Genomic DNA, 72,089 nt, shown 5'->3' on the forward strand with positions numbered 1-72,089 from the left:
CTCCGGAGGAGCCAAATGGGTGATCGACAGTGGTTGCACCAATCATATGATCGGAGATAGTAACTTGCTCTATGACTTCATGCAAGCCATTCGACCATACATGAGCATTGTATTTGGTGGAGGGTCGAAAGGGCAGGTAATTGGGTTGGGCAAGGTGGCAATCACTAATGACATGTCTAATGCAAATGTCATGCTTGTCCAATCTCTTCAATATCATTTACTTTCAGTTCACCAATTGGCTTCCGTTGGTTATGACGCACTATTCGGACTAACGGATGTGAAAGTCTTTAAGAGAGACACTCTCAAAGTGGCCTTTGTTGGAGAGTTGGATGGCAACCTTTACACGGTTGATTTCTCGAAAGAGAGCACCTTCAATACAACTTGTCTAATGGCCAAGGCCGACATGGGATGGTTGTGGCATCGCCGGCTCGCCCATGTCGGCATGAGAAATCTTCAAAATCTCTTAAACGGCAATCACATCCTTGGACTAAGAAATGTATCTTTTAAGAAAGATCGTGTGTGCAGTGCATGCATAGCTGGGAAACAACATCAATCAAAACATCCACCCAAGAACATTGTATCCACTTCAAGGCCGTTAGAACTCCTCCATGTGGATCTGTTTGGGCCTCCTTCATGGGCATGTCTTGGAGGGAAAAAGTATGGCCTAGTCATTGTTGATGATTACTCAAGATACACATGGGTATTATTTCTCAAGTCCAAGGACGAGACGAAGATCACCTTCATTGATTTTGCCAAACAAGCACAGCGGAAGTTTGACAAGGACATCAAGGCAATAAGAAGTGATAATGGCTCCGAGTTCAAGAACTACACCCTAGAAGAATTTCTTAGTGATGAGGGAATTGAACATCAGTACTCCGCACCTTACACCCTCAGCAAAATGGTGTAGCAGAGAGGAAGAACCGGACACTTGTGGAAATGGCAAGGTCCATGTTAGACGAATACAAGTCACCACATAGTTTTTGGGCTGAGGCCGTCAACACAGCATGTCATGCATCAAACCGGCTCTTCTTTCGATCAATATTGGAGAAGACTCCATATGATCTCCTAACTGGGAACAAGCCCAATGTTAATTACTTTCGTGTGTTTGGATGCAAGTGTTTCATCCTCAACAAACGGGAACGGTTAGGAAAATTTCAATCCAAAACAACTGAAGGGATTTTTGTTGGCTATGGATCAAACTCTCATGCCTACAGAGTCTACAACAAATCCACTGGATGTGTTATAGAAACCTGTGACGTGACGTTTGATGAATTTAACCGCTCCCATGGGGAGCGTTGATCTAAGTGATGCACGTGAAGAAGACTCCTCACAAGATATCTTGAACATGGGTGTAGGTGCACTTCTTCCCATGGAACAAAGACCCCATGATGATGATGAAGATGATGAGAGGATTTCTCATCCTCATGACAGTTCACTGCCCGTACCTCCACAAGATACTAGCACACATATCATGCCAGTTGTTGAGGATCAAGTGGGAGAACATGTCTCTCACTCTGATCACACTCAAGAACAAGTTGATCTTCAAGAGCTAGACCAAAGTATGGATATGCTTGATGATGAACCTCAACAGGTGCAACGCGAAGAGGAATATCTTCCACCGCACATAAATGATCCATATGTTGAGGACGTTGATGATGAAAACGAAGTCGAACCTCATGAAACCCTGACCTCCATCATGCCACGTGTGGCCGGTCGTGTTGATATTGATCAAATCCTCACCGACGTGTCGGAAGGTAGAGTGACTCGTAAACAATTAACAAACTTTTGTGCTCACTTTTCGTTTGTCTCTAGTACCGTGCCACACAGGGTTCAGGATGCATCGTGTGACATTGACTGGCTCCTTGCTATGCAAGAAGAGTTAAACAGTTTTACACGCAACGAAGTATGGTCATTGGTAGAACGACCAACTGAGGAACACAATGTCATTGGAACTAAAGGATTTTCAAGAACAAGGAAGATAAGAATGGGACTGTCCTGCGCAACAAGGCAAGGTTAGTAGCACAGGGGTACTCCCAAGTTGAAGGTTTGGACTTTGGTGAGACTTTCGCCCCTGTTGCTCGGCTTGAATCCATTCACATTTTATTGGCCTATGCTGCGTTCAATGGTTTTAATTTGCATCAAATGGATGTGAAAAGTGCTTTTCTTAACGGTCCTCTACAAGAAGAGGCATATGTATCACAACCACCTGGGTTTGTTGACCCTCACCACAATGACCATGTATACAAACTTCACAAGGCTCTGTATGGCCTCAAACAAGCACCCCGTGCTTGGTACGGTCATCTTAAGAAGTTCCTACTCGATGATGGCTTTGTGGTGGGGGTGATCGATCCCACTCTTTTTACTAAGAGGGAAAATGGTGATTTGATCTTATGCCAAATCTATGTAGATGACATCATTTTTGGTTCTCCTAACATCCATTTATGCAAGAAGTTTGCGGCCTCCATGACCAAGACCTTTGAGATGTCACTCAACGCGGACTTGAAGTTCTTTCTTGGGTTTCAAATACAACAATTGCAAGAAGGAATTTTCTTGTCTCAAACTAAGTACCTCAAGGATATTCTTGAAAAATTTGACATGACAAATGCTAAACCAATGAAGACACCCATGGCCACAGGTGTAGTTCTAAATGAAGACACCAACGGTATTCCTTTTGACCCATCTACTTACCGCTCCATGATTGGTTCGTTACTTTATCTTTGCGCATCTAGACCGGACATCATGTTAAGTGTAGGCATATGTGCTAGATTTCAAGCTTCCCCTAGGGAAAGCCATCATACGGCGGTTAAGCATATTCTTAGATACCTTGTTCACACCCCAAAGTTAGGCTTATGGTACCCTAAGGATGCAAAGTTCGATCTTATTGGGTACTCCGATGCCGATTGGGCCGGTGACAAAGTGGGACGGAAATCCACTTCCGGTGCATGTCAGTTTCTTGGACGCTCCTTGGTAAGTTGGTCCTCGAAAAAGCAGAACTGTGTTTCTCTCTCCACGGCCGAGGCCGAATATATTGCAGCCGCAAGCTGTGCAACCCAACTGCTATGGATGAGGCAAACCCTAAAGGAATATGGTATCACGTATCGACACGTTCCTCTTCTCTGTGATAATGAAAGTGCCATAAAGATCTCCGAGAACCCCATTGATCACCCTCGCACAAAACATATTGATATTAGGTATCATTTCTTGAGAGACCATGTGCAAAAGGGTGACATTGATATTACCCATGTGGTACCGACATGCAGCTCGCTGACATTTTCACCAAGCCACTTAGCATAGCAAGGTTCTGTCAACTTAGGCGTGAACTAGGTATCTTGGACCTCTATAACATAACTTGAAATCTTGCACACATACACACACTCACATTATGTTTGTGTCTTGATGTGGGTATGCATTTACGGGGAGTGGGTCATAATTCTGTGTTTTGAGCTTACAAAGTATGCATAAATCAACTTCTGTCCATAAGTAGTATATGTAATTCTGGTAGGCAACTAAGTTCGTGGTCTTTGTGAGAAACCATGAAAAATCATCATCTCATCATCAAAAATTCCAGAATCAGCCTCTGCCTCCTCCTCTCTCTCGGACGTCCGACGTGTCTCGGACGTCCGGAGGCTAACCTCATTCCGGACGTCCGGCCAGTGTTGGTCGTCCGACGGCAAAATCCTCTCCGGACGTCCGACGCCTGTCGGACGTCCGACACATCGGGGCCTATAAATAGAAGGGCGTAGGGCTGGGCCTTGCCCTAGCCCTCACGCGCCTCCTTTTCCCCAGCAGCCGCCACCGCCAGCACCAGGAGCGCTCGCCCGCGCCACCACCTCCGAGATCTGCCTGATCTCCTCCGCGGGATCCATCTCTTCTTGCTCTCCTCTCTCGATCTACAGGTATCTCCTCCGTTCCCCTCGCGTTTGGATTCCTTTCTCCCAAGTTCCCGTGTTCGTTCATATGGTTAGCCCGTGACCGTTCCCCTTTGGGTTGCCATCCATGTAGGTTTGTGTGCATCATGCCCAGGCTTAAGCACACTGCCCGGAAGGACGCTGCTGGCTCATCCGCTCGTGCCCCTACTGGCACGAGGTCAGACTCGGAAGGGCAACGTCGTCCCTTCAAACGGATTTCCCGACATCCTCCGTCTCAACAGCTGCCCTCATCGTCTGATGGTGATGGCTCTGACTTCGAGGATGAGCTTGCCGCCGAGGACCGTGCTGACCAGCCCGCCGTTTGGAGGTCCATGCCAAAGCCCGGGACTCGCAGATCGTCCTATATGCCACCACCTCCTCCTGCTCAGCCCGCAGGTGAAGCTCGTCGCATCTCACTTGAACCCCCTGCTACCTTAGGTCATGAAGTCACGAACTTCACCACGCTTGCCAAGTCTTCATACCTCACTTTCCGCCGCGACATTGATCAATTCTCTGTCGTACGTGACTCTATGGACTCACGTTTTCGCACAAACGTCCAGGCAGACATCTTTACTACAGTCATAGTTCCTAAGGGTCTCTCTGTTCATCACTTCATAGATCTTGAGCATATTCGCACGCACCCGGCGATATACCCGGGTGCCATTGAGCTTATTGAGTCATCAGGGCTTGCTGCCCCGTTTGCTTTTTGTCGCAATTTTAACGCTGCTGCCATTCACCATTTTTATGACACATGCTTATGTGGTCCAAAGCACACTGTTAGCTGGATCACCTCTGACGTTCACTTCACAACCTCTTATGATACGTTTGTTGCCGCACTTGGTTTCCCCAACTCCGGCTTCAAAATACATAAGAATGATCCTAACCATGCACATAAGCCAATTGAGGCGTGTGGGTATCTCCTCAAACCACTCCGTGAACTTGATGCGGATGAACGCATGAAGTATCTTAACCAGGTATCCATCTGGCGCTCACCTTACTTTATCATCTTTCAATGTCTTATCCGCACCATCTATCCCAAGATGGGTGATAAGGGATCTTGCAGTGGCTACTGTATTGACATCATGTCACACTTGTACGAGCACCCCAAGAGCAAAATTAATGTGCCTCACTTTCTATGGCATGAGATTCGGCTTGCTAGTTTTCAATACAAGCGAGCCTTCCCTCATGCCCCCTTCATCCAGGCTCTTATTAATCATGTTGCTGATTTCTCTGTTGCTGTCACTCACACACATCACAAGTGGGTCATTCCCGCTCACATGGTGGATAACTATGCTCCCAAGAAAACCCCATCCTCCACATCCACTCGCCGCACTGCTGCCCGGTCAGCAAGCCCCTCATCTAGCTCCGCTCCTCTCGGTCGCTTTGCCAAATTCATTGGCAAGGCACATTCTGCTATGATGAAGGCCGTCTCTTTCCAGTGTGGTCAAACCCATGATGTGGTTTCTCGCCTAGTCTCCTCCAAGAATGCCCTCAAGGCTCGTCTGAGAGACTCGGGCGCTCTTGATGTGAGTGATGATGAGGCCCTTCCTGCTGCCCCTCCTTCTGACTTTCGCTTCCGATCTGGTCCTAAGTGGGCTGATTTTCTTGACGAGGCTGGTGGCAGTGGCTTGCCTGACGATGAGGATGATGATGATGATGATGCTGATGAGCTCTGAGCATGGTTGATGCTGTTGGTGCCTCGCTTTTTGGTACTTGGTGCCAAAGGGGGAGTAATGTATCATGGTTTTTAGTCTTTGGATATTTAGTCTAAATTTGCATGGCTGTGTAATGTAATGGATAAACTCATGTATGGCTACTTATGAATGTTGTGATTGCTCATGTATGGCTACTTATGAATGTTGTGATTGCTATGGATTGCTATGATATCATCATAGGCTATTATGTTTTGCTCCACTACTTCTATGATGATCTATTGTCTTTCTATGATGATCTATTATCTTTACATGATGATCCATTATATGTTCGATACACACATTAAAAGGGAGCTCCGATATTTTATCATGCACATACTAAGGAGGATCTCCGTACTAAACCTCTCCAAGGCTATAATGTATGTTAAATCCTTTTTGAGACCTATGTATATGTTGTCATCAACTACCAAAAAGGGGGAGATTGAAAGTGCATGTTATGCCCCTTATCGACTTTTCATGTTAATGACAACACATACATAGGAAACTAATACTATTTGTTGAGTGTATCTCAGGATGACAAGTACTTTAGTAGATTGAGAATTATGTGCCAAGGTGGTCTGAGAAGATCGGGATTTATATATCAAGAAGGCTCGGGATTGAGAAAAGATGATGTAGACTATCTTTTTGAGTTTACTATTCTTGAGTATAGGGATCCCGCACTATTAAGAGGGGATCACAGGTTTTGCGATGAATTTTCTCATACCACATCTTCACTTTCTGCTCAATACCACATATTCTCTAATCTGCTCCTATCTCAAAACAGGTCTAATGCCTCGGACTTCCGGCTCCCTCCGGACGTCCGAGGGCCGGTCGAGGGTCGGACGACCGACAAGCTTCGGAAATCCAAGCTGTGCACCAGAAGAACTTGAGCCATATAACTCGGACTTCCGGCTCCCTCCGGACGTCCGAGGGCCGGTCGACCGACCAGCTTCAGAAATCCGGAGCCCTGCACCAGAAGAACGTGAGCCATATAACTCGGACTTCCGGCTCCCTCCGGACGTCCGAGGGCCGGACGTCCGTCCCCTTTCGGAAATCCGGAACCTTGCACCAGAAGAAGTTGAGTCGAATAACTCGGACTTCCGGCCTTCTCCGGACGTCCGGTCCCTGTTCAACTCATAGTGTTTCCAGTCATATCTACAGCCCTCAGACGACCGACCCCTGTCGGACGTCCGACTCCTTGTGGATGCCCGGACTTCTGTAAACTGTCGGACGTCCGTACCCTTTGTGACTTAAAGTGTCCCCAACGGCTGTTTTACGCTCCCCACTATATATACCCCCTCCCACCTCGTGAGAGGGTGTCCAACATAGCTAGAACACATACAAGAACACCTTTCTTCTCACTCACTCTTGTCTACACCAAATCTTAGATCCCAAGAGCATTTGTGAGTCCCTTTAAGTGTTGTTCCAATCAAAAGATAGATCGTCTCCTTCTCCTCCTTCCCACCAAAGTGATTTGTGAGTTGAGCAAGTTTTGAGAAATCCCCATGATCTTGTTACTCTTGGAGGTTGGAGACTCCTAGGCGGTAGGAGTCTTCGGAGAGGAATCAAACCATTGTGATTTCCCCCGGAAAGTTTGTGAAGGTTTGGAAGCCACCTCAAGGCTTACCACTAGTGGTTGAGAAACGCCTTCGTGGAGTTATCTCAAAGGGAGAATAGGGTGAGCCTTCGTGGCGGTGGTGTGCCTTCGTGGTAACATCCGCCCCTCTAACGGTGACGTAGCTTCCCTCCAAGGAAGTGAACGTCGGGATACATCCTCCTCTCTCTTGGAGTTTCGGTTATTCCTAACCCTAACTCTCTACTTGTGTTAATCCTTATTACGTACTTGTATTTGATTATTGTTTACCGCTTGCCTTACTTCACTCTAAATAGCTTACTCCTTCTCATAGCAATTATTAGGCCTACACTCATATTCCGCACATTTGCCTAAAATTGCTAAGTAATTATTAAAATTTGGAACTGTACCTATTCATCCCCCCCCTCTAGGTCCATCTCGATCCTTTTCATTACCAGTAACAAGATCCTTGACTAATGCAACTTGAGGGTTGACTTTAATCAGGTCCTCATGCTCATCAGTCGTTCTTTCACTTTTATTCAGTATGTCTGTTACAAAAGAATGATCCCTCATCCTTGTGGGGAAAGGGGGCTTTTCATATAAAACTGCAGGCAAGATAGGATCAGCAATATTGATATCAACAGATAATTCCTTAAAAGGTTTATGGTGCTGATCCTCCTTCTTCCTAGAGGAATCAATATGAGAGGCAAAGTCTTTGCAAAAATCAATTAGAAGCTGGGAATCAAGACCAATCTTAGCACAAAAGGTATTAAAGTAATCAGTTTTCACATAGCTCTCAATGTAATCATGCTCATAATTTATAACTGGTTCAATACCTTTATCAATCTCCCAATCTTTAGTGTTCTTCTGGATCCTTTCAATAAGATCCCACCTAGCTTCAGTGCTTTTGTTGGAGAATGCCCCACTAGAGGAGGCATCAAGCATCTCTTTATCTTGACGAGAAAGCCTTGGATAAACATTTGTAAGAATAATTTCCTTGGGGAGCTCAATGATTGGGACATTTGAGCATTAGGTACTTCAGTCTCCCCCAAGCTTGAAAATTTGCTTTCCCCGTCACGAGACCAAAAGTTATAAATATAGTTCGTGTCTTGATGTATTTCACGAAGAGGATAAAAATTTGCATAAAAGGGAGGCATAAGATCTTGCCAATTTAGCAAATGAGAGTTATCAAGAAGCCTATACCAATCCAAAGCCTTATCTTTTAATGATAGAGAGAATAGATTTCTCATAACAAAATCCATCGATATACCTGCAACCTTAAATAAGAAGCATAGTTGTGAAAGATATAGCAAGTGTTCACCTGGATGTCTATCTCCTGCATATCGATTAGCCAAGACACAATCAATAATACTAGTTGGTATTTTAAAGGGAAAAAATTCCATAGGTGGGGGAGGCTCCTCCACCACAATAGCGGTGGGGCGGTTCCCCACAAGCAACAAACCAAGAGCAGAGTTGTCCATAGGGACAAAACGAGGAAACAACAAAATAAAAACAGTACGTACAGCGTAAAGATTTCCTTACCAATAGCTCTACCCTCCCCGGCAACGGCGCCAGAAAATGGTCTTGATGACCCACAAGTGTAGGGGATCTATCGTAGCCTTTTTGATAAGTAAGAGTGTCGAACCCAACGAGGAGTGGAAGGTACTCACAAGTGATCTTGAGCAAGGAATAACTGCAAGCACTGAAAGGTAACTTTCTATGGGTTTTCTGGTATAAGCAACAAGGAAATAAATGCAAGGAAAGTAAATGGTGCCGAGGTGCAGCAAGTGGACCAATCCTTTTGAATGCAAAGAATAAGCCGAGGGACCAAACTTATAAATACTAAGGCATTCCTGAGGACACACGGGAGAGATAGTCAAGTGCTTTCGCCATATTTCGTCTAGTACTATGTTTCGTATTGATAAGTGTTATGTGGGTGGATCTTCAATAGTGCACTGTCTAGGATAAGACAAGTACACTCTTATGGTTAAACCCTTGCAAGAATCCGCAAATATGAGAGAGAAATTAAGGCAAAGCCTAACCATAGCAATAAGCTTTAGGATCCAATACTCCGTCGTGCAAAAGCATGTGAATTGGGGTTCAGGTTTCTATTAATCCAGCAACCCAGCATAAGCATTCTTTTATAAACAATGCATCCCCCTAGGTCCTTAAAAAGCCGAAGTGTTATGTACTTGACGTTCACATAACACCACTAGAAGAATAACACCACAACTTAAATATCAATCAACACATATTACTTCAATATCATATGACTACTAACAACTAGACTTCTCCCATGTCTGCAAGAACTAAAGGAACTACTCAAAAGAAATAAAAGAGATCATGATGAGAGAGGATGAAAATATGATGAACAATCTGGTCATAACAATAATTCTCCAACAATACTCAATAGCATTCACCACAAAAGAGTAATCAACACCGGTAGAGTAAAGGGGGTGAATATTGCAAGGTACAACTCCGATTGCAATAGTAAAGTGAGATGGGGTGAAGATGGAGAAGGTGCTGGTGATGAGGATGTCGTTGATGCCGGTGATGATGGTGATGACGATGAGGATGATCTCCCCTTCCGGGAGGAGTTCTCCACGATGGAAATTGCCCGCTGGAAAGCTCTTTCCTTCTTTGTAGGTTTCCACCCCGGAGCGGCGGCGGAACTCGAAAAAAATTTTGCCCTCGGGATTTTTAGTTCACAAGGGTCATATAGGCCAAAGAGGGGCACCAGAGGTCGGACCCACCGGCCAGGCGGCCACCTGGCGCGGCCTAGTGGTGACTCGCGCCACCAGGTAGCCTGGGTGCCTGGTGGCCCCCCTCTGGCCCTTCTTCGACCTGTCTTTGTGATTTGTTCGGAAACTTTTTCCCCGTAAATTTCAGCTCAGTTGGAGATGTTGTGATATGGCAACTCTTCATTCTCTTTTCTTCGCTGAATCCTGGGTTTGCTGTTTCGTCACCGAAAGTTGTAAACTGTGTAAAATAAGCCAAAACACTAAAGAACAACATCATATTTTGAATATATCATTGAATAGAGACAAATTATGATACAAAATAGTGATGCATTTTGGACATATTAGATGTCATATAACAACTCATCATCGTATTTTCCTCTAATTCAACTTGGTCTCTTGCATCCATCTAATTTGTACTAGTATATGCCATATAACAACTCATAATCATCTTAATCAACTCCTCATCATTCTAGTTGTTATCATACTAGTTAAACAACTCTTTATCTAGCATAAAAAACATGAACTCCTCACCATTCTATTTGTTATCATACTAGCTAGTGACTACGTTATCACAAGTTAGAAACACTAACTACTGCTCTGTCCTAGGTAAAATAGAATTGAAAAGGTGAACTCCAGCATCTCCCCATTGAAGAATACAGATCAACCTATCTCTAACTTGTGGCCTATGCAAGTTATCGTCTCGAAGTGGTTCCATGGATTCTTTAATTTCCTTGCTCCATACTTCCATTTTCAAGGTTTCTTCACTTCGAGATATCGTGTATTTACCAGGGTAACTCATCCAAATTGGGCGTAAGCTAACCATATGCAAATCACAATTGGTAAACATCCATTTAGGCATGGTCTCTGGCACGAGTACCTGTTGAAGAACACAAGTAATAATAGTATAGTTGGCAAACTAGTTTTTCTTAAGAACAATGTATGAAAAAGATGGACTAGTGACGCAATGGTAAAAGAATTCTTACAAAGTTGTCCGAAGTGATGTTATAAGGGTTCAACTGGTGAACTAGAGGCACATATCCATGATAAATGTTGCCAATCATGTAACTGTTAGCATGATGCTTAACATCATGAATAAATGAGATTAGATGATTTTTCTCCAACCATGTAAGCTCGGAGTCATAAGTGTTGTAGGTCCGAACTATTATCGGCCATGTAGTTCTTTTACCATAGAAGTAAGTTGATAATTTAAAATAAAGAAGTTTAGTCAGGATGAGTACCAAATAATTTTCAGTAATCAATATAAATTACCTAACAAATCTATTGACAAACTCACCTAGAGGTAGAACTAGAATCAAGTCATCTACATGCACCCAAATTTCTATATTATTATCACGAACATCGTCATTACCAAGATCGAAGGTAATGTTCCTGTCCTCATACAACCCATACACCTTGAAAAATGCTCTCCAATTACAACAACCAAAATATGTGTGATATTCTTCATTTTTTACCTTAACAACAATAGTGTAATTATGTGTTCTTAGGTAAGCTATCTTAGGATCCATACTATTCTTCTATTTAAAATGGAAATTGTCCAAGAAAACGAATCGTGCATGCCAGGGAACACACTAGTCGAATTGTACAAAAGAAAATAAAAGGTTAATTAAAGCAAAAAATCACACGTCATACTTCATTAACAAAAAATACATGTCGTCTTTACATACCGTAATAATATCAAAGTCATCCTTTAGGTTGACGTTGAAGAACGTATCATTGTCTAGGTGAGGATAACGGTCGCATATACCCCTGTCATCCCAGCACAAATGACACTCAGGGATCATTCCCTCATCGTGAGACGCCATTTCCTGTGTTCATGATTCAAAGATTAAAAATTGATGGCAATTATACAAGGAACTATTCAACATGGGTTGACTTTCAGTCTGTCCAGGCTTCCTTGAAGAACTCTCATGTCTCATGGTGTATGTTGGTGGACACTCCCTCACAGTTATATGGTGGTGTATGTGGTGGACACTCCTCTCAACATAAATTTCGACCGCCGATGCTGATCGCAACTCCCTTCGTCCCCGTGGGCATTACCGAATTGTGTAGCACACACACAAGAAGTAGGAAACGAGCCCCACGACAACAGTCGGGATTCTTCCTCTGATATTTTGACTATCGGTGATGGTCGCACCTCTTGTCGTCTCCTTGCGCATTATACCGAGGTATATATGGCAAGCAAAAAAGAAGAGGGAGCGACCCCCACGTCAAAAGTCAGTATTCCTCCCTCAAGAACATACTAAAAGTTCCACAAGGAGCTCCAACAGACCGAAAGTCACCCAAATCATAAGTCAAATAACATTACTTAAAAATGGCCATTGCTAAAATAACACGTACTGAGCACCTGAAATTTGCCGGAATGGAAATGAATCAACATTCTGGCAAAACATAGGCACTTGGAGGTGCTCTGTGCAAAATGATACAAGTAGCACCAACAAACTGAAAGACAACCCAAACCTTCATCGTTTAACATTACAGATATCGAGTAATGAACTAAGAAAATGACCTACGCTGCCGCAAATTTTTTCCATAGCAATGTTATCACGATGAAGTACTAATATCCATCTAAATGCATCCATCCATCCATATAACCATCGATCCATCTAAATGCATTCAATTATCTAAATGCATCCATTCATAGATGTATTCATCTAAATGCACACATTTATCCGAATGCATCCATCTAACCATGTAAATGCATCCTTTCATCTAAGTGCATCCATTCATCTAACCATCGATCCAGCTAAATTCATCCATTCGTCTGCATTCATTCATCTAAATGCATCCACCCATCAATCTAACCATATAAATGCATACATTCATCTAAATGCATCCATCCATCAATCTAACCATCTAAATGCATCCTTTCATAACCATCCAAATGCATCAATTCATAAGCATCTAAATTCTTCAATTCATCCATCCATTCATCTTATATAGCGGTGCAAAAACACAGGGAGGAGGGAGACGGGGGAGAGTGGGAGAGAGGAGGGAGGGAGAGCTACGACTGCGTGGATAGCAAGGACTGGAAGGGTCTCCATGTGGGGAGGGCCGGGATAGGGAGCGTCACTTGGGGAGGCCAGGACGGGGAGGGCCGTCGGGATCCGGGAGTGGCGCTGACGTGAGGGAGATAGAGTGAGGGGCGCGAGGAAGAAGGAAACGGATAAGGTATGACCTAGCAGTAGCACGTGTAGGGGATTGGCGCTACTTCTAAGGTTGAGGAGGAGAGATGGCCTGGCTAGCCACAGTAGTAGTGACGGCCCATGAACGACGATGTTGCTAACCCCATTAGCTGTAGCACAGGTCGTGGGCGAGCGTTGCTACTGTGGCTAGCACGTGCGAGCGGTGTGCCACACCTATTAATAGTGCCTCCTATCATTGCCCGCGCTACTGCTACCGACTACCAGTAGCGTGTTCTTAGGCCAGTGTTGCCACTAATTAATAGTAGTGCATGTATTTTAACCAGTGCTACTGGTAATATTCTACCTATAAGCTTTTCCCTAGTAGTGCTACTTGCCATCCGACCAAATGGATGAGCTTTTAGATGGGATCCCGATCGTTCAGGCTTGGGACCCCACCCTTTAGATTTTCTCAAAGTTCAAAATAGTGTGTGCATGCCATGCATCTGTATTTAATTTCATAAAAACATCCTAAAAATATATGATCTCACATGCTGCCCAATTAACGGAACACTTCTACATCAGTACATCCGCCTAAACTAATCAAGGGTTGAGATTAGCCCATACCTCTTCATGAGGAGGGGCATGATGGGCATATTTCAAAAATCCATCCACCGCCCGTCCATGCCGATACCATTGTGTATGGCTGGCAGGGCGAGCCGTGCTGAACCGCGCCGGGGGGAGCCAAGCCAAGACGCACCTAACTGCATGAACGCCGCATGGCAGGGTGCACACGTCGGGGCCTGGGTGTCATTGTGGCATAACGCGACGTGATTGCGCAGCATGAGTACACCCGCCGTATCCCGAGGTGCATCAATGGTGGTGAGTCACGCCGGCTCCTGAGGCACATCAATGGCGCATTACGCGGCCCACCGGCCTGTGGCTCGGCGTTTCTCCCTCAGAGACAACGATGTGGGGCGGCGGCAGCAATAGGCGCGGTGCAGTGCAGGTGAGGTCCTGGCCGATGTCCGTGACGGTTGACCAGGCCAACGACCTCGCACTGTACGACATCCTTGTCTCTCTCCCCCCCCCCCCCCGCCGCACATCTGCAGATGGGGTGGCACATCAATGGTGGAGGGTATGTCGTCGAGGGCCCCTGCGTCGCCCGCGCCCAACAACGACAAGGCCGTGACGACCATTTCAACGCCCATGACCACAGGGAGTTCTCGGAGAGCCGCGACTTCGAGGAGGTCATCACCGACGCGCGACGACACCACCTCAGTTCGCCTCCTCCTTCGAATGTCGTCAACTCTGACGACCCTGAAGACATGCCCGACCAGTTCTGGGTGATTTGGGAGTTGGTGACGGCGCGGGGTGGGTGCCTCCGCATGCACCAGATGACCCCGATGATAGTCCGAGGCTTAGCGAGGCCCTATGCCTCTCCGCTGGGCTGTGGTCTTCAACGGTGATGGGGCTGGCTTCGATGGCGATGCAGGCGTGGGTGGACACGAGGCAGGTTTCAGCAGTTTTGGCGATGCATGCGCGGGCAGCAGCAGCGCGAGCAGGAGCGGCACGTGCGACGAGGATAGCGCCGGGCTAGGAGACATCGACAACGACTAGTTTAGTTTAGTTCTCATAAAATGTTTAGTCAAATTTCATTCAAACTTGTGGAAAATAATTCTAAATATGAATGAAATTTGAATAATTTCTGCTTTCAATTTTTATTTTTATACGCCCAAAAGCGCTATTTTTTCATACGCCCTAAAATGTCATGTTCACATGCCCTACACATCAAAAAATTCCTTCGAACCATAACGCCTAGTTCGGACGCCGGACACAAGAAAAATAAAGAAAAAGCACGCCAAACCATAACAAAACTCCTCAAAACATTGTTCGTGTTTTAAGAAAATGTCCTTGGCAAAGTTTGAACGAGTTTAGACAGCAAAGAGCATGTTGCGGCACGTCCAACAAGTATTTTAGGGTTTTATCACCGGGAAATAACTAGAAAATGCATATAGTGTACAAATTCAATAATAATTGGCATGGGTGCTTCTCATGTTCGTACAATGTGGTAGAAAACATTTCGATCCATTTGAAGGATGTCGGAAAAAATGTAGTTTGAGATGAGCCATTCGCTCCTACCTGAACGGCCTCTGCTGGAATAGAGAAAAGTTTGGTCATCTTTAGATCAATACCAAACTTTACCAGCAAATGGGATGCCCACCCGAGGGCTCCACGAATAGTTTGATCGAGTTTCGACAACAAACACACGTTGCGGTACGTCTGGCATGTATTTTAGCGTTTTATAGCCGAGAAATACCTAGAAAATGCATACAATGTTCAAATTCAATAATAATTGGCATGGATGCTTCTCATGTTAGTACAATGTTGTAGATTTGTTTTTGGATCCGACTGAAGGATGTCGAAAAAATCATCATTCGAAACGGGCCCTTCGCTCCTACCTGAATGACCTCCACTGGAATAGGTCAAATTTGGTCATCTTTAGATCGACACCAAACTTTGCCACCAAGTGGGAATGCCCACCCCAGAGAATCATGCAAAGTTTGATCGAGTTTCGAAGGCAAACGCATGTCGCGGCACGTCCGACAAGTACTTTAGGGTTTTATCGCCGATAAATCCCTAGAAAATGCATACAGTGTCCAAATTCAATAATAATTGGCATGGATGCTTCTCATGTTGGTACAATGTTGCAAAAAAATTGCGTCCGTTTCAAGGATGTCGAAATAAACGTCCTTCAAGACAAGCCCTTCCCTCATACGTGAACAGCCTCCGCTGGAATAGATCAAATTTTGGTCATCTTCAGATCAATACCAAATTTTCCCAGCAATTGGGACTGCCCGCCCCAGAGTTCCATGCAAAGTTTAATTGAGTTTGATAGCAAACGCATGTTGCGGCACATCCCGCAAGTATTTTTGACTGATGGTACAAGCCTATAAAAAAAGTTGGGTTCACTTGAAGGATAAGGAAAAAATGTCCTTTGCGATGGGCCCTTCGCTCCTTCCGTGATGACATGTGCGGAACAAGGCCAAATTTTGGTCATGTTCTTAATGAGCCCATATTTAGCAAGCGGGTTGGCATACCCAACTGATGACCCACAAGTGTAGGGGATTGTTAGTAACCGTTTTCAATAAGTAAGTGTGTCGAACCCAATGAGGATCTAAAGGTAGAATTAATATTCTCTCAAGTTCTATCTACCACCGATACAACTCTATGCACGCTAGCGCTTACTTTACCGAGAACAAGTATGAAACTATTTTGTGGGAACGAAACTAGAAGTACTTAGTAGTTGTAATAGATAGTTTCATAAGATAATACAAACAAGAAAATAAAAGTTAGGTATTGTTTTAGACAAATATTAATTTAGTTAGTTGTTTAGTAGAAAGATTTTTTTCTAACGCAAGATAAAGATTGTCCATAGGCAATTGAATATAACATGATAGATACTTATCATATGCAAATGAGGGAGAGGCATACGCTAACACACTTTCGGTACTTCGATCGTATGCACTTATGGTTGGACCTCTAGCAAGCATCCGCAACTACTATAAATCATTAGGGTAAACCCAACCATTGCATTAAATATCAAGTCCTCTTTACTCCCATAAGCAAACAACTCCCTTACTTGGGTGTAAGCTTCTATCGCTCTAGCCACCCACTATAAGCGAATTATGAACATAGTGCAAACCTTCCATTGGGATTTCTTCACGTGTGCACCTCTTGGAAGGCACCTTTGGACAACACAATATTAACATACAAATCATATCAAGAACATCATACCACAATTAACCCATAGTACAAAACAAATCTACTCAAACAACATAGGATAGCCACACATCATTGGATAATAATATATAGCATTACAAACCATGTATATGTAGAGATTACAACAGGGAATAAAGGTTTTACACCGCTGCATAGAGGAGGAGAGAGTTGGTGGTGACCGCGATGAAGTTCTTGTTGTAGATCGTTGTCATGATGGTAGCCCTAGCGGCGCTCCCGCGCCACCGGGGGAGAGGGGGGAGAGACCCCCTTCTTCTTCTTATTCCTTCTCCTCTTACCTTGGTGGGAGGATGGTGTCCCCTCTGGTCCATGGATGCCATGGCTCACGAAGGGCAACAACCCTTTCCAAGATTGGATCTCTGTCTATTTCTCTCCTGTCTTCGCTTCTGTTTTCTTGCCCTTCACCGTTTCTTAAATATCCAGAGATCCGTAACTCCGATTGGCTTGATGTTTTGAGAGGCATTTTATCGCAAAAATGTCTTCCTTGTGGCAGAAGGAGACCTCAACCGACTTATGGGGACGGAACAAGCCATCAGGGCGCCCCGAGGTCGTGCCATGTTGGCTTGTGCCTCCCTCGGGCACCGTCTTGTGTTGATTCTGACTCCATGCAAATTATCATCACTATTTATTAACTCTCAAACATATATAAGTGAAGAACTAGAGTTTAATTCTTTTGAAAAAACACCATGCTCCAATGAATATAAGTGAAGCAAAAGATCATTATACAAATAATGGTTTTCTATTTGTAGAGAAACATACATCCAACTTCAAATGGTATAAGTGAAGCACATGAAGTATTCTTTAAATCAACTCAAAAGATATAAGTGAAGTGCAAAGAGCATTCTATAAATCAACCATGGACTTTCCCAAACCATAATGGTTAAAGGAAAATAAAAGGAACACGATGCTCCAAGAATTTACGCATATCATGTGAACAAAATAGAAAATCAAGACATACCGCTAATTGTTGAAGACGAAAGATGGGATGCCTTCCCGGGCATCCCCAAGCTTAGACGCTTTAGTCTCCTTGAATATTCACTTGTGGTTCCTTGGGAATCCCCAAGGTTGAACTCTTGTCTCACCTTATTCTTATCATAGCAATACCTCCTCGATCTTCAAACACTTCATCCACACAAAACTTGACATATATTTTATTAGAAACGTTAGTACATAATCATCAATTCTCATTATGTCATGCCATAACATTATTGAATAATCATAATCTAACATTACCCATTGTATGCTATCACAATTATATGGCTCCCAAGTCAATTGGGTTGAACCAGAATTCAAACATAAGCACGCAAAGCAACTATAACACCAATCTGTGAAAATAGGACAGTGTGTAAAGATGCAGATGAAACGTATACTTGTGTAACTTAGAAAATTCTTACAAAATTGGATGTGGTAAATAATTTATAAAACAGTACTGTGTAATTTTTTTAGAAACTTTTGACATTCTAGTACAATATATGAAAAATCAAGCAATATAACCAAAGTTTCCGATTTTACACAACACATATCAAACAAGCAATTTAAATATCCTAAAGGTAAATCTTGGCACATTATTTTTTATAGTACAATGGATTTATACAAGGGGATAATTATTTTTGTTGAAATGTTTCAAGATTCACAAAGTTTCCATGGGCATGAACAAAGTTCAAGGCTAGCCCCCACTTCAATGGTGCTCGTCCTTCTCACTTTGACTTCTCTTTTTGAAAAAGTTCTAAGTGCCTCACTTTTTTAATTATTTTAAAAGCACACAACAAAAATAAAATGACTCTCTAAAACTTCCTGGTTGTCTCCCTCGCAAAGCTTTCTTTAAATCCGTTAAGCTAGGCATATAGTGCTCAAGTAAATGATCCACCCTGATCCTAAGGTATAGCAAAACCAATTTTAATTAACAATGATTTGTAATTAAGTAGTGAGCACAAAGTGATATATATCATGTGTCACCGAAACTCTCTTCCTATGCATTGACATGTCATAAAAGAATCATTCATTCACACAAAGTAAAGGTCAATACATAACATAGGTAGTTTCTTGCAATTTTATCGTGTTGAAAACATAAAGAAGTGAAAATTGGTTCCTCTATCATAATAATTGCAAGTAGGAGCTGCGAGCACATGCATATTATACTCATCAAAATCATCATGCATGATATTAAGACGCAACCCGTCAACATAGTCCTTAATAAGTGCAAACTTCTCTGATATAGTGTAGTTGGGAGAATGAAAAAATATAATACGACTATCATGTGTGGGTGCAATAGCAACAACTTCATGATTAACATACGGAGCTATAGCAAGTTCATCTCCATAAGTATAATTCATATTGGCATCATGGCCACAAGCATAGCAAGTACCAAGTTCGTCAAAAAGCTATATTTCAAATGAATCCAAGGGATCATAGCAATTATCATAGCATTCATCCTTCGGTAAGTGTGAAGGGAAATTAAACAATGTATGAGTTGAAGAGCTACTCTCATTAGAAGGTGGGCACGAGTAGCTAATCCTCTCTTCCTCCTTTTGTTCTTCACTCTCCTCCTCATCTTTTTCATCTAATGAGCTCACAGTTTCAGCAATTGTTTCTTCCATAGATTCCTACAAAATATTAGTTTCTTCCAAGGCAACTGACATTTTATCAATAAATTCGTTAATATGGTCATTGTATTCATAATTCTTTTAGAAATATTTAAGTATTACAAAATTTTCAGATTTATACAGAATAGCATCATACTTTTCAATCAAAGAAGCAACTTCATAAGCACCCTTAAAAGCGACAAATTCTTCTATTTGTTCTACATGATAGTACTCATATAAACCATTAGCATAAGAAGGCAAGGTTTCATTATCATTAAATTCACATTCAAGAGGAAGGTGTGAAGTCTACGCCTTAGAGCAACAAGTATAATCACACCTCAAGCATAGATTCCAAGTCTACCAACACAACATTTTAATTTGATCCCATAAGTGTTTCCCTTTTTTAGTCAAGCGATAGTCCCTAAAGTACTCACATTGATCCAACGTGTATCACATTATCAAGTTAAATGGGGATTTCTCAGGATTATCAAAGCAGTAATGAATGCTTTCCACATAACTAGCTGAAAGTACAACTAATTTTTTGGTGTTTCATGTTCCATATCCATAACTTAAAGATACAAAACAAATTATAACAGAAAATAAAATTACTTAGTGGCAAAGAAAACAAGAACACACAAGAATATAAACCGCTACGCTATAGCTCCCCGGCAAGTTCTATCACCCACCAATACAACGCTTACTTCACCTAGAACAAGTATGAAATTATTTTGCAGGAAGGAAACTAGAAGTACTTAGTAGGTGTAATAGATAGTTTCGCAAGATAATAAAGAACAAGAAAATTAAAGTTTGGTATTGTTTTAGATTAATATTAATTTAGTTAGTGTTGAAATATGCCCTAGAGGCAATAATAAAGTGATTATTATTATATTTCCTAGTTCATGATAATGGTCTATTATTCATGCTATAATTGAATTAATCACAAACCATAATACATGTGTGAACACATAGACCACAATGTGTACCTAGTGAGCCTCTAGTAGGCTAGCTCGTTGATCAATAGATGGTCATGGTTTCTTGATCATAGACATTGGATGTCATTGATAACGGGATCACATCATTAGGAGAATGATGTGATGGACAAGACCCAATCCTAAGCACAGCACTAGATCGTATTGTTCGTCTCGTAAAGCTTTTCTAATGTCAAGTATCATTTCCTTAGACCATGACATTTTGCAACTCCCGGATATCGTAGGAGTGCTTTGGGTGTATCAAACGTCACGACGTAACTGGGTGATTATAAAGGTGCACTACAGGTATCTCCAAAAGTGTCTGTTGGGTTGGCACGAATTGAGACTGGGATTTGTCGCTCCTGTGACGGAGAGGTATCTCTGGGCCCACTCGGCAATGCATCACCGTAATGAGCTCAATGTGACTAAGGAGTTAGCCAAGGGATGATGTGTTACGAAATGAGTAAAGAGACTTGCTGGTAACGAGATTGAACGAGGTATAGGCATACCGACGACCGAATCTCGGGCAAGTGTCATACCGGTAGACAAAGGGAATTGCATAAGGGATTCAGTGAATCCCCGACATCGTGGTTCATCCGATGAGATCATCGTGGAACATGTGGGAGCCAACATCAGTATACAGATTCCGATGTTGGTTACTGACCGGAGAGGTGTCTCGGTCATGTGTGCATGGTTCCCGAACCCGTAGAGTCTACACACTTAAGGTTCCACGACGCTCAAGTTGTAATGGTAATAGTACGTGATTACCGAAGAATGTTCGGAGTTCCGGATGAGACCCCGAACGTCACGAGGAGTTCCGGAATGGTACGGAGGTAAAGATCCATATATAGGAAGAGGATATTTGATCACTGGAAATGTTTCGGGGATCATCAGTATTGTACCGGGACCACCAGAAGGGTTCTGGGGCTCCACCGGGCCAATAGTGGATGGGAGCCAACCCCTAGATGGTCTGGTGCGCCACCCACCAATGCCCAAGGCGCCTAGGTCAGCAAACTTTATGGTGTGGTGGCTGCCTTGGGTGGCGAGCCACCCCCTAGGGCGCCGCCCCTCCTCCTCTAGTGATGGTCGTCGCACCACCTAGGGAAACCCTAGGGTGGCCGGCCCCCTCTCCCTCCATCCTATATATAGAGAGGATTTTGGGAGGGCTGCACGCACCTTTTACACCACCTCTTGGCGCAACCCTACCTCTCCTCTTCTCCTCCTCCTCGGTGCTTGGCGAAGCCCTATCGGAGAACTGCGTAGCTCTACCGCCACCACGCCGTCGTGCTGCCGGAGCTCTCCCTCAACTTCTCTTTACTAATCAATGCACTTGAATATGGAAGTTTTTATTATATCCTCTTTGGATGCCTATCATCTTTAGGACTACTTTCATAGCACAAGCCAATTACCAAGTTACTTAGAGAGAGCACTCTCAAAAAGATATAAGTGAAAATCGAGAGTTTTTATTTCTTCAAAATATGACACCGCCGTGCTCTAAAAAGATATAAGTGAAGCACTAGAGCAAAGTTATCTAGCTCAAAAGATACAAGTGAGGCACATGCGAGCTAAATTGCCTAACTCAAAAGATATAAGTGAAGCTCAATGAGTATTCTAGAAAATTCATGATGAGTGCATGTCTCTCTCAAAAAGGTGTGCAGAAAGGATGATTGTGACACAACAAAAAGAAAAGACTCCTATAATACACGACGCTCCAAGCAAAACACATATCATGTGGTGAATAAAAATATAGCTCCAAGTAACGTTACTGATGGATTGAAGACGAAAGAGGGGATACCTTCTAGGGGCATCCCCAAGCTTAGGCTTTTTGGTGTCCTTGAATTTGGCTTGGGATGCCTTGGGCATCCCCAATCTTGAGCTCTTTCCACTCTTTATCCCATTGTCCATGAGCACATCACCCAATACTTGAAAACTTCACAACACAAAACTTAAACAGAAACTCATGATATCATTAGCATAAGAAAACAAACTACCAACTCTTTAGGTCATGTAGTAAACTTGATTTCTATTTATATTGATGTTAGATTTCTGTATTCTCACTTTTCCATGCCTAGTACCCCCCGATACTATCCATAGTTTCATCAAAATAAGCAATCAACACAACAAAAACAGAAACTGTCAAAAATAGACAAGTCTGTAGCAATCTGTATACTTCGTATACTTCTGGTATCTGAAAACTTCTCAACAATTATGACAATTAGGTAAATTGTCATATCAACCAGAATCAAAAACAATCAACTCAAAAGCTCTTTCTGGATAGGAATTAAAAATAATTTCGTGAGTGCAAAGTTTCTGTCTTTTTCAGCAAGATCAAACAACCATCACCAAAACTAGTCATAAAGGTTTTACTTGGCTCAAACACAAAAAGAAACACAAAAAACAAAATTATAACAGAATGATGATGGTGTGAACACAACAAAACAGAAAGCAAAAAGCAAAGATAAATTCATTGGGTTGCCTCCCAACAAGCCGTGACATCCTCAACTTTTGCTACACTAAGCATTGTAATTAAGCTACACTGAAGACCATGATCAGTGCCTAATCATTTTGCTAGACAGGATATGATCAAGATAAAAATTCATATCTCATTTCAAATTCCATTAAAAGAGGCCTTGGATTTTATTGTGATAAAATAAAACCTCAAACAACATAAGAAAAATGTTGCACATTTGCTAAAATTCACAAAACAAATGTTGTTAAGTAAAACAACATCACCAAACCAATTGTGTGGACCCCACCATCTAAAACAGAGCCAAAAGGCATTTAAAATCCCTTTTTAATTCCATGGATAATTTGAACATAGTCCAAAAATAACCAAACCTGGTGTGGCCATTGGAAAATATTACAATATATTAATTGGACCAAGTCACACATTTTTGCGAAGGGGAAATATTGCAAAAAGAAATAAATCAGAAGCAAAGTAAATGAAACAAAAAAGAAAAGAAAAAAACGGTGGGGATGCCCCTGTGCGCTTAGGCCTGGTGCTACAGGCTGGCCCGGCCCATCCCCACCGGCCTTTCTCCCACCTCTCGACGGAGACAAGGGAGGCCATGGCGGGAGAGCCGTCCGCTCGGGGATGCGCTCGCTGCCGTGCATCCAGCGGCTCATCTCGCGGATAAGGCCACCCCTGAGCGTCTCTGTCTCCCTCCCGCAAACCCTAGCTCGCCCTCGTTCCCCCTCACTCACCCCCTGTCTCCTCCCTCCCTCACTCAAGCGCAACCGCCACCAAGGCCACGGCCACCGCGTGCCTCGTCACCTGTGATGATGTCCAGGAGGTCTGCCGCGACCGGATATGTCCGTTCCGGGGACCAGCTCAAGCCTGGATGGCCCGTACGCTCGCCATCATCGGCTTCTTCGCCCACGGCCGCCACATCTCGTCGTCGAGCCCATCGCGTCCGGTCGCCCCCGCGCTCCCTAACCACGTCCACGAGCTCCGTGGTGAGTTCGTCGTCCGATTCCCCTTTTTTCCGTGCTCGATTCGTCGATGTTTGCCATCGTCTCTAAATGTACGCGTACATGCAAGCTGCATGTTACTGTCTTGCTGTCACTTGCTTTCTCCTGCTTCCCCTAGAGCTGCGGCTGCGCTACTACTGCTCGTTGTCTGCTGCTCCTTCGCGTCGTCCTCGCGCTCGCGCTGCTGCAGCTGCTCCTGGCCACCCTGCGCCAGCTGCTGCCACTACTTCCTGTTGCCGCCCCGCCAGGTGGCGTTGCTTGTTGCTGCTAGCGCTCCAGCAGATGCCGCTAGTGGCTGTTGTTGTGCGTTGCCGCCACTAGCTACTGCTTGGATTTCCTCTAGCTACTTATTGCTTACTGCAGCAGCTCTGCTAACTAGCTGCCACTGCTGATGCTTGCTGTTATCTACTGCTGCTGCCGCATGTTGCTACTGCTTGCGTGGCCATGGCCGGATGTGCCTGCGTGTGTGTGTTGTGTGTGTGTGTGTGTTTGCGTGTGTGTGCACAGCCACGGCTGGCTGTGCCACCCGCCAACCGTGAGCTAATTAGTTATGTTAGATTAGGTGCTAATTAGTCTAGGCTAAGTAGCAACCCTTTAGTTAGTAGTTTAATTATTTATTTTAGTTAGTCTTGGTCTAATGACATGTAGCTCCCAATTAAATAAGTTAGATTTATTTATTTATTTAGATATAATATATGAGATGTGGACCATCCTCTCTCCATTTGACCAGTCAAACTGACTTTGTCAACCCGAATTAAATTAAAATCAAAAATTTCAGAATATTTTTAAAAACTTTGAAAAATCATATAACATAATTCGTAATCCAGATGAAAATATTTTATATATGAAAGTTGATCAGAAAAATTCAACGAATTCGAATACATTGTCCATTCATCTGTATCATTCCTCTAGCATGATGAACATGGACATTTCGTATCAAGATCATCTGTTTGGAAAATACGTGGAGCCGGGAAAATATCGCCGGATATTTTCCCCCTCCTTTTAAAATGCTTAGTGATGAATTAGAGCATGTCATCCACACATCTTGTCGTGTCATTGCATTTGTGATGCTCTTGATTGTTTCTGTTATTTATTGTGTTTCCCCTCCGCTATTTCCTTTCTGGTAGACCCCGAGACCGACGATGATCCGGTGATCGACTACTTCCCGGTCGAGGATCCGTTTTGTCTGCAAAGCAACCAGGCAAGCAAACCCCCCTTGATCATTCCTATATCGCATATGTCTTTCTTCCTACTGCTTGCATTAGTATTTTTCTACTGTTGTAGTTAGCTCCTATACCTGATGCATGGCTTATTTTTGATGAACTGCTACTTTCAGTCGTGTACTTTAAATCTGCTTAGCATAGGTGGAGCAATCATCCACTGTGACCCCGTAGTCCAGTTGCCCTGCTTGTTTTCAAATCTCGATCTCTGATCGACGATCCAGACCCGACACAGCACATACATCCCCTTCGTTGTACGACGCTATAGAGATACTATCGGGTACCGAGGGTGACACCTCGCTAAGTACTCCTGATGATATCTCTGTAGTATAGCTAGTCGGTAGTTGTTATCGAGGGTGATTCCTCTTTCACCATTCCCAATGACGCCTCTGTCGTGCAACCCCTCAAGTGTGGGACCCCCGAGGGTGATTCCTCTAAGCCAACCTTGACGGGTACATCGTTCGGAATCTAACGAGGGTGATACCTCGGATTCCTCCCGATGTTACAACCACACAGTTACTCGACCATGTTACTGGGATCTTTGGTGATTAGTTGTAAGACGGGTGGATTCCCGTGAGACTGTGTTGTTGGCCTAATTAAAATCTTAATGGATTTGGGTATTTGATCTCGGTTAGTCGGAGACCTTTTCGCACTAACCGGCTGCGCGGGAAGAATTATGGGTACTCGGCGTCGCGGTATCAGCCGAAGCTTTTCAGATGTCAGCAATCATAGTGGCGTGCGCCCGAGTGGTCCCGAGATGCATTGCGCTTGTGATTAAGGGATGCTAGGACTAACGTCGGCCGCCCTCGCATCGTGCAGGAGCGCGGAGGGGAACTGAGCCCATGAATCCTTTGCACTTAGGATTTCTACCGGCGGGCTGACCTCTCTGATTAGTCTTAGGTGGGGCTGCGACGTGTCAATATTCCGAGGCCGGGCAGGACCCAGAACAGTATGTCCGGCCAGAGTGTTATCGAGCATGATGGGACATGTGGTGCACCCCTAAAGGGATAAAAATTAACTATTCGAATAGCCGTGTCCACGGTTACAGGACGACTTGGAGTTGTGCCCTGATCTTATACAACTACAATTGTTACTTAACTGGAATTTGTTGCCTCGGGATTGCTTCCTCGCAGGGAGTCGAGGGAGGATCTCTGGGCGTGACCTCACTTTAATATTGCTGCAACAATATGACTATTAATGTTTACCCCTTGTTCTACTCTCGTCTATTGCTGCAAGACCCTGAAGATGCTAGTCTTCGATAGGACTAGGCCTTCTCTCTTTATTCTCGCATTGCTGCAGTCAGTCCACATATAACCCCCCCCCCTTCTTTGATACTGATGCATACTTAGAATAGATCTGATGTAAGACTTGCGAGTACTTTGGATGAGTACTGACCGCTGCTTTGCTCCCCCCTGTTGTCCCCTCGATCCGTGCTGCGACCAGATGATGGAGCCCAGGAGTGGAGTTTCCTGCCGCCGCCTGCCGCCCTGTGGTGTCATCTTCGTGGAGACCGTCGAAGATAGGAGTAGTTAGGAAGTTCCCAGGCAGGAGGCCTCGCCTCATTCGATCGCGTTTCTTTTGTGCTAGCCTTCTCTAAGTCACCCCATGTTTTATGTATGTGCTCCGATATTTGTTGCTTCCGTTGACTCGTGTGTTTATTGAGCTTCTGTATTCTAGCCCTCGAGGCCCCTGGCTTGTAATATGAAGCTTGTATTATTTGTATTTGTGGCTAGAGTTGTGTTGTGATATCTTCCAGTGAGTCCTTGGGTTTGATCGTACGCATTTGCATGTATGTTTAGCATACGATTAAACCGAGGGCGTCACACAAGCGTTATCGTTTAACGCCCTTAGCTAGGCATATAAGGCGATAGAATCAAGTATCATCGTCTTTGGTGCTCAAACCATAAGTAGGGTGAACACTCAACATTTTAAGATCTTCATTTCTCTTACCAGATGGTTCACCACTGTTTTTAGGAACAAAAATAAACTTGGTGACCTTATTGTGGGCAAAATTTAGAGTGTTCTGAACAGCGGGAAAAGGGGAACCCAAGTTGGCTATGACATCCTCTAGTTTGCCAATTCTAGCGAAATCATGACCTAGTTTTTCGTTAACTGTGGGTTCCCTCTCCTTTAGTTTTTTCAAAGTCATTCCCACCTTGGAGCCATACTGAGTGATTTGATTGTGGATCTTTTTAATCAAATTTTCAATGAGTTCAATCGTAGCAACTTTATTTTCAATGATATCCAGCCTACACATCACATGTTCCAAAGTTAAGGTAGTTCCATTAACCATGAGTGGCGGTGAGCCTACCAATTTATTAAGGCACCGTAAGAATCAACGGTATGGCTACCCAAGAAATTTCCACCTACGATTGTGTCAAGGACATACCTATTCCAAGGGGAAATACTGTCGGGACCCCGATCCTAAGCCATAGGAATCTAGCCTGTAACACATCGCATCCCTTTGCGGTCTCACGCACGGTTAACTCCTCGGCTGCAACCTTACCTTAGCCGGGACCGTTTGCGTCTTTTGACTCACGTATGCAACAGTGTCACTAGCATTCCCATGTCAAAGAACCCGGATCGACATGTCTAGTCATAAACCAAAGTGGCAGTACCGCACAAGGACAGGCATACATGACCCAACAAAGCAAGTGTCGGTCATCAGCGAATGTAGACGAGTCGTAGCAAGCTACAAGGACTCCATTACATCACGTGACATTTCCCCAAAGAGGACAGACACAACAGCTAAGAAGGACACATGCCGGTCAACCAATGTGTCCGGAGCAGTAGCGAACTACCAAGGCTCATTGGATCACAAAGGGGCATTTCCTCGTAAGGAGTGCTACGAAAGTTCACGACTAGGTAATCGAACCCCATACATATCAAGCATGACACACGTACGCATGGCATACCAATATGTATAGATACATCGATGGCATCACAACATAACCATAAACATACAAGCTTTATTTAAGAGGCTCGGAAGAGCCACACACATAATATTACACATTAAGGGTCTCACGACCCATAATAGCAGTCATTCAATTACAAGCCAGCGGAAGAGTTTAAACTGTCTGAGTACAGACAGGACAACAAGAAGGCACATGGCCTGACTATACTACAGATCCAACGTAGGGCCAAATCGTAGCTGGGACACCAGCTACTCGTCGTCGTCGATGTCTACGAAGAACCCTCCATTAGGGTCATTAGCAACCTCTACAACATTTATTAAACAAACATGAGTACGAAGGTACTCAGCAAGACTTTAGGATAACTAACTACTCATGCAAGGTATCAAAAGGTATTGTGGGGTTTCATGCGGAAAGCCAGCATTTGACTCGTGGCTAGACAACTTGCATTTTTAAATAATTTTGACAACTTGTTTTCTCGCACACGAGTCCATTAACACCACAACAATACACTATCGTGGAATCATTCCGTCTCCCTACGGAAATGTCGTCCACGACACTCACGCTTATCTTGGCAATTTTATGAGTAGCCATTGAAGTTATCTATGAACAACATATGTCTCCAAGTAGTCCATATCCGCGGACGCGGCTATTCGAATAGATCATAACCCTGCAGGGGTTTACTTCGTCACACATGCTCTCACCACTTATCGCCATGTGCACGTCATGCACCTCGGCAACCTTCAAGCGGAAGCCCAGCGAGGGAGTCGGCCACGACCGTTAACCACACTAGTACCTAGTCCAGGTTTATCGCCTATCTGAGAGTAACCCATACGGAAGTCCGGCCGAGGTTTCCGCCACGGCCTCAAACGATGTGCGCAGGGTTCCCAAGCCCACCATCCGGGTGCCACTTGGTACACCGTGCCACTGCCTACCGCATCATGGTCCACCTCTCAGGTCAGCACCATGCACGGCCTCCAGCATTACTATAAACACCAGAAACTACTTGCAACTCCTGGACCGAGTACTACGCGATTAATAGGCCGAGCGGGGTCATATTTCAGGGCCCAGCATGTGGTAGTATCTAGTCTTGGATTACATACACGGAACTCAGTTCCTAAGGACGGTTCCAATGAAACAACCCGCCATGTACTCCTACACAGCCTTTCACCAGTACCTTTACCGAATCAAGTTCAACACACAACCTTTGCTCACCGAACACATTCCACAATTCTGTTCATCTCCCAGATGACAGACCATACACAACTCTAAGCATAGCATGCATAGCAGGATAAGGCATATCATAGCTCAGACAACTACCAAGTATGCTAGGTTGCAAGGTTCGGCTATTTACTGTGACAAGGTTAGGTCATGCAAAGGAAGTGGGTTCAACTATCGTGGCAAAAGCAGTTGAAGCATTTGATCTTAATGCAATAAATAGGTCAGGAGCAAGAATATGGGATTTATCGGGATGATCAAAAGGGTTGCTTGCCTTGTTGCTCAGAGGAGGAACGATATCCGTCAGACGGATATTCGGTGGAATCCGGGGGTGCGGAGCCTACCAAAATAAATGGCAACATTCAATAACAATCATATGCAATCAAAATGATGCATGAGCATGGCATGAGAATGCAAGGTGATAAGTTATTATAATCAACATGTATTAGGTTTAGAGTTGATTTGAATCACATTCGAATATCAATTCAAACGGGGTATTCTCGGATACCGTTTTAATTGATTCGACCTGATGCTCAGATCAACTTGATGTTAGCATGCATGAAATGTCATGTTACGGTACTGATTTTTAGTTAGGACAGTGTGTGATCATGGAATTCATAATGAAATTTGAATATTTTCCAAATTCCATTTAAAAGTAATTATAAGAATTGAGTTATTCCTTATTCTACATGTTAGGGTTCTGTAACTTTTTCAAACATGGTTGAAAATAGCATAATCCGAATCCTTGAATTTTTCTGATACTTTTTCATATATAAATTATTTTCATTGGAGTTAAAGATTAATTTCTATGATTTTTACAAGTTTTAGCAATTTCCTGGAATTATTTCTATACTGGAAAATGCTTTTATTGCATCAGCATGACATTAGCAGGTCCATCTGGCCGTTGAAAGTCAAACCTGACCAGTGGGACCCACTGGTCAGTCTCTCTGGTCAATTTTAGATTAAGTTTAAACTTAATTAACTGATTAACCATGCTGGACCCACATGTCAGTGACTGATTAACTTATTTGATTTATTTTCATTAGTTTTAAACGTGCCAGAGGCTGGCCCCACGAGTCAGTGGCTCGGGCCAGCCGAGATCCACCGGCGGCGAGGTCGTCCTCGCCGGCGGGGAGCCTCCGGTGACCACCAGCACGGCGGAGGGGCTCGGAAACGGCGCACAGGGGGCCAAATGCTGCGCGGAGAGCACCAGAAGAACTGCACATCTCCCGCAGCTCCATTTCTGCACTTAGCCGGGGCTGATCTGGCCGGAGATGACGCCGGCGACGAGCTTGGCGGTGGCCAAGGCTCGGGCGTCATCGGGATCTTTGATTCAGAGGGAACTACTCTCGGTTCTTAGCTCCTACAGCATCTACGCGTCGACCTGAAGCTGCTGGTGCCCTCGGAAGGACGAGCTGATCATCGGAGGGCTACCGGCGACGAGCCGCAGCGGCGGTCCTCGTCGGGCTCCGGTGAAACTAGAGCTAGAGGAGGCGCTCCAGCATTTAAAATTTGAAACCAGTGGCTTTTGCACTAAAATAAAATGCTTAAAGTGTCAAGAAAATAGTTTTCTCCAATGCTCATTTACTTTCATGATTTATCAGAAAGTTTGAACATTTCTTGAGGCCATTTTGGGTTCATTGATTTTAACTAGTTTGAGATTTTCTTTACTTGAAGTAGTGGCTAGGGTTTTGAGTTTTTCCTTTGCCACTTTATTGATCTTGCTGGAAAATCTTAGATGCAAATGCAAAGAAGACATGAGCACAAGACTAACATGCTTAAGGGTTAGGGATGTGACAACTCACCCCCACTCAAAAGAATCTCGTCCCGAGATTTAGAAGTCGTCGGGAATAACGCAGGATAGTCAAGTCGGAGACGATCCTCTCTTTCCCAAGTTGCCTCCTTTTCAGAATGGTTTGACCATTGAACTTTAAGAAACTTGAGGTTTCGACGTCGAGTGGTACGCTCAGCTTGATCAAAAATACGCACGGGGTATTCTCGGTATGAAAGGTTATCTTGGAGATCAAGTATTTCGTGGTCCACTTCACGGATAGGATCCGAAAAGCAACGCCTGAGTTGCGAGACGTGGAATACATCATGAACCTTGGAAAGATGCGGAGGAAGTTCCAACTGGTAGGCAACTTCTCCTCGTTTGGCAAGAATGCGAAAAGGACCAATGTAACGAGGAGCCAATTTGCCCTTGATACCGAAACGATGGGTACCCTTCAAAGGTGTAACCCGAAGGTAAGCCTTCTCGTCAACTTCAAAGGTCACAGCCTTATGATGACGATCATATTGGCTCTTTTGACGAGACTGGGCTGTTTTCAACTTTTCACGAATAATGCGAACCTGCTCTTCTGCATCCTGGATCATATCCGGGCCAAAGAGTTGCCTCTCTCCGGTTTCTGACCAATTTAGAGGTGTTCGACATCTTCGTCCATAGAGAACTTCAAAAGGGGCTTTGCCCAAGCTTGATTGGTAACTATTGTTATAAGCGAATTCAGCGAATGGAAGGCACTTCTCCCAATTCATACCGAACGAAATAACACAAGCTCGGAGCATATCTTCTAGGATTTGATTCACTCTTTCTACTTGACCACTTGATTGGGGATGGAAAGCAGTGCTAAAAGATAGGTGAGTCCCCGTGGCATTCTGAAAACTTTCCCAGAAGCGAGAAGTAAAGATACTTCCACGGTCTGAGTTAATTTCCAGGGGAACACCATGAAGAGACACTATTCGAGAGATATATAACTCTGCTAGCTGGCTAGCTGTTATACTCTCACGAACAGGGAGAAAATGAGCCACTTTGGAAAGACGGTCAATGACCACAAAAATAGCATTATTCCCTTTCTTGGTCTTGGGAAATCCGGTAACGAAATCCATGCTAACTTTATCCCATTTCCATTTAGGAATAGCTGGAGGTTGAAGGGTGCCAGCAGGCCTTTGATGTTCTGCCTTAACTCGACGACAAACGTCGCAGTTAGCCACGAACTCGGCAATTTCTCTCTTCATCCTAGTCCACCAGAACCTCTGTCGTAGGTCCTGATACATCTTAGTACTACCGGGATGAATGGTGAGAGGAGAATCATGAGCCTCCTTAAGGATTAACTGCCTTAGATGTGGGTTCTTAGGAACCACTAGACGATTCTGGAAGAACAGAACACCTTGATCATTCATGGAAAAATCCTTAGCGTTTCCGCTAAAAATATTCTCCTTGATCCGTGAGATACCCTTGTCACGCTTTTGGCCAGCTATAATTTGATCCTTAAGAGTAGGCTTCGCCACCAGGGTAGAAAGGAATCCTTGAGGAACAATATGAAGATTCGACTTCCGAAAGTCCTCATGGAGATGTGGTTGACCTTGTTGTAGCATCAAATTGTTACAATAAAATTTACGACTTAGCGCATCGGCCATAACATTGGCCTTCCTCGGGGTGTAAGTTATCCCTAAGTCGCAATCCGAGATCAACTCAACCCACCGTCTTTGCTTGAGATTCAAATCCGGCTGGGTGAAGATATATTTCAGAATTTGGTGATCAGTGAATATTTCGCAACGATTACCCAGAAGGTAATGTCGCATGGTTTTTAGTGCATGGACCACAGCTGCAAGCTCAAGGTCATGTGTGGGATAATTATCCTCATGTGGACGCAACTGTCGAGATGCGTATGCGATCACATGACGATCTTGCATGAGAATGCAACCTAATCCTTGTCGCGAGGCGTCGCAATAGATAACAAAGTCCTTAGAAAAATCTGGTGGTAGCAACACAGGTGCGGAAGTCAGGCGTCTTTTCAGTTCCTGAAAACTATGCTCACACTGTGGTGTCCACTCGAACTTTTTATCTTTCTTGAGGAGTTCAGTTAGAGGCTCTGCAACCTTGGAGAAATTCTCGACAAAGCGGCGACAATAACTCGCTAGACCAAGAAAACTCCTAACTTTCTTAACCGATTCAGGTTGAGTCCAATCAAGGACAGCTTGAACTCTCTCGGGATTGACAGCAATACCCTTACCAGAGATTACGTGGCCTAGATAGGTCACTTCTGGTAACCAGAATTCACATTTTGAAAATTTGGCATAAAGGCGATGCTCTCGAAGTTTCATCAATACCAGCCTTAGATGCTCGGCATGTTCTTGTTCATTCTTCGAGTAGATGAGAATATCATCGAGGTATACCACGACGAATTTATCCAAATACTCCATGAAGATTGAATTCATCAGCCGAGAGAAGGTGGTTGGGGCATTGGTTAAACCGAAGGACATAACGGTGTACTCATAGTGGCCATAACGAGTAACAAAAGCCGTTTTTGGAATGTCCCCGTTCTTAATCTTGATTTGATGGTATCCCAACCTCAAATCCATTTTGGAGAAGACTGAGGATCCAGCGAGCTGATCGTACAGGTCGTTGATCCTAGGGAGCGGATACTTGTTCTTTATGGTGACCAGATTAACTGGTCGGTAATCTACAACCATCCGATCCGTTCCGTCTTTCTTCTTGACGAAGAGGACAGGACAAGCCCAAGGAGAAGAGCTAGGACGAATGAATCCTTTGTTCAAAGCCTCATCTAATTGCTTCTTAAGTTCGGCTAGCTCCAGGGGTGCCATCTTATATGGTCTTCTGGCTATTGGGACAGTTCCCGGAACAAGATCTATTACAAACTCTACATCTCTGTCAGGTGGAATTCCTGGCAGTTCCTGTGGAAAAACATCCGGGAAGTCACGGACTACCGGAATGTCTTCAAGTTCCGGAAGAGGGTTGGCATTTAGGGAATAGAGTTGGCATTTGGCAACTCGAGTAGAGACATTTACTATCTCACCCGAGGGATGGGTAAGCTGGACATTTCTAGAATGAGTATCAATCTTGGCATAGTGAGCTGACATCCAGTCCATGCCCAAGATGATATTAATATCCGAAGATTTCAAGGCTATCAATGAGGCTAGAAAAACTAGCCTGTCTACTAGAATCTCATTGTCATAGGTTATCCTAGAGGTTTGCCATTTACTACCAGGGGTTTGGACAACCAATGGGATTGGCATATCACAAAAAGACATGTTATGCAACTGTGCATAACTTTCTGAAATGAAGGAATGAGAAGACCCAGTGTCAAAGAGAACGGACGCTGGGTGATGATTAACAAGAAGCGTACCCAGCATGACGTCGGGATCCTCTGCAGCTTCTTCTGCTGACACATAGTTCACACGGCCACGTGCAGGAGTTGGTTTCACATAATAAGCTTTGCCCGACTTGGCTTGCCCGACGGACTTTCCGGGTTGCTTGGCACCCACATTCTGAGGACACTCACGGGAATAGTGCCCTGGTTCTCCACATTTGTAGCATATCACCTGGTTGGCACGTGGTGCAACATTGCTAGCTGGACCACCACCAGTCCATGCCCAAGATGATATTAATATCCGAAGATTTCAAGGCTATCAATGAGGCTAGAAAAACTAGCCTGTCTACTAGAATCTCATTGTCATAGGTTATCCTAGAGGTTTGCCATTTACTACCAGGGGTTTGGACAACCAATGGGATTGGGATATCACAAAAAGACATGTTATGCAACTGTGCATAACTTTCTGAAATGAAGGAATGAGAAGACCCAGTGTCAAAGAGAAAGGACGCTGGGTGATGATTAACAAGAAGCGTACCCAGCATGACGTCGGGATCCTCTGCAGCTTCTTCTGCTGACACATAGTTCACACGGCCACATGCAGGAGTTGGTTTCACATAATAAGCTTTGCCCGACTTGGCTTGCCCGACGGACATTCCGGGTTGCTTGGCACCCACATTCTGAGGACACTCACGGGAATAGTGCCCTGGTTCTCCACATTTGTAGCATATCACCTGGTTGGCACGTGGTGCAACATTGCTAGCTGGACCACCATAAGCTTTTGCTAGAGGGTTGGCCTGATTCGTCTGAGGCGCCACGTAGGATGGCCTCGGAGTGTATCTTGGTGGCAGAGAGCTGTTTGGAACCCACAGCCTGCGTTTTGGAAACGCGGAACCAGAAGTCGAGCCAAAGTCACGGGAATGCTTCCTTGTGGCTTCGAAGTCAGTATGACCAGTCTCGGCACTGATCGCTTTGTTGACTAGGGCTTGAAAACTTGTACACTCATGGAGGCGCAGATCACGACGGAGCTCAGGGCTCAGACCCTTACGAAACCTTGCTTGCTTCTTGGCGTCAGTAGACACCTCCTCTGTTGCATAGCGGGCGAGGTTACCGAACTCGCGGCTATAGGCATCCACAGACAACTTGCCCTGAGTGAAGGCACAGAACTCCTCTCTCTTTCTGTCGATCAGGCCCTCTGGAATATGGTGCCGACGAAAAGCTGCACCAAAGTCTTCCCATGTGGCCACTGGTTCAGCGGGACGCATACCTTCAAAATTCTCCCACCACAGATTGGCGGGTCCTTCCAGGAAATACGCCGCAAAGGTCACCTTGTCGGCCTCAGACACATTCGCAGAGCGAATCTTGCGTGAGATGCTGCACAGCCAGTCATCAGCGTCGAGGGCATCGACGGAATGATGAAACTTTGGAGGATTCGGCTTCACAAAGTCATTGAGGGACACTGCAGCATTCCTAGGCTGTCGAGCCGTATTCTGCTCAATACGCTCTAGCAGTCGATTGGTCTCCCTTTTATTTCTCTCTGCCTCAAGCATCACTTCCACCAGAGAAGGTGGGTGAGGCAGGTCTTCCTGCGACGCTTGACTACCCTCACCTTGCTCATGAGCAGGGACACGGTTCAACCTAGTGAACACCATCCTGACAAACAAACTCATAGCTTAGACCAATATCATATCAATACTAACTATGGATTAAGAATGTACTGAACACACGGAATGCGGAAATGAATATCCGAACAGCATGGTAACAAGCAACTGCTATATATACACCAAGGTTCATACACACCCTTACATAGTTCAGTACACCCTTAACCGAAGAGCAAACTACTGAAATTGTGAAACTACTCATCAGAGGCTTACAAGCTGCCTATACATTATTTATCTAGGCCTCCGGAATTCATTTCACATTACATACATACTTCACAAGTCACGCAGGACTGTGAACGTACGGCTACTACCATACTATCCTTCCGATCACAGCTCAGGCATCCGCATAGAACATCTCATAGAGATTACCTCCATGGCCTGGAAGCTCAACCTGCGGATCAGGAAACACTCTAGCCTGAGATCCCTGGGATCCATAAGGACACGGATGTGGCCTTGGTCCCCTGACTGGTGGTAAGAGGGGTCCCCGAAGAGGTGTGACTCCTCCTATAGGTGGCCAGTCAACGTGGGCCGGAAGATGGGTCCTAATAGGGTTCAGCATCTCCATCTCTCCATACCCTGTCTGGACTACCAGTGCCAACTGCGTCAAAGCTGTCCATAGACGGGCACGGGTAGCATAAAGCTCCATGCGGAGAGCACGAGCATCCTTGTCTCTGTTCTCTAGCATCTCAACACTGGACTGCAGTAGTGGATCCTCCATAGAAGAATCAAAATAGACTCCACTGAGGTATCCCTCTTCACCAGGCTGAGAGGCCGGAACATAGCTCAGACAACTACCAGGTATGCTAGGTTGCAAGGTTCGGCTATTTACTGTGACAAGGTTAGGTCATGCAAAGGAAGTGGGTTCAACTATCGTGGCAAAAGCAGTTGAAGCATCTGATCTTAATACAATAAATAGGTGCAGGAGCAAGAACATGGGATTTATCGGGATCATCAAAAGGGTTGCTTGCCTTGTTTCTCAGAGGAGGAACGATATCCGTCAAACGGATATTCGGTGGAATCCGGGGGTGCGGAGCCTACCGAAATAAATGGCAACATTCAATAACAATCATATGCAATCAGAATGATGCATGAGCATGGCATGAGAATGCAAGGTGATAAGTTATTATAATCAACATGTATTAGGTTTAGAGTTGATTTGAATCACATTCGAATATCAATTCAAACGGGGTATTCTCGGATACCGCTTTAATTGATTCGACCTGATGCTCAGATCAACTTGATGTTAGCATGCATGAAATGTCATGTTATGGTACTTATTTGTAGTTAGGACAGTGTGTGATCATGGCATTCATAATGAAATTTGAATATTTTCCAAATTCCATTTAAAAGTAATTGTAAGAATTGAGTTATTCCTTATTCTACATGTTAGGGTTCTGTAACTTTTTCAAACATGGTTGAAAATAGCAAAATCCGAATCCTTGAATTTTTCTGATACTTTTTCATATATAAATTATTTTCATTGGAGTTACAGATTAATTTCTATGCTTTTTACAAGTTTTAGCAATTTCCTGGAATTATTTCTATACTGGAAAATGCTTTTATTGCATCAGCATGACATCAGCAGGTCCATCTGGCCGTTGAAAGTCAAACCTGACCAGTGGGACCCACCGGTCAGTCTCTCTGGTCAATTTTAGATTAAGTTTAAACTTAATTAACTGATTAACCTTGCTGGACCCACATGTCAGTAATGATTAACTTATTTGATTTATTTTTATTAGTTTTAAACTTGCCAGAGGGTGGCCCCACCAGTCAGTGGCTCAGGCCAGCCGAGATCCACCGGCGGCGAGGTCGTCCTCGCCGGTGGGGAGCCTCCGGCGACCACCAGCACGGCGGAGGGGCTTGGAAACGGCGCACAGGGGGCCAAATGCTGCGCGGAGAGCACCAGAAGAACTGCACATCTCCCGCAGCTCCATTTCTGCACTTAGCCGGGGCTGATCTGGCCGGAGATGACGCCGGCGACGAGCTTGGCGGCGGCCAAGGCTCGGGCGTCATCGGGGTCTTTGATTCAGAGGGAACTACGCTCGGTTCTTAGCTCCTACAGCATCTACGCGTCGACCTAAAGCGGCTGGTGCCCTCGGAAGGACGAGCTGATCATCGGAGGGCTACCGGCGACGAGCGGCGGCGGCAGTCCTCGTCGGGCTCCGGTGAAATTAGAGCTAGAGGAGGGGATCGACGGGGAAAACTTAGGGGAAATGACCGCATGCTCACGGGGAGTGCAGAGCAGGGCTTAGACGGCTCGGGGAAGGCCTGGGGGCGACGAATCGACGGGAGGGGTCCGGCGGCCGGAGGTGGAAGATGATGGCGCCGCGGGCGTTGCAGGGCTCGGGGTGGCTTCGGCTTCTGCAGGGAGGACCAGACCTATGAGGCAGATCTAATGGCGTGCTCTGAGAGGGGATCCTATGGCTAGGGGCACGGGCAGCTCGAGCTTTGCTCGGCTCCAATGGCGGCAGCAGGGAGGAGGAAGAGATCCGGGAGGAGGGAGAGAGCCGACACTGGGAATGGATAGGTGAGGCCTCGGGGAGCTTATCCCTGGCCTTGCCAGCACGAGGCGGCGGCCAGGCAGGCGCACAGGTGTGTGGCCGCGCCGGAGGAGGCGGCGGCCACCTCCTGCTCCTACTGGCGCGAGGGAGACGAGAGGAGCTGGGATGGGCCGGGCTAGGCTTAGGCGACAGGTAAGAGTTTCCCATTTTTTTTCTATTTTTTTTTCTGTTTTAGCTTCTTCAATATTTTGCTATTTATTTCAGCTCCAAAACAAAATGCAAAAACTATTTTAAACACACCTGAATATTTGTTATAATATTCCCAACCATTTCCAAAGTTTTCAACATTTTTGAAAATTTATAGTTTCTGATTTCAAATTTAAAATTTGAAACTAGTGGCTTTTGCATTAACATAAAATGCTTAAAGTGTCAAGAAAATAGTTTTCTCCAATGCTCATTTACTTTCATGATTTATCAGAAAGTTTGAACATTTCTTGAGGCCATTTTGGGTTCATTGATTTTAACTAGTTTGAGATTTTCTTTATTTGAAGTAGTGGCTAGGGTTTTGAGTTTTTCCTTTGCCACTTTATTGATCTTGTTGGAAAATCTTAGATGCAAATGCAAAGAAGACATGAGCACAAGACTAACTTGCTTAAGGGTTAGGGATGTGACAAATACCCACATAAAAGTTGCGAAGCAGAACCATAGTTGATTGCTTACGAGTAGATCTATTCTGAGCATTGCAAATCCTATACCAAACATACTTTAAGTTTTCTCCCTCATTCAGTTTGAAATTAAGAACTTCGCTCTCGGGAGTATCGTTCAAAGCGATAGGACTAGCCATAAGGATAGGTAGACTATCCCGCACAACCAAACAGAAAGCAAGTGAAAGAAAAGGACGAACGAAAAAGGCAAATATTTTTGTAATTTTTTGTTTTTCAGAAGTGGGGGAGAGGAAAACGAGAGGCAAAAGCCAAAAAAAGTAAATGCAAGACATGAGTTTGCGATAGTTACTTGAATAGTCCCCGGTGTCAGAAATTGACACGTTGAAGGGAGACTATTCTTGACTTGATACTCCCCGGCAACGGCACCAGAAATTCTTCTTGCTACCTCTTGAGCTTGCGTTGGTTTTTCCCTTGAAGAGGAAAGGGTGATGCAGCACAGTAGCAGTAAGTATTTCCCTTAGTTTGAGAACCAAGGTATCAATCCAGTAGGAGTATCAAGACAAGTCACCAATGTACCTGCGCAAAAACAAACAAACTTGCACCCAACGCTATAATGGGGTTGTCAATCCCTGCACGATTAATTGCAAGGTGAGATCTGAAGGTGGAAAGTGCAACAAAGTAAAAGTGTAAAGATGGAAATATGATGTGAAGTAGACCCGGGGGCCATAGTGTTCACTAGAGGCTTCTCTCATGATAGCAAGTATTATGGTGGGTGAACGAATTAGTGTCGAGCAATTGATAGAACCGCCCAAAGTCATGATGATATCTAAGGCAATTATCATACATATAGGCATCACGTCTGAGACAAGTAGACCGATATTGTCTGCATCTACTACTATTACTCCACACATCGATCACTATCCAGCATGCATCTAGTGTATTTAGTTCATAACAAACAGAGTAACGCCTTAAGCAAGATGACATGATGTAGAGGGATAAATTCATGCAATAGATATAAACCCATCTTTTTACCCTTGATGGCAACAACACGATGTGTGCCTCGCTACCCCTTCTGTCACTGGGTGAGGACACCGCACAATATGAACCCAAAACCAAGCACTTCTCCCATTGTAAGAATTATAGATCAAGTTGGCCAAACGAAACCCACAACTCGAAGAGAATTACAAGGATACGAAATCATGCATATAAGACATTAGAGGAAACTCAAATAATATTCATAGATAATCTGATCATAAATCCAGAATTCGTCGGATCTTGATAAACACACCGCAAAAAAAGATTACATCGGATAGATCTCCTTGAAGATCATGCAGAACTTCGTATTGAAGATCCAAGAGAGAGAAGAAGCCATCTAGCTACTAGCTATGGACCCGAAGGTCTGTGGTGAACTACTCACGCATCATCGGAGAGGCAATGGTGTTGATGAAGAAGCCCTCCGTGTCTGAATCCTCCCTCCGACAGGGCACCAGAACGGTCCCCAGATGGGATCTTGCGGAGACAGAAGCTTGCGGCGGCAGAAAAGTATTTTCGTGGCTCTCTCTGGTAGTTTTGGATTTTTAGAGAATTTATAGGTGGAAGAAGTAGGGCAAAGGAGCCACGTGGGGCCCAGAAGCCTTGTAGGCGCCCCCCAGGCCGCGGCTAGGGGGCTTGTGACCTCCCCCGGGGTCCTTTGCCTTGGTTCTCAAGTTCCCTGCGTATCTTCTGTTACGGAAAAAATCATTCCGGAGATTTTATTCCGTTTGGACTCCATTTAATATTCTTCTCTAAAAAGGGTCAAAAACACGGAAAAAACAGGAACTGGCACTTGGCACTAAGTTAATAGGTTAGTCCCAAAAAAATATAAAATAGCATATTCATGCATGCAAAACATCCAAAGTTGACAAGATAATAGCATGGAACCATCAAAAATTATAGATATGTTGGAGACGTATCAACATACGACGGGTGTAAGCTAGATTTACACACGCAAAACACTTAGGTTGACTCGACGAGCCTAGCATGTATAGACATGGCCTCGGAATACGAGAGACCAAAAGGTCAAACATGAGTCGTATGGATGATATGACCGGCATGGAGATGCTCACCATTGATGACTACTTCGCTCACGTGATGATCGGACACGGGCTAGTCGACATGGATCATGTATCACTTAGATGACTGGAGGGATGTCAATTTAAGTGGGAGTTCATAATATAATTTGATTAGATGAACTTAATTATCATGAACTTATTCTACAAATGTCTCTAAAAATATTGTAGATCCAATGGCCAACACACATGTCCCACTGAACTTCAACACGTTCCTAGAGAAAACCAAGTTGAAAGATGATGGAAGCAACTATGCGGACTGGGTATGTAACTTGAGGCTCATCCTCGTAGCTTCCAAGAAGGCATATGTCCTTGATGCGCCGCTAGGTGACCCTCCCATTCCCGCGGCAGCCCAAGACGTTATGAATGTCTAGCAGTCGCCTAGTGATGACTACTCTCTGGTTCAGTGTGGCATGCTTTACAGTTTAGAATCGGGGCTTCAAAGGTGTTGTGAGCAACATGGAGCATATGAGATGTTCGAAGAGCTGAAACTGGTTTTCCAAGCTCATGCCCGGGTCGAGAGATATGAGGTCTCCGACAAGTTCTTAAGCTATAAGATGGGGGAAAATAGTTTTGTTAGTGAACACATACTCAAAATAGTTCTTTTAGTGAACACATACTCAGAATGTCTCAGCTCGGAGTTGAACTTCTGGATGACGCAGTTATTGACAGAACCCTCCAGTTGCTTCCACCTAGCTATAAGGGCTTTGTGATGAACTACAACATGCAAGGGATGAAGAAGACCATTCCCGAGTTGTATTCAATGTTGAAATGTGCGGAGGTGGAAATCAAGAAAGAACATCAAGTGTTGATGGTGAATAAGACCACGAGTTTCAAGAAAGGCAAGAGTAAAAGGAACTTCAAGAAGGACGGCAAAGCAATTGCCGCGCCCGGTAAACCAGTTGTCGGGAAGAAGCCATAGAAAAGACCCAAGCCTGAGACTGAGTGCTATTATTGCAAGGGAACCGGTCACTGGAAGCGGAACTGTCCCAAATACTTAGCAAATAAGAAGGTCGGCAACATCAAAGGTATATATGATATACATGTTATTGATGTGAACCTTACCAGCGCTCGTAGTAGCTCCTGAGTATTTGATACCAGTGATGTTGCCCACATTTGCAACTCAAAACAAGAACTACAGATTAAGTGGAGACTCGCAAAGGACGAGGTGACGATGCACGTCGAGAATGGTTCCAAGGTCGATGTGATCGTCGTCGGCACGCTGCCTCTACATCTACCTTCGGGATTAGTTTTAATCCTTAATAATTGTTATTTAGTACTATATTTGAGCATGAACATTGTATCGGGATCTCGCTTGATGCAAGATGGCTACTCATTCAAATCTGAGAATAATGGTTCTTCTATGATATGTTTTATGGTCATACCCCGATGGTCAATGGTTTATTCTTAATGAATCTCGAACGTGATGTTACACATATTCATAGTGTGAGTACCAAAATATGTAAGGTTGATAATGATAGTCCCACATACTGATGGCACTGCCGCCTTGGTCATATCGGTGTCAAGCGCATGAAGAAACTCCATACAGATGGACTTTTGGAGTCTCTTGATTTTGAATCATTTGACACATGTGAACCGTGCCTCATGGGCAAGATGACCAAGACTCCGTTCTCCAGAACAATGGAGCAAGCAACCAACTTGTTGGAAATAATACATACCAATGTATGTGGTCCAATGAGCGTTGAGGCTCGCGGTGGCTATCGTTATGTTCTCACCCTCACTGGTGACTTAAGAAGATATGGGTATGTCTACTCAATGGAACACAAGTCTGAAACATTTGAAAGGTTCAAGGAATTTCAGAGTGAGGTAGAGAATCAACATGACAAGAAAATAAAATTCCTACGATCTGATCGTGGAGGAGAATATTTGAGTCACGAGTTTGGCACGCACTTCAGAAAATGTGGAATTGTTTCACAACTCATGCCGCCTGGCACACCTCAGCGTAATGGTGTGTCTGAACGTCATAATCGCACTTTATTGGATATGGTGCAATCTATGATGTCTCTTACTGATTTACTGCTATCATTTTAGGGATATACATCAAAAACTGCCACGTTTACTTTAAATAGGGCACCGTCTAAATCCGTTGAGACGACACCGTATGAATTTTGGTTTGGCAAGAAACCTAAGTTGTCATTTGTGAAAGTTTGTGGCTGCGATTCTTATGTGAAGAAACTTCAACCTGAGAAGCTGGAACCCAAAGCGAAAAAATGCGTCTACATAGGATACCCTAAGGAAACTGTTGGGTATACCTTCTATCTTAGATCCGAAGGCAAAATCTGTGTTCCCAAGAACGGATCCTTTCTAGAGAAAGAGTTTCTTTCGAAAGAAGTAAGTTGGAGGAAAGTAGAACTTGATGAGGTAATTGTACCGCCTCTTGAACCGGAGAGTAGCGCAGCATAGGAAAATGTTTATGTGGTGCCTGCACCGACTAGAGAAGAAGTTACTGATCATGATCATGAATCTTCGGATCAAGTTGCTACTGAACCTCGAAGGTCCACAAGAACACGTTCCGCACCATAGTGGTACGGCAACCCTGTCATGGAAATCATGTTGTTGGGCAACAGTGAACCTTCGAACTATGAAGAAGCGATGGCGGGCCCGGATTCCAACAAATGGCTTGACGCCATGAAATCCGAGATAGGATCCATGTGAAAGTCCGAGACCGATGTTCCAGAAGATTCCCCTTTATTTCTGTTTCTGTCGTGTGGTTAGTTTTATTTGTTGCATCATCATGTAGTTTGCATCGTCGCATCGTGCATGGCATGATGTCAACTGTGTTTTGTTGGTGTTGCTTGTTGCTCCGTGTTGTTGCTTGTGAGTGCTTGTGAGTGTGGCGTTGTTCGTTGGCGTGACGAGAGTGGGTGCAACAGAGCCGCTTCCAACCGTGTTGCACCGCGGACCTAAAATCCTTCTCTCCTCTCTTGTTTTATTCCGTGGTTTTTTAAAAGATTTCAGTTTTAACCCCCTCTTAAAGGTTCGTCTTCTTTTAAAGAAAATCCTTTTATTATATGTGGGGGCAACCCTTGGGTTTTCCTTTATTTACTCCTTTTGTTTATTTTCAAAACAGATTCTCATTTTTATTTATAAGAGGGTTTTATTTTTATTCTTCAAAAAGTCCCAATCCATTTTTATTTATTGGGGCATGTTTTAAGGAGCCCAAAAGTATTTTATTTTCGTTAAATTATTTTTCTTTTTATGTGTGGTTTTCTGTTTTTAGACCAACTTATTTTTGTTGCGAGGCCTTTTAGCTAACCAGAGCCAGGCCCACCCGAAGCCCACTCCAGCCGGCCAGCTAGGCCTAGCATGCCTGCGCGCTCCTAACCTAGCCCGAGCGACACTTCCCCGCGATTCCCTGCCCCTCGTCCCGACAGCGCTGCTGGTTCACGCAAACAGAGGCGAGCGAGAGCTCCCTCCTCCCTCGATCTGAGAGCCGATGTTGTTCCTTCCCGCGTCGCATCACCTCACGCAGTCCCACAGCCAAGGTCGCACCCTGCCCGAGCCGTAGCCCTCCGCCCGCTCGCCCACTGTGCTGCGCCCCGCCTGCAGCCTTCACTCCTCTCGCACGAACCCCCATGGCCGGCCAAGGCGTCGCGCCTCGCGCCATCCCCAGCATCTCCGAGGATTCTTGGGTCCAGGTTTGTACCTCCCGCCTCTCTTTTCTCTTCCCTACGGCTCTCTCTCCTTCCTCTATCCGTCTCTCTCTCTCACCATGGTTCTCTCTCTCTTCGGTTGGCAGGGAACCCCAGGGCCATGGGCAGGAGCCATCGCTGCCATAGAGCTCCTCCTCTGGCCGGATGTGGTTCCCCGAGGTTGGATCCGCCCATCCCCGCCGCGAGGAGCCGCGCCGGGTCCGGCTGGAGCAAGCACCCCCGCGCCATGGCCGCTTTCTCTGTTCCCCGCTGTGAGTCCCCTGTAGCTTTGGTATGCCTAAATCAGTTGCGGTTCAGATTATTTAGTATCGCCGTTATGTTTCGTCACGAACAGATGTTGTAACAGTGTGGTTAGCTCCACCCTTGTTTAACCACGAGGTTGCGGGTTCGAGTCCCAGCAATCCCAATCTTTTTCCTGCTAATTTATCTTGGCACGCGCTACACCTCTTCCGCAGCTATTGGTTTTCCACAATCATACTTCTAGCCGAGTGGTTAGTGCAGCAGTCTTGCTTGTCGAGTTCGTGGGATCAAATCCCCATCACTGCATTTTTTGTGAGTGTCTTTAGAGTAGCAGGTTAGTGTCTGTTTCAGGTTTAACCGTGGCCTATTTGTTCCCACACTTGAAACTAGGCTAGCTGGTTTGTGTTGTGTATTCCATCCAGGAGGTCTTGGGTGCAATACCCAACACTCCAATTTATGCCATGTTGCTTTTTGTTTTTGCACACACACACACTCAACTCCTCGGGCTTGATACAATTCTAGGCCTATACACTATGTTGTAATTCGGCCATGCATATATTTCCCTACTACGATTTTATTATTTTTGAGGCACGCATCGTTGTATGAGTTGTGCTGTCGTCCGTTTCGTATAGGCCATGTTAGCTGCACGTTGTTTCTCTTTTGTCGTGCCCCGACACATGGGAACCCGGTAACCATGGATCACCCCATCATTCTTGGCATGTCACGCACGCGCCTCCAATTCGTCGGCACCGATATCTCGTTGAGTATCGGGATAGGAACGTTGTCGTGGCATCGTTTCCGTCTTGCCGCCTTGGTTCCCTTTCGCTCGCCGTGGCGATACATGTCTCCTTCTCTTCTTGTCGTGATGTTATGAACTTGCATGCATGACGCATTCATGGCATAAGTTCCTGTGTTGCATGTTTCTTGTATCGTAGCTCCGTTCTATGCTCCACGCGTTACCCGACTAGGATGTCATGTAGGATCATCGCTTCACCCCTTGCCATGTTAACAACGATTTAATATTGTCGTGTAATTAAACGGAAGTGAACTAATAATCAATCGTGGAGTTTCGTCGATATGCAACTCGTTGCATATCGAGCTTCACCTAATGTGGTGTGTTTGCGTGAGGTGAATGCCATGCCATGCCTTGCATTCTGACCTGATCATGCATCATAGTAGGTTGTGCATCATGTTGTGCATCGTGTGGTGAATATCCGTGTTGATGTTTGTTTCCATTTGCTCCGTCTCGATAGAGTTCCACAAGCGTGTCGGAATGTGAGGACCCGCTCGACTTCGTTGGTTCGCCGACTTCTCAGAGTTGTTCTTCTTCCAAGCGGGATCTCAGGCAAGATGACCATTTCCCCAGATACCATTACTATCATTGCCATGCTAGTTTTACCGTTTCTACCGTTTACGTCTCGTTGCCTACCACGTGTTATATTTGAGCCTCTCAACAATGCCATGATAACCTTCAACCTGTTCAACCTAGCAAACCACTGATTGGCTATGTTACTGCTTGCTTACCGTGTTGTTAGCGTTGCTAGTTGCAGGTGTAGTTGCTTCCATGTGATAACATTGGTTCCTTGTCATATCACCATATTAATGCTATTTAATTTAATGCACCTATATACTTGGTAAAAGGTGGAAGGCTCGGGCTTTCTAGCCTGGTGTTTTGTTCCACCTTTGCCCCCTTAGTTTTCGGTTGCCGGTGTTATGTTCCATAATTGAGCGCTCCTAACACGATCGGGGTTGTTATTGGGACCCCCTTGATAATTCGTTTTCGATTAAAGCTGGTCTGGCAAGGCCCAACTTTGGTACTACATTTGCCTAACAACTAATGAACCGCATAGGGAGTAATTAACCCGAGGAAATTTAATCAACCCCCGGGCCAGTGCTCCTCATGAGTGTTGGTCCACCGACCTAGCAGTCGGCGGTGCCACCACGGGGCAACTCGAGGTTTGGTTACCGTGCACTATGCATAGACGGTGTGTCCTAGGAACGAGATACGCGGCTCCTATCAGGATCGTCGACACACCGGGTGGCCTTGCTGGATTAGTTTTACCTTTGACGAAATATCTTGTGCATCGGGATTCCGGTGATGCTTTGGGTAATCTCATAGTTGAGGTTTTCCACTTGGGAATCCGACGAGATCACGAGCTTCGTGATTGAGGATTTCTATGCGGCTTGTGGTAATTTATGGTGGACTAGTTGGAGCACCCCTGCAGGGTTAAATCTTTTCGGAAAGCCGTTCCCGCGGTTATGTGGCAACGTCGAAACTTTGTTTAACACTGGTTCTAGATAACTTGAAGTTAACTTAATTAAAATATGCCAACTGTGTGCGTAACCGTGACTGTCTCTTTCGTGAGTTCCTTCTCCGATCAGGGACACGGTGGGATTATGTCTGACGTAGGTAGGTGTTCAGGATCATTCATTTGATCATCAGTAGTTCACGTCCGTTATGCGTAGATCTTCCCCCTCTTACTTCTTGTCCTCGTAGTTTAGCCACCAAATATATGCTTAGCCGCTGCTGCAACCTCACCACTTAACCTTACCTCACCCATTAAGCTTTGCTAGTCTTGATACCATTGGAAATGAGATTGCTGAGTCCCCCGTGGCTCACAGATTACTACAACACCAGTTGGAGGTACAGGTAAAGGTTATTTGACGCGAGCGCGTTGATTGTTCATTTGGAGTTGCTTCTTCTTCTTCTTCTTCTTCTTCATCGATCTAGGATGGGTTCCAGGCCGGCAGCCTGGGATAGCAAGGCTGGACGTCGTTCTTATTTTCTCGTTTGTTTTCGTCCATAGTCGGACCCTGCTCTCATTCATGATGTTGATGTATTGTACTGATGTGACTCTGATGTAGCTTGTGGAGAGTGTAAGCCAATTCTATTATATATCTCTTCTTTTCAGTACATGTACTTGTAACGATATCCATTCTTGCGACACGACGAGATGCTATTCTATCCCTGACGAGGCCCTCGTGCCAAATTGAGGATAGGGTCGCATCTTGGGCGTGACAGTCCATGTATGAGAACAAAGTATCGACTTTTGTGGACTTGCCCGATGATCGGCGAGCCATAGAAAATAAATGGATCTTTAAGAAGAAGACTCACGCGGCTTGGAATGTGACCATCTATAAGGCTCGACTTGTCGCTAAGGGTTATCAAGAAGTCAAAGGAATTGACTACGATGAGACTTTCTCACCCGTAGCGATGCTGAAGTCCGTCTGAATCATGTTAGTAGTTGCCGCATTTTATGATTATGAAATTGGCAAATGGACGTCAAAATGGCATTCCTGAACGGCTTTCTTAAGGAAGAATTGTAAATGATATAGCCAGATGGTTTTGCCGATCCTAAAAATGCTGACAAGGTATGCAAGCTCCAGCGCTCCATCTATGGGCTGGTGCAAGCATCTCGGAGTTGGAACGTTCACTTTGATGAGGTGATGAAAGCGTTTGGGTTTGTACAGACTTATGGAGAAGCCTGTATTTACAAGAAAGTGAGTCGGAGCTCTGTAGCATTTCTCATATTATAAGTGGATGAGACATTGTTGATGGGAAATGATATAGAACTTTTGGAAAGCATAAAGGCCTATTTGAATAAGTGATTTTCAATGAAGGACCTTGGAGAAGTTGCTTACATATTAGGCATCAAGATCTATAGAGACAGATCGAGACGCCTCATTCGTCTTTCACAAAGCAGTTACCTTGACAAGATATTGAAGATGTTCAATATGGATAATGCCAAGAAGGGGTTCTTGCTTGTATTACAAGGTGTGAGGTTGAGCACAGCTCAACTCCCGACCATGGCAGAAGATAGAGAAAAGATGAGTATCGTCCCCTATGCTTCAGCCATAGGCTCTATTATGTATGCCATGATGTGTACGAGACCTGATGTGAACCTTGCCATAAGTTTGGTAGGGAGTTACCAAAGTGATCCAGGAGTGGATAACTGGACAGCGGTCAAGAATATCATGAAGTACCTGAAAAGGACTAAACATATGTTTCTCGTTTATGGAGGTGCCGAAGAGCTCATCGTAAAGGGTTATGTTGATGCTAGCTTCGACACAAATCCGGATGACTCCAAGTCACAAACCGGATACGTGTATATTTTGAATGGTGGGGTAGTCAGCTATTGTAGTTGCAATTAAAGCATCGTGGAGGCATCTACATGTGAAGCGGAGTACATAGCTGCTTCAGAAGCAGCACAGGAAGGAGTCTGGATGAAGGAGTTCATCACCGACCTAGGAGTGATTCCCAGTGCGTCGGGCCCGATGACTCTCTTCTGTGAGAACATTGGAGCTATTACCATTGCCAAGGAGCCCAGGTTTCACAAGAAGACCAAGCACATCAAGCGCCGCTTCAACTCCATTCGTCGATACATCCAGGATGGAGATATAGATATTTGTAAAGTACACACAGATCTGAATGTTGTAGATCCGTAGACTAAACCTCTTCCACGAGCGAAACATGATCAGCACCAGAACTCTATGGGTGTTCGATACATCACAATGTAACTAGATTATTGACTCTAGTGCAAGTGGGAGACTGTTGGAAATATGCCCTAGAGGCAATAATAAAGTGGTTATTATTATATTTCCTAGTTCATGATAATTGTCTATTATTTATGCTATAATTGTATTAACCAGAAACCGTAGTACATGTGTGAACACATAGACCACAATGTGTCCCTAGTGAGCCTCTAGTTGGCTAGCTCGTTGATCAATAGATGGTAATGGTTTCCTAATCATGGACATTGGATGTCATTGATAATGGGATCACATCATTAGGAAAATGATGTGATGGACAAGACCCAATCCTAAGCATAGCACTAGATCATATTGTTCGTCTGCTAAAGCTTTTCTGATGTCAAGTATCATTTCCTTAGACCATGACATTGTTCAACTCCCGGATACCGTTGGAGTGCTTTGGGTATATCAAACGTCACAACATAACTGGGTGATTATAAAGGTGCACTACACGTATCTCCGAAAGTGTATGTTGGGTTGGCACGAATCGAGACTGGGATTTGTCACTCCGTGTGATGGAGAGGTATATCTGGGCCCACTGGGTGATGCATCATCGTAATGAGCTCAATGTGACTAAGGAGTTAGCCAAGGAATGATGTGTTACGGAATGAGTAAAGAGACTTGTCGGCAACAATATTGAATCTCGGGATAGGGATACCGACGATCGAATCTCGGGAAAGTGTCATAACGGTAGACAAAGGGAATTGCATACGGGATTGAGTGAATACCCGACATTGTGATTCATCCAATGATATCATCATGGATCATGTGGGACCCAACATGGGTATCTAGATCCCACTGTTGGTTATTGACCAGAGAGGTGTCTCGATCATGTTTGCATGGTTCCCGAACCTGTAGGGTCTACACACTTAAGATTCGATGACGCTAGAGTTGTAATGGGAATAGTATGTGGTTACCTAAGATTGTTCGGAGTCCTGGATGATATCCCGGACATCACAAGGAGTTCTGGAATGGTCCGGAGGTAAAGATTCATATATAGGAAGTGGAGATTTGATCGCCGGAAATGTTTCTGGGATCATCGATATTGTACCGGGACCACCGGAATGGTTCCGGGAGTCCACCTGGAGGGGCCACCAGCCCCGACGGGCCACGTGGGCCAAAAGTGGATGGGAACCAGCCCCTACATGGGCTGGTGCGCCACCCATCAAGGCCCAAGGTGCCTAGGGAAGCAAACCCTAGGGTGTGGTGGCTGCCTTGGGTGACAAGCCAACCCCTAGGGCGCCGCCCCTCCTCCTCTAGTGTTGGCCGCCGCACCACCTAGGGAAACCCTAGGGTGACCGGCCCCTTCTCCCTCCCTCCTATATATAGAGAGGGTTTTGGGAGGGCTGCACACACCTTTTACACCACCTCTTGGTGCATCCCTACCTCTCCCTCTTCTCCTCCTCCGTGGTGCTTGGGGAAGCCCTGCTAGAGAACTACAGTGCTCTACCGCCACCACGCTGTCGTGCTGCCGAAGCTCTCCCTCAATTTCTCCTCTCTCCTTTCTGGATCAAGGTGAATGAGACGTCACCGGGATGCACGTGTGTTGAACACGGAGGCGTCGTTGTTCGGCGCTTAGATCAGAATCTTCCGCGATCTGAATCACTACGAGTACGACTCCATCAACCGCGTTCATAGTAACGCTTCCGCTTAGCAATCTTCAAAGGTATCAAGATGCTCTACCCCTTGCTTGTTGCTAGTTTCTCCTAGATGGATCTTGGTGTGACTTAGGAATTTTATTAAATTACTACTACGTTCCATAACAGTTAGTTGTTTAGTAGAAAGCTTTTTGTGTAACGCAAGAGAAAGATTGTCCATACATAATTGAATATAACATGATAGCTAATTATCATATGCAAATGAGAGAGAGGCATACACTAACAAACTTTTCGTACTTGGATCATATGCACTTATGATTGGACCTCTAGCAAGCATCCTCAACTACTAGAAATCATTAAGGTAAACCCAACTATAGTATTAAACATCAAGTTCTCTTTACCCCGATACACAAAAAACTCCCCTAATCAGATGTAAGATTTTGTCACTCTATCCACCCACTATATGTGAATTATGAACATATTGCAAACCTTCTAGCGGGATTCCATCATGTGTGTGCCTCACAGAAGGCACCTCTGGACAACACCATATCAACATACAACTCATATCAAGAACGTTGTATCACAGTTAACCCGTATGACAAAACAAATCTACTCAAACATCATAGGATAAAAATATATAGCATTAAGCACCACATTTAAGTAGATATTACAGTGGGGAAGAAAGTTTTTACACCGCTGCCTCGAGGAGGAGGGAGTTGGTGGTGACGGCGGCAAAGTTGTTGGTGTAGATTGTCATCACAATGGTTGCCCCGGCGGCGCTTCGGCGCCACCAGGAGAGAGGGGGAGATATCCCCCCCTCCTTCTTGTTCTTCCTTGTCCTCCTCACTAGGTGGGAGGAAGGTTTCCCCTCTAGTACACGACTGTCAGGGCTCCTGGAGGGTAGCAGCCCCTCCGAGATTGGATTTCTCTATCTGTTGCTCTCATGTTTTCGCTTATGTTTTCTGGCCCTTCATCGTTTCTTAAATAGTCGGAGATCCGTAACTCCGATCGGGCTAAAATTTTGAGGGGATTTTTATCGTGAAAATATCTTGCTTGCGGGGGAACACTACGGGAAACAACTATTTTGCCTACTGTGAAATGCTTTGTCGTTAGCTTATCGTCGAGGTAGACGGCAAAGATTAATTTGTCATTTTCAACCAGATGACAAAAGTAACATAAAGCAGACAGCAAAGAACACTACATAGAAAAGACAGGTTTGCCGTCAACTAGTTGGGTAGCTCACAGCAAAGATTGCATCTTTGTCCTCTCCCTTCTCAGTTGTTGACGGCAAATGTCTATCCACCAGTCTATCTTAACAAGACTAAACAGGCATACATTTTGTCGTCTTGCATTCTGTCGAGATGACGGCAAAGAGGGATACTTTGCCGTCTGCTTTTCTCACCCATGACGGCAAAGAACTAAAAAAAAGAAAAAAGAAACTCAGTGACACACCCCACACTCACCCAATACATATCCCCTCCGGCCCCTCCCTCTCTCACACGAGCGGATATCCACGAGCTCAGCCAAAGGCAGCACGCTGCAGCCCTCGCCGGCCGCCGGCCCCTTCCCCTATCTCCGTCGCTGCCGCCCTCCCTGGTTACCGTCGCCGCCCTCCCCGGTCGCCTCCTCCTCCCTCCTCGGTAGCCACAGCCGTCACGGTCGGTCGATGCGAGATGGCCGGGGGATAGCTCCGGCCGCTTTGTTCCCGCCCCATCGCGAGCCTCCCTGTGAGTCGCCGCCCGCCGCCCCACGGATCGTGGTCGGCCGCGCCTTCAAGGTCAGATCAGTCCCCAATTCTTTTTTGGTAGAATTGTTGCATGCATATTCAGCTACACTCATATGTTAGCATGTCCTAATAGCCACCATATGCATTCAGCCTTGCACGAGCATGTTTTCTCCTAGATTTTGGATCTATAGTAGAGTTATCTTTTGTAATCAATCAAAGACCGAGGTAGTTAAGACATGCACTATGTCGTTGTCTGTAGCTCGTGCGTTCATGTGTTTTTATATAGATTCAGAGAGACCAAGCAGCCAGTGTTTCTCGGTTTTAGAAAAAGAGGTCAGGGCCTCTTCTCTATATACAACAAAAATATCGTAGTTTTAGAGATACCATGGTTTGCTAAATAGGAGTATTTTTTCATCCAAATGACTGAAAGTATTGAATACCAAGGTTTTATCAGAAACCACGGTATTCCTAAAAAATCACAAAAATACTTTGTCTCCCAAACGTAGCCTTAGTTCCTAGAAAGCGTAGTTTTTTCTCAGTTTGCTCGTGAAGGTTCAGAGCTGCTCATGAAAGTTATAAAGCTTTTGTCCAACCTTAGTTACTCCAAAGTTTCGCCTTTGTATTTTTGCTTCATTTTGTTCCAAAAAAACAAGTTTGAGTTTTATGAACTAACAGACTTCATAAAAAGATTAATAAGTAGGCAAAGACTTTGCCTAATTTTCTATGGTTAAGATACTTGTGGAATCTTTTTGCGGGAAAATTATATTGCTTACATGTGGAGCTAAAAAGTGATTCCACAAAAGCCTCCCTTTGAAATTTCCAACATATTTATAACATATGTTCTTTACTTTAAAAACTTATTCTACTACCATTTTTTTGCATAATAAGATGACGTGCAAAGCACCTACAGATTACTAGTAATATCAGTGTGTATGTAAGCATGTCCCTTAAAAAGCAAGTTTATTAGTATGCTCCGTCGGACATGAGGTTAGCCTTCCAGGTAGCACAAAAAATTGTTGTGTGCTCTAAGCTTGTCCCTTAACTAATTAGGCATGCCTTATGTTTTCGAATTAGAAATATCATTCAAATAGTTTTCCCACCATCTCTGTACAGTTTTCCATTCTACCATGACGACCCAAACAAAGTACATGTGTTATAATATGGCCTGGTAATAAGTAATTGATTATCATATCCAATTTAGTTAACCTTGCCAGATGTATCATATCCGATTGCTTATCTTCAGCTTATATTATATTTTGTGCATTCAAATGATTTTCTGTCTTATCAACATTTTGCAAGTAGCGTATGGATGATCGTGACTGGATGTACACTGGCCACCCTAGTCAAAATGGCATGACCGCTGAGTGGGTGGACAAGACCAATGAATTCGTAGAGGCAACATTTCGAAGTGGCAAGAGAAAAACTTGTTGTCCCTGTTTTGACTGCGAAAACCATACAGAACGGTAAAAGAAGACGATGTGTTTACATCTGCAGAAGTATGGGTTTAAGCTTGGGTATACTCGGTGGACCTTTGATGGCGAGACTAAACGTAGCAGAGATGAGGTGGTGCGTCGGTGCACCGACTATAATGGTATCGGGATCGATGGCATGGTAGCTCACTTCAATGATGCACGTGATGTGGGATCAGAGGAAGAACCAGAGGAGTCTGCGAGGGCGTTCTTAAAAATGTTGAATTCGTCACAACAACCTCTTCACGACTACACGCATCAGTGCCAGCTGGATGCCATCGGACAAGCAATGTATATGAAGACCCAGTTCAACATGAGCAGAGGTAACTTTAATTCAATGATGACCTCTTGGGCCGCTCTCTCCCTGAAGGTCACAAACTGCCTAAAAGCTAGTATGAAGCGAAGAAAACCCTATGTGCACTTAAGATGTCGCATGAGCAGATACATGCTTGCCCAAACAGATGTGGCTTATTTACGAAAGAGTATGCAGGCGACAAGTACTGTGCCAAGTGTGGCTCCTGTAGGTATATCGAGAGAGTCCTCAGTGATGGTACGAAGAAGCATACCAAATTCCCTGCAAATGTTCTTCGGTATCTTCCAATCCTCCCAATAATTCAACACCTTTACTTGAATGAAGATACAGCCAAATAGATGGTATGGCACAAATATGGGATAAGACGCGACAAGGATGATCATGCGAGACAAATGTTGATACATCCGTCTTGTGCCCAAGCATGGAAGAATTTTAATCGATTACATCCTGAGAAAGTAAAAGAGGCAAGGAATGCACGAGTCACCGTCACACTTGATGGGTTCAATCTATTTGGTTTTGCCTCTAAGACGTATAGTTGTTGGCATGTGTTTGTTGTTCCCCTCAACCTCCCCCCAGCGTCCTAATGCAACGCAAGCACATATTCCTATCGTTGATAATTCTAGGGCCCAAGTATCCGGGGAAGAATATAAATGTGTACCTCCAACCACTGATACATGATTTTAAAGAAGCTTGGGTGAATGGGATACAGACATATGATGCTGCTAGCAAGAAAAACTTCAAAATGCATGTTTGGTACCAGCACTCAATGCATGATGTCGGTGAATACTCACAACATATGCCATAGGTAGGCTAAAGTCGGTGAGAACCGAAGGGACAAAGGTGGGCGCTGGGAACGAGGGTGGTACACGCATGGGACGCACAATGTACCCAAGTTCAGGGCTCTCCCTAGAGATACTACCCCTAATCCCGCCGGAGGGTTTGATGTATAGGAACAGAGTACAATGTCGCTCCTGGAGCTGTGTTGGGAGGAGGAAGAGGGGACCAGTCGCCTTGTCTCTACCTCTCTCTCGGTGGTTGGTGAATGTGTTGTGTTGAATGACTGGTGACCGATCCCCCCTGGCATGGAGGGCGACCAGGGGGTTTTATAGACGAACCCGCCGGCCTACAATATGGATAAACGGTACAAGTGTGGGACCCGGCTGGCAGCTTCGCCGGCTGGCCAGGGGCCCACAAAGGTCCTGTCTTGTCCATGGGGGGCCCGCCGGCTGCATGGTCTCGATTACCTGCGGGACTCGCCGGCTGGCCAATGAGGCTCTCGCGTAAGGTTGACGCTGAGCACGCGAGCGTCGCCCCGCGAGATTCTTCATGGGCAGGTAGTACGACCACCTCCACTGTTCCCCATGCCGAGTGCAGTAATGGAGTGGGAGTGTGATGGTCCAACACTATGCTAGGTGATGGATCAGAGCCGGGGTAGGTCAGCGACGTGGCCGCCGACGCTCGTACCTGCCGGGCGCCCTGATCCAGTACCTTTGCTGGTGCATAGCTACCTTTAATCGTGAGGTCTCTTCCTGACCTACGATCTGATGTGACTTGTGATCCTCGGCCGGCTAGCCTACTTGGCCAGCCGTCTTAAGTGTGGCCGCCTCCTCCTTAGTCCGGCTGGCGGGAGCAGGTCGGCTCCGAAGAGGAGGCCGCCTGAATTCTAGCCGGCAGGGGTGGCGTGGCCGGCCAGAAAGGTGGCCGCCTCGTCCTCTAGCAGGCAGGTGAAGCTTGGCCGGCCAGAAGACTTGGGCCTTGAGAATCTTCATACGTCCATGTCCATTGGGCCGAAAATGAAGGAATAGCCTTGATGAGCCTACCCCGGGGTTATCCCCCCGACAGTAGTCCCCGAAGCTGGTGAGGTCTGCCGCCTGCGGGCGGGCGGCCTCACAGGCTTGTTGATTTGTCTTGATATTTTGACCACTATTCGCGGCGAAGGACGCCGACTTCGAAACTGGGTGGCTTCAAAGCGACGCCTCGGTCTGGTCATAACTTGTTCGGAGAACGACACGTGCCAGGCCCCGCCTGGTGTAATGATGGCGATTACTGCTGACGGGACCGGGCTGGGGCCCTGGGTCCCGCCACGACGCCCCCTCGGCCTCCGTGCGGGAGATCCTCCGTGGATTTACTCCGCAGCGGTTGGGCTTAGGGAAGCATTACCGCCCGTAATACACGGGATTAATGGGGCCCGGTGCGCACTGGATCCCCTCCCCACGACGCTTCGTGGGGTCTTAAATGGGACGCGGGGGTTCCGAGGAAGCCATTCGCCCCCTCCTCTCACCCTGCATCCGCGCTCTCTCCCTCCCTGCGTCCTGAGAAGAAGAGCTCGCACCCTTCGTCTTCTTTATCTTCGCCGTTGCGACATCGCTGACTACTTCGAGCTCTCGCCACCCGCAGCCATGGCCGGCGGTTCTTCCTCGAAGAAGTCGTCAGCGTAGAACGTGTCCTCGCAAGGAGCCTAGTTGGGCATCGACGTCGACGAGGGGCACATCGAGGCGCTTCGTCATCATCGATTGCTGCCCCCGGCCTCCCCAGCTCCGAGACCGCTCCCGCACCCGCCGTGGGAGAGGTCGTGGTCTTCGTCGAGCACTTCTACCGGGGCTTCGGGCTCCCGGCTAGCCCCTTCTTTACCGAATGGCTCCATTTTTTCGGCCTACAGTCGCATCATCTGGGGCCGAACGCCATACTGCAGTTGGCCGCCTTCGTGGTCCTGTGCGAGGGCTTCGTGGGGATCGAGCCTCGCGTTGATCTGTGGCGCAGCCTATTCTTCTTCAAGCAGCAATCCATCGCCATGGAGAAATCCGAGGTGGAGAAGCTCAAGGGGCCGCACCCCATGACGCTGTGCGGGGCCGCGTTGGTGCATCATTTCGTGAAGTCTGGCTTCCCCCAGATGCCTCTACAAGAATCCATCAAGCATTGGCAGAAGGGTTTCTTCAACGGGAAGAGCGCCGACCCGGCCCAGGACGCCCTCAACATGCCCCAGTTCGCCATCGCTCCCCGACGCGGCGAAACTGGGATGCGAAGACTCCGAGGCCGCATCCTGAGGTGGCGCTTACCTTTGCCCACCTCGACATCTTGGAGAAGAGCGGCCTCCTCGGCCGCGACCTTCTCGCCACCTTGGTGGTCCGCCGGATTCTGCCTATGCACAGGGGGCCGCATCTGGTCTGCCAGATGTGCGGCCGGCATGATCCATGCCGGCTATCCACCAAGAGGTTTATCCCGGGCGCTGTAGCGCGAAGGGTGAACCTGATCTCCACCGCCCGCATGGATGAGGGCGGGGAATGGACGTGGGGAATGTCCCCGTTCAACAGAGCTCACCCGCCTCTGATGGTAGCTTTACTCCATTTTTCTCTGTTGTTTTGTCTCGAAGACGGTGGTGTTGTTGAACCTTTGGTTGAATTCCTTTTCGTAGTTGTTCGCGACCCTGCAGGAGTCCCTCCACCAGCCCGCTCCCGATGTGGAGGTGTCCGACGCCTCCGAGATTGAGGACGAGGGCGCGATGGAACCCCGCTCAGGCTCCTCCGCCGGCTCCGAGGATCCCCTTGAGTCGGAAGGGACCGAGCCGTCTGGTGAGTATACGCGGCCCGCCGTAGCAGACTGGACGGACGATGACGAGGTAGCCTCATTCTGTTCTGGTGCAGCCTTCGAGGAAGACACTGATGAGGTGGAGGAGGTCACCAGCCCACCACTGACGCGTGGCCGGAGTCAAGGTGGCGGAGCGACCGCTGCTGACGAGGCAGTCGGGAAGAAGGGCAAGGGTACCACAGCTTCCCGGCCGGCCTCTAACCGGCCGGCGCCGGGTCCTCCAGCCGGACAGCAAGCAGGCGGCGCCAAGAGGAGCCGTGGTGGTGGCCGGAGGCAGGTCCCTGTAGTAGCGGGGTACGGTTTCCTCCTCGTTTCCTTTGTCCACCTTGGGATGAGCTTTGTTCCTTAGGAGCTTTGCTTGATAGGGAGGCGGAGGATGCGGGTGAAGACACCGCCTCTGCAGCCAAGCGGGCCGGCTGGGCAGCAGCTGATGCTCCCCACAGGGAGCTTGAGATAGAGTCCGAGCGCCGGTGGGACATGGCTACGGGGAAGGCCGCCGTGGGTTAGCCTCGCCCCAACCGGGTCGAGAGGCCGGTGGAGAAGCGCGCGAAGGCTAGACATGACCCCTCCGCACATGCCCGTGTGGAGGAGCCAGCTGGTGAGGCCACCTCCAGGCCGGCCCCAAGGACCGAGGGGGCCCAGCCATCCAAACCGGTAGCCTCGGCGTAGGTGGACCTGGAGAGACGATTCCTGACTCTCCTAGGGCCAAGGCGGCCCCCGATACGCCGGAGCTGGACTTGGCAGCGCCGGACACGGCCTCGGACGCCCCAGGGGCGACAATGGATGCGCCGGACACGGCCCATCCGCCTCTGGCGGAGGAGGTAGCGCCGGCTGGGACGGCGCCCGAGCCGGCACCAGGAGCCGGCGCCATCGTCGTTCCCCAGCACGGCCCTGTTGCGCCAGGAGCCGAGGGCCGGGCTGTGAGCCGGCCTATGAGGACATGGCGGGCGGCGAACTTGGCTCGCCTGCGACTGCCCGCTGGCACCGTTCTTTCCTGCGTACCAGAGCTGGTGACGATGTTTACCAGTAGCCGGTCGAAGGTGGAGCAGTCGGCCCGCGTGGTATGCAGCGACATGGAGCGCCTGGAAGCCCGCACCCAGGTAGGCATTGCCTTCTTTAGTTTTTTGTACTTTTTTCTCTTTTCTTGGCGTTAGTGGGGGTGCGACAGCGCACCCACTGGTTGTAGCCCCCGAGAATCGGGCGGGTTGATTGCCAACCAGTCCGAATCTCTTGGAGGCCTTTTTCCGTGCATAGTTTTCTTCAGTGGGGGCGCGCTAGTGCACCCACTAGGAGTAGCCCCCGAGAATCGGGCTGGTTAGGTTTTTAACCAGGTCGAATCTTAATCCTATTCCCTTTTTCTCTCTTTTGGCAGGCCCTTTATGATGCTCAGGTACATGCATACAACGAGCTACGGACCTAACACCTGGGGGCCGATAGCCGGATTGGCGAGCTTGAAGCCCGGCTGGGCGAGGTCCCCGCGGAGCGTGACGCCCTGCGCAACGCCGGCAGCCGGCTCCAGGACCAGCTGGCCCTTCTTCAGGCGGAGAAGAAGGAGCTCGAGGCGGCCTCCCGGGTCAAGTGGGAGCGGCTGCAGGCCACGCAGCAGGAGAAGGAGGCCTCCTACTCTGCCGTCGTGGACCGCCTCGCGTCGCTTCACCTCAAGGAGGTGGACCTCAAGGATGCCGCCTTGAGGGATAAGCATGAGGCCCTTGTCCGGAAGCAGATGCAGCTGGTCGAGGCTCTGGAGTCTGCGGCGACCCTCCAGGAGGAAGTTGCCCGCCTTACTCATGCGAGTAAGGTGCGGGAGCGCGAGGTCCTCGAGGTCTCTCATGAGACCGATGGCGCCTTTCATCGTGGTTCTCTCTTCCTTGTCTTATGTTTGGTCTTTTTGTCGTCTCCTCCTTTTGCTGTGCTGTTACATCCTGGTTGCCGTCACTCCAGGTCTCTTCCTCGAGACCCAGATCATGGCCGACACCGCCGTCGAGGTGTGCCGTGAGGAGCGCCGTGTTGCCGGGCAGGAGGTAGATACTACCTCCGGCTGGAGCGTGGAGGAGATCGGGATGGGCCTTCGGGCCCGCCTGCGCGCCCTGGGCGAGTTTGTGGCTCAACTTCAGGTCACAGGCTTGTCGATGGTGGCGGCCTTGTGGCCGGAAGGCGTGGAACCGGCTTCCATGAGTCGGCTCGCCCGCTGGCTTGAAGTGGGTGGAGAGCGCTTGGATGCCTGGCGAGCCTCTGCCGCGTGGTCTGGGGCTTATATGGCCCTACGCTTGGGCAAGTCATGGTATCGGAACCTGAACTTGGGCAAGCTGGCTGCCCACCGCGACGGCTCAGAGGCAGAGCTACAAGGCATGGAGGAGGAGCTCCGTGTGAGAGCCAGCACCGTCGCCGAGTATGCATCCTGGGACGACTTTGTTTTGGAGCGGGGTGAAGATGGCGGTGTGATCGCTGAAGATTTGCACGGCCTTCAGCCCTATGACGCCGACGGCAGCTCCGACGAAGCGGTCCGGGCTGCGGAATCTGCTGCCGCCTCCAGCGGTGCGGCGTACGCCGACTCCGGTGTTGATGGAGCCGGCGGCCTCGGCGAGGGAGACGGCGCAACCACCTCGGGAGCAGCCGGAGGCGGTGATGCTACCACATCAAGAGCAGCGGCCGAGACGACCAATGAGGCCGCAGACCCGTAACCGGTGTCCTTTTGAGTTTTGTTCTACCCCCGGAGGGATGTAATGAACGTGGGCCGTGGGCCAATGCTTTTGTGAATGTATATATTCAACATTATATTCGTATGCCAAGCGTGTTGTCTTACGATCCTGTCTTTTGATTCCTGGTTGACTTCTCTTATCTGAAGCCATCAAAACGTAAAGAACAAGACATAAGCCAGTCAGAGGCCGACTTGAATGAGATCGTATATATGATCAAGCCAGCCCGAGCCGGCGACCCAAGTGTAGCCAAACTTTCCATGTATTCAACCTGACCTAGCGTCACCTCGCAAACCGAGCGACCGGAGCCAGCCCGCAGGTTCGTACGAGGTGGCCAAGGATCAGCCGGTACACTATGTGTTCATTTACAAGGGAGGGCGTCTGGGCAACTAGCGAGCCCCCGAGCTTGTTAAAGCCAGCAAGGGGCATGCGCTGCGTAGCCTCCGAGCTTGATTAAGCCAGCAAGAGGTTGTACGCGGTGTAGCTCCCGAGCTTAATGAAGCGTGTCAGAGGGCGTACACTGAGTGAAAACTCTCAATAAAAAGAAACATGAAGCATGTTCTTTTTATCGCATTTGTTGTTCCCTGAAGAGGGAGAAAGATACATGAGCATGCTCTTTCCTTTGCTTGACTTTTGCCTTTTAGCAATAGAACGGGCGAAGCAACGCCGCATTCCATGGACGTTCCGTTTCTTGGCCGAAGTCGTCCCTCTTGCGCTTCCTTGGCTTTTTGGGCGTCAATCGGGTAGTAAGCGTTGTTGTGCAGCGCCCTACTGACGATGAAGGGTCCCTCCCAGGGGGGTGAGAGCTTGTGCTGGCCGGTAGTGCGCTGGATTCTTCTGACGACCAAATCTCCCTCCCTGAAAGAGAGAGGCCTGATCTTTTTGCTATGGTACTATCTCAGCTTCTGTTGGTAGATGGTTGTCCGGCTCAAAGCCAAGTCCCTTGCTTCTTCGAGGAGATCCACATCGTCTTCGCTCGCCTCCTTCGCCTCCGTTTCTGTGTATAGGGTGACCCGAGGCGAGTCGAACTTGAGATCCGTGGGAATAATAGCCTCAGACCCATATACCAGAAAGAATGGAGTGAACACGGTCGACCGGTTGGGCGTGGTGCGGAGGCTCCATAGCACAGCCGGTAGTTCTTCAATCTAGCAGCCGGCGAACCTGACCAGTGGTGCCACCAGCCTTGGCTTGATGCCGGCTAGGATCAGGCCGTTGGCCCTCTCTGCTTGGCCATTCGACTGGGGGTGTGCCACTGAAGCCAGGTCGAGTCGGATGCCTACCTTGGAATAGTAGAGCGCCAGGGCGCCCTTGGCGAAGTTGGTGCCATTGTCGGTGATGATGCTGTGGGGAACGCCATATCAGACAGAGATGTCTGTGATGAACCTGACAGTAGTGGGGCCGTCAAGCTTTTTGATAGGTCTGACTTCGATCCACTTGGTGAACTTGTCGACGGCGACCAAAAGATGTGTCATCCCTCCGCGAGCCGTCTTGAAGGCCCAACCATGTCCAGTCCCTAGACGGCGAATGGCCATGATAAGGGAATGGTTTTCAGTGTTGAAGGCGGCATGTGGCTCTGTGCACTGAAGTGTTGGCAGCCTTCGCATTTGTGCACCAGATCCACGACCTCCTCGAGGGCCGTGGGCCGATAGAATCCATGGCGGAATGCTTTGGCCACCAGGGTTCTGGAGGCGGCGTGATGCCCACACTCCCCTTGGTGGATGTCTTTGAGGATCTCCTGCCCTTTTTCTGCTTCGACGTAGCGTTGGAACACGCCGATCGCGCTGCGTCGCACCAGTTCGGGATTAATGATGGCGTAGGCGGTGGACCTGCGCTGGATCTGTCTCGCCTCCGCCTCGTTCTGAGGAAGTTCGCCGCAAAGAAGGAAGGCCAGAATGGCTTGAGCCCATGATGGAGCCGACACAAGGGTCGCCTCTGCTTCGTCTTGACTGTTGGAGGCTTCTGCAGCCCCCGAACTTGATGGTGTCTCTGGTGCTATTACTGCAGCCTGCTCATCGTCTACCTCCATGACGTCCACCCACTGGGAGGATTCGAGCCCGGACAGAGCCGGGGTTGTTGTTGTAGCTGGTGCCGCCATTGGAGTCGGTTGGACCAATGGAGCCGGTATTGGATCCGCAACCGGCGCAGTTGGTGGAGCCGACGGCGCTTGCACCGTGGATTTAGTCGGTGCCGCATTTGGAGCCGGTGCCGCCAGCGCAGCTAGCGTGGGGTCCGCAGCGGCGTAACTCGCGGAGCCGACGGCGCTTGTATCATAGAGTCGCCCGGTACAAAGATTGATGCCGACTCGGTTGATGGCTTGATAGACGGCTTATGGAGTTGCTTGAGGGAGACGCCGGCTGGAATGGCCTGTCTCGTGGAGCCGATCTTCGCCAGTGTATCGCCCGCCTCATTTTCCTCCCTGGGAACGTGGTGAAACTCACAACCCTCGAAAGGGCCGTTGAGCTGCTGGATGAGGAAGCGTTAGCTCGCCATGTTGGCGTCCCTGGCGTCCCATTCGCCAGAGACCTGCTGCACCACCAAGTCTGAATCGCCGAAGCATATGAGCCGCCGGATGCCGATCTCCTTGGCAAGCCGGAGGCCATGAGCCCGTGCTTCGTACTCGGCGACGTTGTTGGAGGCGGCGAAATGGATCTGGAGAGCGTACTTGAGCTGGTCCCCTTTTGGAGACGTCAAGATGATGCCGGCTCCCAGCCCTGTCCACATCTTCAAGCCGTCGAAGTGCATCCGCCAATGCGTGGAGTCTGGAGGCGGTGGCTCGAACTGGGTCTCGGCCCAGTCGACTAAGAAGTCGGCCACCACCTGTGATTTGATGGCGGTGTGTGGCTTGTACTAAATATCATGGTCTGCCATGGCGATGGACCATTTGGCAATTCTGCCCGTGGCATCACGGTAACCCATGATCTCTGAAAGCGGAGCAGTGCTCACCACAGTGATGGCATGCTCAAGTATTGCTTCAATTTCTTTGCAGCAAGGTAAACACCATAACACATTTTCTGATAATGAGGGTAGTTCTGCTTAGAGGCAGACAAGACCTCGCTAAGGTAGTAGACACGACGCTGCACTGGCAGGGCCTTGCCTTCCTGTTTACGCTGAACTACCAACACTACGCTGACCACGCGAGTGGTCGCCGCGATGTATATGAGTATGGGTTCCCTTTCAGATGGGGCTGCCAAGATTGGCAGGCTCGAGATTACCCGCTTGAGGTTGCGGAAGGCTTCGTCCGCCTGGTCGTTCCACTCAAACTTTGTCGTCTTCTTCATGAGCTGGTAGAGTGGAAGGGCCTTCTCGCCAAGCTGGCTGACGAACCGGCTGAGGGATGCCAAGCAGCCGGCGAACTTTTGGACGTCGAGGATCCGAGCCGGCCGCACCATCCGCTTGATGGTGCTGATCTTCTCAGGGTTCGCTTTGATGTCGCGGGCGGATACGAAGAACCCCAAGAGTTTGCCGCCTGGGACCCCTAAGACGCACTTCTCAGGGTTGAGCCGGATCTTGTATTCGCGCAGATTAGCGAACGTCTCCCGTAGGTCGTCGAGGAGGCTGAAGTGCTGCTTTGTCTTGACGACGATGTCATCCACATAGTCATGGATGTTTCTGCCAATCTGTGGAATTAGGCACTGCTGCATGCAGCGTTGGAATGTCGCACCTGCATTCTTCAGACCGAATGTCATGGTGGTGTAGCAGTAGGCCCCGAAGGGCGTGATGAAGGAGGTCTTCAGGCGATCAGCTGGATCCAGCTTGATTTGATGGTAGCCTGAATAAGCATCCAGAAATGACAGCAGTTCGCAGCCTGCAGTGGAGTCGATCACTTGATCTATCCTAGGCAACGCGAAAGGGTCTTTCGGACAAGCCTTATTCAGGCTAGTGTAGTCGATACACATTCGCCATGTGTTGTTCTTCTTCAGCACCAGGACTGCATTAGCCAGCTAGTCCGGGTGGAAAACCTCCATGATGAAGCCGGCTGCAAGGAGTCAGGTGATTTCTTTTCCGATCGTGCGCCGCTTCCCCTCGGCGAAGCGGCGCAGGGGTTGTTTTACCGGCTTTACATCTGGTCGTACGTGAAGTTTGTGCTCGGCGTACTTCCTCGGAACACCCGGCATGTCCTTGGGGGACCATGAAAAGATGTCCCGATTCTCACGGAGGAAGTCGACGAGCTGGCCTTCCTATTTGGGGATGAGGCCAGCCCCGATGGTGACGCACTGCTTCGGGTTGGCAGGGTTGAGTGGGATCTGCTTGGTCTCTTTAGCCGGCTTGAAAGATCCCTCGCCGGTCGATGGGAACGGAGGAGAAGGAATCGCCGGCTTCTCGGTAGCCTGGGCCACGAGCCGATCAATCTGCCGCTTCTCCTCAGCAATCAACAAGGCGTCGGCGAGCCGGCTGCTATCTTGCCCACACTCGAGCGACTTCTTGTAGTCGCCAACAACAGTGATGATGCCCTTGGGACCCGGCATCTTCATCTTTAGGTAGGCGTAATGCAGACTAGCCATGAACATGTCCAGAGCCGGTCTTCCCAGCAGCGCGTGATACGGGCTACTGAGGTCTACTACCTAGAACCATATGGACTCTCGGCGGAATTGGGCTTTGTCGCTGAAGAGGACGTCTAGTTGGATCTTGCCGATGGGCGAGCAGGACTGCCCAGGCACGATGCCATGGAAGACAGTGCTGGTTGGCAGGACGTCCGTCTCCTTGAGCCCGAGCTTGAGAAGAGTGTCGAGGTAGAGGATGTTGATGCTGGTGCCGCCATCGACCAGCACCTGGGAGAATTGGCAGGTGAGCCTTTTGGAAGCGAAGGTGGGGTCGAGGACGAGTGCGTATGATTCCGGGTTGGGCATCACTGCAGGATGGTCCACCCGGCTCCATGTGATTGGTTTGTCAGACCAATGCATGTACTCAGGAACCGGGGGGACAGTGGCGTTTACCTCGCGCCGCCTCTGGCGCAGGCTGCCCTTGTCGTCGCCTTCGCTGGTGAAGACGACGAATGCTCCGTCTTGATGATGATAGTCGTCTGGGTGATGACTGTCATTGTGAGGCGGTGGTGGCGGAGGCAAAGCGTGGTTGGGAGCTGGTGTACGAGGTGCCTCCTATGCACCCGGATGAGCCGGAAGGCCATCCCCTTGCGACAACCGGCGCGCAAAGCTGCACTGTCGAAGGGTATGGGAAGACGGCTGCACCCCAAAATGTATCTTGCAGGGGGCGTCGAGCAGATGCTCGAAGGACTGCTTGGGCAGCCAGTTGGGGTTGCTCCGATTGGGACGCTTTCGTGGAGGGCCGGCTTGAGGAGCCGACGCCTCGCCCTCCACATTAGCCACCAACTTTCTATTGGAGTGAGGATCCATCTGATCCGCCTTGCGCTTGTAGTTGTTCTGGCCGCCTCGGTTCTCCCCAGCTGGCTTGTGAGTAGCCGGCGCAGGCACAACCTTGTCCGAGGCGGTCACCTTGATGTGCATTGCGGAGTCATCCATGGTGTACTTGTCCGCCTTGGCCATGAGCACCGCCAAAGAGGTGGGCTCGGCGCACATGAGCTTGTGCTTGAGGAGGGTGCCGTCTCGGCAACCGTCAATGAAGTACTGGATGGCTTGTACCTCATGCACCCCCTCGCAGGAGTTACGGAGCTTAGTCCATCGGGTGACATATTCGCGAAGGGGTTCGTCGGCCTTCTGGACGCACATAGCCAACTCGCGGGGCCGGCCAGGGCGCTTGTAGGTGCCGGTGAAGTTGCGGACGAACGCCTCCTCGAAGTCCACCCAGGAGTTGACAGTGCTGGCCGGGAGGCTGTTAAGCCAGGTCCGGGCCGAGTCGGCCAACACGAGTGGCACGTAGCAAACTGCTACGCGCTTGTTGCCCCTGGCGATGCCTACGGCCGTGGTGTAATCAATCAGCCAGTCTTCTGGCTTGGACGTGCCGTTGTATTTCGGCGTATCCCGAGGTAGGGTGAAACCTCGGGGGAACGGCTCCCCTCGGATCCGGGGGCCGAAGCATGCCGGACCGACGGGTCCGTCTTCCTCTACGAGGGCTGACTAGGCCAGGACGATGAGACGCAGGCGGGTGTCCCGCTGATCCTGGGTGGCGTGGGCGCCAGCCCCGGTGGCGAGAGGGGAGGCGCCTCGTGAGCCAGAGACGTGAGTTCTTCGCGGGGGAAGAACCTCACACTCTGAATCGCCCTCGTCGCCTCCGCGACGCAAGCTCGAAGTGTGCTCGCTCTAGCGCTGAGAGCGTCGGTCTTGGCTTCCCTCGCCCCTCCGGGTGGAAGGGCGATGCGAGGAAGATCCTTCTACGTGGTGCTGGCCGCTAGGGTTGCGGCGTGCCCCCGAGTTCGGTCCCGGGAACTCCGATTGAACCTGACCATGGTCGAGCCGAGCGTGTTGCTGGTTGGCCGCGTTAAGGAGATCCTTGAAACGCTTCTCCTAGAAGGCGCGCTCCTCGCCTTCCAGGCTTGCCATCTCCTCCATGGCTGCCTGCGCCGCTTGCATGTTGGCCGCAAGAGTCTCGTAGGTGGGCAGATCACCGCCTAGAACCTCGGCGATGAACCGGCCGCGGCTGCGGACTGATCCAAGCTGGCTAGGGGCCTCGGAAATCAGAGTGAGACCATATGCGGAGTTATACTCGCGCTGCGTAGCCTCCAACCGACGTTTCGCCGAAGCTACGGCGATGCCCTCGTCCAAGATACGCTTGCGAGCCTCCTCCAGCGAGGCCCGAGCATCAGCAGGGTCGGCGGAAGTGGTGACTGGTGTCTTCAGGTCGGCGATGGCGTCCCGAAGAGTATCAGCGGTGGCCGCAGCGGGCTCGCCAGCGCCTACGGAGGCCTTGCCGGGAGCCGTGCTGGTGCCAGCGTCGATAACCATCACCTCCACGGTGTTGGAGACGGCAGCAACGTGGTATGGGGTAGAGAACCCCACCGACGGCGGAGGGCCGTCGAAGATGATGACGTTACTGGGATAAATGTCGTGGGCAGGCATCTCAGCGATAGAGAGCCTGCTGAAGCTGGCGCAGAGCGCCTCAACGTCGAAGTCCTCACCGAAGTAGCGCGGGCCATCGTTGAGACGAAGGTTATTGAAGAGAACGCTGAGGTTCTCCATAGCAGCAACGACGACGCCAGGGAGCACCTCATCATCAGAATCTTCGTCTGAATCCGCATGGCGGACGGGGACGTCGATCATCATGGGTATCGCCTCGTCGAAAGCGGGCTCCACATGCATGCAAACTGATCTGGACGCGATGCATCCGGTGGTGTAGGTGCGGGGCCCCGCCCAGCGCGTAAAGCGAGCCGATGCCGCGATCGGCCCCACGGTGGGCGCCAAATGTCGGTGAATACTCACAACATATGCCATAGGTAGGCTAAAGTCGGTGAGAACCGAAGGGACAAAGGTGGGCGCTGGGGACGAAGTTGGTACATGCATTGGACCCACGATGTACCCAGGTTCAGGGCTCTCCTTAGAGATAATACCCCTACTCCTGCCGGAGGGTTTGATGTATAGGAACATAGTACAATGTCGCTCCTGGAGCTGTGTTGCGAGGAGGAAGAGGGGAGAAGCCGGCTCGTCTCTACCTCTCTCCCGGTGGTTGGTGAATGTGTTGTGTTGAATGACTGGTGACCGATCCTCGTGGCATGGAGGGCGACCGGGGGGTTTTATAGACGAACCCGCCGGCCTACAATATGGATAAAGGGTACAAGTGTGGGACCCGGCTGGCAGCTTCGCCGGCTGGCCAGGGGCCACAAAGGTCCTGTCGTGTCGATGGGGGGCCCACCGGCTACATGGTTTCGATTACCTGTGGGACCCGCCGGCTGGCCAATGAGGCTCTCGCATAAGGTTGATGCTGAGCACGAGAGCGTCGCCTCGCGGGATTCTTCATGGGCAGGTAGTACGACCGCCTCCACTGTTTCCCACGCCGAGTTCAGTAATGGAGTGGGAGTGTGACGGTCCAACACTATGCTAGGTGATGCATCAGAGCCGGGTAGGTCAGCGGCGTGGCCGCCGACGCTCGTACTTGTCGGGCGCCCTGATCCAGTACCTTTGCTGATGCATAGCTACCTTTAATCGTGAGGTCTCTTCCTGACCTACGATCTGATGTGACTTGTGATCCTCAACCGGCTAGCCTGCTTGGCCAGCCGGTTTAAGTGTGGCCGCCTCCTCCTCAGTCCGGCTGGCCGGAGCAGGCCGGCTCCGAAGACGACGCCTGAATTCTAGCCGGCAGGGGTTGCTTGGCCGGCCAGAAAGGTGGCCGCCTCGTCCTCTAGCCGGCAGGTGATGCCTGGCCGGCCACATGACTTGGGCATTGGGAATATTCATACGTCCATGTCCATTGGGCCGGAAATGAAGGAATAGGCTTGATGAGCCTACCCCGAGGTTATCCCCCCGACACATGACCTACCGGCCTTCTCACTTTTCATGGGGTGGTCTGTGCATGGGAGGTTCCCATACCCCAGATGCAAGGCAAACCTTCAATGTCATTGGTTGCAACATGGTTTGCAAGTATTCTTGCTTCGATTTCCATAGACAACATTTGTCGCGTGACCATCCATTCAGACAAGACATGAAGAACTTCATGAAACGTGAATTTTTCACACACTCGGCACCACATGAGATGACGGGTGAGCAGATTCTTGATCAACTAAATGTTCTCTAGCCTGACCCAAACTGACCAGGGTATTTCTTGGGATATAATGAAAAACACGCATGGACTCATAAGCCATGCTTCTGGGATCTCCCCTACTTCACCAGCTCGAGCTTCCACATAACATTGATGTAATGCACACTGGAAAGAATATCGTCGAGGCCATTTTTAGCACATTTTTCAACATTATTGAGAAGATGAAGGACAATACTAAGGCTAGACTATATGTGATGAAGCTATGTGATAGACCCTAACAAAACTTGCGGCAACCAGACGACCAAAAGAATTGGACGATGCCACGGGCTAGGTTTGTTCTTACAAGGGAACAAAAGAAGGAGATACCCATGTGGTTCAAAACTTTGTTGTTCCCTGATGGGTATGCAACGAATCTAATGAGGGCAGTAAATCTTGATAAATAGAATCTCAAGAGGATGAAGAGTCATGATTGGCACATATGGCTTGAGCGGTTAATGTCGATGATGATTCGAGGCTATATCCCTGAGGATGATTGGGAAGTATTGGCAGAGCTAAGCTATTTTTTCGTGTTCTTTGTGCTAAAGAAGTATCTCCAACTGTGATTGATGACTTGGAAAAACGGGAACCCGAGTTACTCTGCAAGCTAGAGAAGATATCTCCATCAGGCTTCTTTAATCCGATGGAACATATGATTTTACACCTCCCGTCTGAGGCAAGATTGGGTGGCCCTATGTAGAACTGTTGGTGCTTTGGACTTGAGAGAATGCAAAAGACTCTTCGAGCTAAATGCAGAAACAAATGTAGAATTGAAGCATCCATAGCCGAGGCATTCTTTGCGGAAGAGCTTACAAACTTCATGACATCATGCTGTGCGGCCAACATTCAAAGCTTGCATAATGCAAATTCTCAATACAATGCCAGGGACCACTAACATGAATCCAAGCCCAGCCTTTTCAATGGGCAACTCGGACATGTATGTGCTTCTGGTTCAAAGAATCTGGATGTGCAAGAGTGGAGCCCGCTTATGTTGTATATCCTCACCAACCTAATGTGAGTGCAGCCATACATTGAGTAAGTGATTGGTACATCATGTAATATTTACTATATGTTTGTGTCTAACTCCGGTCATTTATCATTGCCCAATTCTCAAATAAAGGGGTCGAACGTGATTCACTCGAAGAGTATGAGATTCTTGTTGGCAATGGAGATGACAATTATTGTTTCATTTCTTGGTTCAGAGGAAAGGTATAGATACTTCTTATGTTGGAAGAACTTAAGTTGGTATTACATGCGTCTAATACACCGATCCTTCCCACTTAAACTTGTAGGGTACGTCAATATTGGATAACGAGTTGAAACAAGTTGATAATGGCTTTGACTTTAAGGTCAGTACGTTCGATAAATACAACATCAATGGGTATCGCTTCCGCACACATGGGAACGAGGAACGTCACACCGTTCTAAAATCTAGAAACACTGGAGTGTTGGCCATTTGTAGCGGAGTTGAGTATTATGGAAGACTTGATGAAATATATGAACTGCATTACTTTAGGGCATATCCTCCAAAAGTGGTTGTCTTCAAATGCCATTGATTCGATCCGGAGAAGGTCAGGCGGAGCGATGATATTGGGCAATTCGAAATTCTACAAGACATCAAATCAGACTATAAGGATGTCTATATTGTGGCTCAACAAGCAACACAAGTTTTCTATCTCAAGTATGCATGCCAAAAGAAGGCACATCTTAAGGGTTGGGATGTCGTGTATGATCTACCGCCACATGGTAAACAATGCTCCCCCAGTGAAGAGGATTATCAACCTCACATCAACCCCACACATATGATGGAGAATTCTTCCAAGAACATGGGCCTAGAGGCCATCGCAACATCCATGCACGCACGGAAGCACACATTGACAATGACAACGAAGAAGAAGAAGCAGAAGAGGAAGAAGAAGAGGTTACAAACGTGGAAGACCTATCAATGCTTTAGAGGTTATGTGAAGGCATTGTCGATGATGGTGACAATGTCGACGAACACTCCGACGACATCGTTAACGACACGCATGATACTGATGATGACGAGAAAGCACAAGAGGAAGAAGAAGAGGCGGATTGTGATCCAGATGATCCCGACTATTTTTAGTTGTAATGAACTATAATGTTGATTTTGTACTAGTTTCTTTACCATGATCCAGAACATGCTATAATGTTTAATTCGTAATATTTTTAACTTATTTATGTGAATTATTATGAACTGTTTGTCAACTACCTTAGTAATTCTCATTGCGACAATTCTTTGAACTTATGTTTATTTACGTGAACTATAATGTACTATTTGTATTAAAATTGCCTTAGAATATGTTGAATTTGTACTAATTGCTTTACT

Source organism: Hordeum vulgare, chromosome 6H (genome assembly GCF_904849725.1).
Source record: "Hordeum vulgare subsp. vulgare chromosome 6H, MorexV3_pseudomolecules_assembly, whole genome shotgun sequence".
NCBI classification, from domain to species: Eukaryota; Viridiplantae; Streptophyta; class Magnoliopsida; order Poales; family Poaceae; genus Hordeum; species Hordeum vulgare.